The 60,948-nt window shown below is 32.6% G+C and overlaps 5 protein-coding genes, 1 long non-coding RNA gene and 1 pseudogene across 7 annotated transcripts; 5 read left to right on the top strand and 2 right to left on the bottom strand.

Moving 5' to 3' along the window:
• Positions 1 to 251: 251 nt before the first annotated feature.
• On the top strand, positions 252 to 1,397 carry LOC121218625 (uncharacterized). Its single transcript, XR_005915110.1, has 2 exons — positions 252 to 312; positions 784 to 1,397. It is a non-coding gene; the product is annotated as an uncharacterized lncRNA (long non-coding RNA).
• A 17,457-nt stretch (positions 1,398 to 18,854) lies between these two features.
• Positions 18,855 to 20,064, top strand: LOC107962345 (probable carboxylesterase 15). The gene has a single exon (XM_016898686.2). It carries the CDS (start codon positions 18,962 to 18,964, stop codon positions 19,958 to 19,960), a length of 999 nt encoding a protein of 332 aa, XP_016754175.1. The 5' UTR covers positions 18,855 to 18,961; the 3' UTR covers positions 19,961 to 20,064.
• Positions 20,065 to 30,607: 10,543 nt separating this feature from the next.
• Positions 30,608 to 34,383, top strand: LOC107962344 (11-oxo-beta-amyrin 30-oxidase). Its single transcript, XM_016898685.2, has 7 exons — positions 30,608 to 31,069; positions 31,302 to 31,501; positions 31,993 to 32,595; positions 32,776 to 32,926; positions 33,048 to 33,227; positions 33,494 to 33,663; positions 33,758 to 34,383. The coding sequence occupies exons 1-7, from the start codon at positions 30,802 to 30,804 to the stop codon at positions 33,863 to 33,865; spliced, it is 1,680 nt and encodes a 559-aa protein (XP_016754174.2). The 5' UTR covers positions 30,608 to 30,801; the 3' UTR covers positions 33,866 to 34,383.
• A 791-nt stretch (positions 34,384 to 35,174) lies between these two features.
• Positions 35,175 to 38,213, top strand: LOC107962341 (cysteine proteinase inhibitor 12). 2 transcript variants are annotated; one of them, XM_041096119.1, is made up of 7 exons: positions 35,185 to 35,718; positions 35,788 to 35,933; positions 36,006 to 36,757; positions 36,856 to 37,196; positions 37,356 to 37,460; positions 37,617 to 37,762; positions 37,855 to 38,213. In XM_041096119.1, the coding sequence occupies exons 1-3, from the start codon at positions 35,283 to 35,285 to the stop codon at positions 36,066 to 36,068; spliced, it is 645 nt and encodes a 214-aa protein (XP_040952053.1). In that variant the 5' UTR covers positions 35,185 to 35,282; the 3' UTR covers positions 36,069 to 36,757; positions 36,856 to 37,196; positions 37,356 to 37,460; positions 37,617 to 37,762; positions 37,855 to 38,213. The 2 variants fall into 2 exon arrangements, with proteins under 2 accessions (XP_016754172.2, XP_040952053.1); XM_016898683.2 differs by having other exon boundaries at positions 35,175 to 35,718; positions 36,006 to 37,196.
• A 274-nt stretch (positions 38,214 to 38,487) lies between these two features.
• On the bottom strand, positions 38,488 to 42,102 carry LOC107963203 (uncharacterized). Its single transcript, XM_016899774.2, has 6 exons — positions 41,687 to 42,102; positions 40,484 to 40,556; positions 40,301 to 40,394; positions 39,658 to 39,801; positions 39,507 to 39,564; positions 38,488 to 39,350 (listed from the first exon to the last, which is right to left on the bottom strand). Exons 1-6 carry the CDS (start codon positions 41,717 to 41,719, stop codon positions 38,808 to 38,810), a joined length of 945 nt encoding a protein of 314 aa, XP_016755263.2. The 5' UTR covers positions 41,720 to 42,102; the 3' UTR covers positions 38,488 to 38,807.
• A 16,284-nt stretch (positions 42,103 to 58,386) lies between these two features.
• On the top strand, positions 58,387 to 59,061 carry LOC107963202 (zinc finger protein 7). Its single transcript, XM_016899773.1, has one exon. It carries the CDS (start codon positions 58,387 to 58,389, stop codon positions 59,059 to 59,061), a length of 675 nt encoding a protein of 224 aa, XP_016755262.1.
• A 247-nt stretch (positions 59,062 to 59,308) lies between these two features.
• Positions 59,309 to 60,648, bottom strand: LOC107963503 (metacaspase-9-like; annotated as a pseudogene).
• Between the last annotated feature and the right edge of the window lie 300 nt (positions 60,649 to 60,948).

Genomic DNA, 60,948 nt, shown 5'->3' with positions numbered 1-60,948 from the left:
AAAGGACTAAATCGCGTAAGGTGCAAAACTTGAGGTCTAATTGATAAAGGCACTAAATAGCTATAGAATTGAAAATTATGAGCACTTGCTTGGTAATTATACCAATAGGAAAGTGAGGAGACAAAAATGGACATGTAGTAGGTGGATTTGGTGAGTTATTAAAAGGTTAAATTGGTAAATAAGTTAATAGGTATAATAAGACAAAATAGCAAAAGCTATCATCTTTATTTTTCTTCTTCAACCGTAATAGAGAAAAAAACAAATGGCAGCCATGGAATGGGTTTCATTCGGCCAAGCTTTGGTGCTTGATAGGTGAGTGGTTTTTGCCCCGTTTTTAATGATTTTTATGTTTTCGGAGTCGTGATAACTCGATTTAGCTATCTCGTACCTTCATTTTCAAAACTGTTAAAGTTTGTGAATTTTTCCATTGTTGATAAAGTGTGTATTTTGATAATTGATGATAGAAAACACATCCTTGTTGTTAGATAAACAACATTTGTAATGTGATTTTTGATAGAAATGTCGATTAGGGACTAAATTGAGAAATATGATAAATTGTGTGGTAAAAGTGTGAATATGTGAAAAATGTGGGCTACTATAAGTATGATAAATATACAACTAGGCATGGGTAGCAAAGAAATTGAATGAATTTCATTTTACGAGCCAGGGGCAAAAGTGTAAATATGAAAAAGTTTAGGGGTAAAAATATAATTTTACCAAAAATGTGAAATTGGACTAATTTGAGTAGCATGATGAATAAATAAATTAAATGTGTTGTTATAGATCAAGGAAGATGAGATCCAGAATTAGATCAGGGAAAAAATAAGATAATCGAGTAATTGACTTATTTCGTCGCTTCATACCGAGGTAAGTTCGTATGTTAATAAGCATTAATTTGATATATTTAAAATGCTTAATCGACATCATGTGTTATTTCGTATGTTATTATTGGATCATGAATAATATAAAAATACAAGATTGTATTGAAAGGTCAAATTAAGAGAAATGCAGGGCTGAGTATGATCGAATTTCGACATGTGATGAAATTGACAAGTATCAAAAAGTGAGAAATTTCCCGGTTGAACATTAAGAATATAATAGGATACAAGTGACATGTTACTAGTGACTCAAGTGTGGTACTATGTGATGGCCACTTTGTGAAGAAAGATAGCTTTGGTCACAAGTGTGGTACTATGTGAATGCCACTTTGTGAAGAAGGTAGCTTTGGATACAAGGGTGGTACTATGTGTAGGCCACCGAGTATCCGTTATTATTTCGATGTATTCAATGAGAAATGACTAAGTGTAAACAAATATTACTATGTGATGAATAAGTGCAAGTATGTGTGTATAAACTTATGAGCAATGTACTCGATATATGATCGAGCTTTGGTAAGATTGATACGGAGTAAGTGTTACAATGAAAGTTACAATAAAGAAAACATGAAAGAGTGAAATTTAGAAATAAAACAGTTTTGGACAGCAGCGGTTGTGTGACTTTAAAAAATCACCAAAAATGGTGAAAACTGAATTAGAGGTTGAATAAGATATGAAATTAAAGCTTATTAAGTCTAGTTTTACATAGAAAAACAGAGTAAGCAAAAGAATTTCATATTATGAGATATTTGAATTTTTGTAGGACAGGGTTAGGATGATTTCGGAATCCCCTGTTCTGACTTTGGAAAATCATTAAAAATTTTATAAAAATAATTACGAGTTATAATTTTATGTTTGAAATTATTAATGAATCTATTTTCAAGAGAAACAAACGGGACTAGGAGATAATTAATTTTTAGTGAAAAAGGGTCGAAACTGTCAGACAGCAGAACATGGACGAATTTAAAGAATAAACTGTACTTATTGGCTAAACCAAAAATTCTGGAAATTTTAAGGTAAGGAGATACGTGAGTCTAATTTTAGGAAAAAATAGTGGAACTTAATTTGGAGTTCCGTAGCTCAAGATACAAATAATTTAGTGACTATGACTCACATAGACAACTTGATATAAACATAAGTAAATAGTGGAACTAAGTGCAATTATGATCGTATTATCTTGAGAACATATTGTGAGGATTGATAAAAGCATGTTAATAAATTGTTTATCATTTACATACCAACTTACTATGCTATATAGCTTACCCCCTTCCTTTTCTTTTCCTATGGTGTCACAGATACTAGCTCGGGTTGGAGATCTTCGGAGATTCTATCACACTATCAAGCTATTTATTGGTATCAACGTTTTCAAGCATTTTAAGTTTATTACATGTATAGGGACTCAGTCATTTTGTGTATGAGTTATTATGTTTTGGGTCACATAGGCCCGTATAAGGGAAGATATGCGTGTGTTTGAGTCCGGTAACGCCTTGTACCTTGTTCCAGCGTCGAGCACAGGTAACGGTTGTTACATTAGGCACTTAAGATAGTTGAATTAGCATGATTTGAGCATGTTTAATGGCATTTTAAATGGGTTAAATGGATGGTAAATGAATTGCTTAGTGTCCAAGAAATCTTGAAATGGTAAACTTGATGTTTAAGGTTCATTTAGGTGCATACGGCCTAGGACAGGCCTATGCCACATGACCGTATGCCACCCACAGTCTGAGACACGGACGTGTGTATTAAGTCAGTGTGTTACACGGCCCAGTACACGGCCTGCGACATGGCCGTATGACCCAACTCAATGAGTTGCACAAGTAGAGATACAGGGTGGGACATGGCTGTATGTCCCCTGTTTTTGAAATTTTTCATATTTTCCTAAAATTTTCTGATTTGTTTCAAATTAGTCCTTAAGGGTTTTAAGATAAATTCTTTAGTCCCCAAGGCTCGATTTAAGCCTCATAAATGTAAGTTATTATCGTAATTCAATTACTATATGGTATTTGAGAAATTATATTGAAATGATCATGATTTTACTTGTTTATTTCTGTTAACTTGCTGTAGCATTCCCGTAACACTATTTCGGTGACAGATATAGGTTAGGGGTGTTACACAAACCCAATAGTTTAGGTACCTATTCAATAAAGCCTTATTTTTATGTGTATTTATATTATATTCATATATTTTTGTATTCAGTAATGGATTAGCATATAGTACAATGGCAATGCATTTTTTTAATTCCACGAGAAATCTTAAAAACTTGTTTTGTGTTTCTTTTTTTTAAAGTATTTATTTTTTAATATTTTACTATACCCCTATAGAACACTTATCAATCCTTAATCCTATTTGAGAATCTAAACCCTTCATTAAAAATGTACCAAATAATTTTCCTTCAATAATTATAATTTATTCATCAATTGGGTCATATAGATATACGTTCAAGTATGCTTAAACTGAAATTAGGCCTAGCCCAATTCTTCAGCTTGTTTTATTATTTATATAATAATATTATTAAATATTATTTTAATATTAATCTTGATATTTATATTTTAAATTAATTTTTAAATAAATAAAATTTCTATTATTTAGTAAGACTTGAACTTTTAACCTTTTTATTATATATCACTACACCAAAATAGGGTTTTAGCGGCGCTTTTTTAGGTCTATAGCTGCGTTTTTTAGCGCCGCAAATACTTTTAGCGGCGCTTCGCAAAGCGCCGCAAAGATTGCCGCTAATGACAGCGTCGGTAACTTTCGCGGCGCTTTCTATAATAAACGCCGCTAAAGATCAGGAACTTTAGCGGCGTTTTTTTTACAACGCCGCTATAGACCATGTTCTTTAGCGATGCTTAAATAAAAACGCCACTATAGACCGTGGTCTTTAGCGGCGCTTAAAAAAAACGCCACTATAGACCGTGGTCTTTAGCGGCGCTTACCAAAAAACGCCACTATAGACCATGGTCTTTAGCGGTGCTTAACCAACAAACGCCACTACAGACCATGGTCTTTAGCAACGCTTAACCAACAAACGCCACTACAGACCATGGTCTTTAGCGGCGCTTAACCAACAAACGCCACTACAGACCATGGTCTTTAGCGGCGCTTAGGTGAAAAACGCCACTATAGACCATGGTCTTTCGCGGCGCTTAGGAAAAAAACGCCACTATAGACCATGGTCTTTAGTGGCGCTTATGCAAAAAACGCCGCTAATTTTGGCAGATTTAGAAAGTTTTTTTTATTTGCAGCCCTCCTGTAAAAACAAATCAGAAGAAACCAAATCTAAACCAACCAAAAGTAATAAATCTATATAATATTTAAAATAAATGTCAATAAATAAAATAAAATTCGTATTATTCTTACAAAAATTGTAAAAGTTTAAATGATAATACCAAAGTCAAAATTGAAGTATATTTACACGATAGTCTAAGACGACGGCGGTTGCGATTGCTGAAACATCTTCATCATATTCTGAAGCTGCTGCTGAAGTTCATCGAACTTTTTAAGCTGTTCTGCTTCCCTCGCCGCAGCCTCTACTTCCCTCGCTTTAGCCTCTGCTTCTCTCGCTGCCGCATCTGCTTTAAGCTGCTGCTGGAGTTCTTCATACTTTCGTTGAACCTCGGCTTCTCTCGTTGCTGCCTCTGCTTCTCTCATTGCCGCATCTGCTTTAAGTTGTAGCTGGAGTTCTTCATATCTTTTTTGAACCTTAGCTTCTCTCGATGTTGCCTCCGCTTTAAGTTGTGTAATTTGCTCAGTTGTTGTCGCTTGCATCTGAGATATCTGGTCTCTTAACTTCTGAACTTCAGCTTGGGCCTGACTCCCTGAACGCATGTATTGTTGCGAGCTGGATCCAAAATATTGGGATGGGTTAACAAAAGATCCTTGAATCGAACCCGGCCATACCTTTCAGGACCCAAAACTTCATTGATAATCCAGTTATCAATGTCGTCAATATGAATAGAACTATCACTGGAAGTAATCGCTTCGTACTCCGCCTTTTTATCCTTCAGTTTTTCCTAAAAAATAAATCACATAGTTAAGAACGCAATATATATTAAAAAAATAAATGCAACATAACTTAACAATATTTGCATTACAAGAAATGAAATAAACCATTAGAAAATAAACAGTATAAATAATTAAAACAAGTCAAACTGTATTAAGCAAACGTACCATAATTTCTGCAGCTTCAGGAGTCATAGGGTTTCAATCTTTCTTCCTATGTGTAATGTCAAAAAGTTGAAGGCGTCCAACTTTTTGACCCGACAACACTTCCTACAATAAAAAATTACCTAAATCTTTTGAAATTGTTGGGGGTGGTGCTGAAATTGTGATCTCTAAAAATCATATTTTTTCATTCATTTATTCAGTCAATTAATAACCATTTGTTTATAGATTCATAAAAATCATACAAAAGAATGAGAAATGAATCATTAAAAAATGAAAATGATAAAGAACCCTTTTTTGTTTTGTTGAATTTTATCTATGAATTGAAGTTACAACTAGTTAGTTTAGTTACAATAAAGGAGTTCTCTTTTAGGAAAACACAAACTAAAAAATCTCTATTGACGACCTAATTAAATAGAAAGGATAATTAAATAAATAAAATGATACAATAAATACTAAAGATTCCTTTTGAACCTTCAAATTGCTATTTCAACGAGTTGTTATTTATCAATAAAAATGAAATGCTTCCTAACAAATTTGACATTTTACATTGAATTGACCCCTTCACCTTCAATCTCGACGATTGACTAAAAAATGGGTTATTATGATTTCGAGCAAGCCGCTATGGTGAAATCGGTAGACATGCTGCTCTTAGGAAGCGGTGCTAGAGCATCTCGGTTCGATTCCGAGTGGCGGCAATAGTAAAAATATTATTTGATAGAAAGTAATAAATATCTGCCAGTATTAAAAAATTCAAAATACCTCGGCCTAAGCTACACACGCAAAACTTCTCGACCCAGCTGTATGCGTGAATTTTTGTTTCTGCCTACTACTTGTTCCAACTCGTTCACTATCCTACATTATGAAATTATTAGTACGTTAATTATTAAATACTATAAACCAAAATAATTACAAGATTTTTGTAGTAACACATACCTCTCCTTTCTTCAAAGTCCAAAATCTAACGACCTCTTCCCACTGGTACCTTAGCATTCCCGGCGGGACATTTTGTAATTTCTCGTCCAGTGTTATTTTTGTCTTAAAATAGTCTTTCTTTAAAGTGCTCTTATGGTCTCTCCATCTTTTTCCCAATGCCTTCTTTACATAAGCATCGGAGACCTCTAGAGCAAATCTCGCCTAAAAAAACACAACTTAAGAAAGTAAATGTAAACGAAACTTAAACCCAAGTATTATAAATGACATACACGTTTTGTTACCTTAATGTTATCGAGAGCTTGGTTCTTGTTACTCTCGGGCACTTTATGCCATGACTCGAATTTAATTGGCAACATATTTGCATTCCGTGCTAGAATGCCCATGTATCCTGCTAAAAGGCGAGCTTCTGATCCAATAGGCTGACCAAAGCTATTACTGGATACTTGGACACGCTCGACTGGATCTAGGTCGTATAAATCCCTCAGTAGCGTACGTCCGCGAGCTCTTCGCGTCCCAGCAGTTTCAGCTAGAAAATAAAAGTATTGTAATATAAGAAATTTAAAAAATAAAATAAATAATATGTCAACACACATGTAAGTTAAATGTTAAATTACTTTGAGCTTCTATAGGTTCAAGTGTAACCGGAACGTTCGAAGATCCAATAGCAGTTTGTTGTTCAGTGCTGTTTGTTTCGGTCGAGTTTGGAGTACCTTGAACAATACGGTGCGCTCGCACGGGTCTTCTAGGCATTTTATCTGCAATACAAATAAATTAGTGGAAAGCTTAATATACAATTACAACAATAATAATATGTTTAAAATAGTTGAAATATATAATAAGACCAATATTATGATATGATATTACATATAATTAAATAATCATAAAAGCTTACTATATTATAATCCATAAATATCTTCATCCGTATCCTGGCGGACCCATTGACTGTGTGTACTAGTACTAGGGATGTTTTCGTTTAAGTTTTGTTCTGGAAATGACAAAGTTTGTGTTCTGTCGTCAATGCCATCTCTGCTTCCACTGCCCATGTCAAACAAGTCCCTAGGGATGTTACGGAGCACAACGTACCAACCCTCACCAATTGGATTTTTTGAGTAAAAAACTTGTTTGACTTGAGAAGGAAATACGTACGGCTCATCAATCAATTGTTGTCTGGTATGAATCAATCGAGTGAAGTTCACCATTGTGAAACCAAATTGATCTTGCTTAATTCCACGACCAGTATTAACATCGGCCCAATCACCTCGAAATAAGACAACTTTCCATTTTCCGTAGTAATCCAACTCAATTATATCAGTAAGAAGTCCGAAATATTCTACATTTCCCTCGACAGGATTGTTGTCCCTAGCACTAGCATAACTAGTAACTGAGGAATTAACAACTATTCCACAATTTTGCGTTCTCCTCAATCTTTGCGATATTTTGTATGAAATCTAAATCCGTTTATGAGGAACGCACTATATCTTTTAACCACCCGATTTGGACCTTGAGAAAGCCATTTGACTTCGTCGGTCACATTCTTCCCACTCCAAACCTATTGTATGATAAGTCAACTGAGTAATTTCAAATGTTATGAGACAAGACTATAATTATATGTCGATGAAAGCTACAATTGCATACCGTTTCAGTTAACCATTCATGGAAAGATTCTGTGAACAACTTATTGATGTCTCGAAGTTGTGTTATTCGGGAGCGCGAACGAGATCTCAGTATTTGTTTGTACTCACTATGTAAAAAATATGTTCAGCTTGTTAGAAGATAAACAACTGAGGACTAATTGATGAATATCAATCAAATTGTTAAAAGATAAATAATCTTACTTGCGTAAAGGTTCCATTGATTCGTGGTGAAACAGAACATACCGATGTGCTTGTACCCACGAAAAACCATCTAATTCTGTAATTTTCACTTTGCCGATTGGTTCTCCAAAACTTTGGAACAAATAAGTATCGGCCAAGTTATGATCCGTGAGTCCAGCATTTCTATTTGGTCTGCTCAACCTTGTTTCGACATCATCCAAATATCGCGAACAGAAGGTATACATTCCTCTGCTAAGTAGGCTTCAGCAATCGATCCTTCTGGATAATGCTTGTTGCGGCAGTAAGACTTTAATTTGGATAGGAACCTAAACACGACAAATAATGTTATGAAAAGTTGTACTTAAAGGCATATAGGGTTTACGGAATGAGAGTTTTTAAAATAAATTAACACCTTTCTATGGGATACATCCATCGGTACAAAACGGGTCCGCCAAGAATTGCTTCTCCCGGGAGGTGGATTATCAAGTAAACCATAATAGTGAATAAGGATGGTGGAAAGATTTTCTCCATGTTGCATAAAGTCAATGCGGCTCTATCCTGTACCTTCTGAAGTTTTTGAACATCCAAAACTTTGCCACAAATGGCTTTCATTATATTGGATAGTTCAATCATATAAGACGTCACCTTCTTCGACATACAACATCGTAGAGCAACTGGCAGTAAATCTTGCATCAAGATGTGATAGTCATGTGATTTTAGCGAATACAGTCTTTGATCTTTAACACTAACACATCAAGATATATTTGATGCATACGCATCTGGAACCTTTATATCCTTCAACACCGTACAGAACACTTCTTTCTCTGTCCTCGACATCGAAAAAATTAAAGGCGGCAACCGATATTTCCCATTAGGAAGTGGACTCGGATGAAGATCAGGTCGAATTCCCATTTGGACTAAATCAAGTCGACTCTGAAGATTGTCTTTTGATTTTCCATCTACATTCAAAATTGTACCCACAATGTTCTCGCAAACATTTTTCTTAATGTGCATAACATCAAGATTGTGTCGTAAAAGCTGATGCTTCCAATAAGGCAACTCAAAAAAAATACTTTTTTTTCCACAAGTCCGCCTCATTGGGATCATCCTCTTCATTGGAGTCATCATCAGCTTCATCATTTGATCTTCTATTTATTTACGTGTTTGCCGGGTGGTTCACCTTTCCATAACTGAAATTTATATATTTCAACATGAACAAGATATCAGATCCACTTGTCTGCGAAGAAGCTTCTCTGAACTCTTCAGTACCGTCAAATACTGAACTCTGAAATCTAAATCTATGATTTTCCGGTAACCACCGACAATGCCCCATGTAAGAGAACTTTTTCCTATTGTATAACCATTGCGAACATGTTTGTACAGCACAACAAGGACACGCATAATGACCCTTTGTACTCCAACCGAATAAATTGGCATAAGTGGGGAAGTCATTAATGGTCCACATCAAAGCTGCACGTAAATTAAAGTCCTCCTTTCTCAGCACATCGTATGTCTCGACACCAGCCCATAATTGTTTTAACTCTTCGATAAGTGGTTGTAAATAAACATCGATATCATTCCTAGGCCCTTTCTCTCCAGGGATAATCATAGATAAGATAAGGGAAGATTGCTTCATGCAAATCCATGGAGGCAGGTTGTAAGGAACAAGCACTACTGGCCAAGTACTGTACGCAGTGCTCATGATCTTGTAAGGATTAAATCCATCAGATGCTAGGCCAAGCCTCACACTCCTAAGATCGCTTGCAAAGGTTGGAAATTTATTGTCGAATGATTTCCAAGCTAAAGAATCTGCCGGATGCCTTAATAATCCATCATCGGTTCGTCCATCATGGTGCCACGTCATTGACTCTGCTGTCTTCGACGACATGAAAAGCCTTTGAAGCCTTGGTATCAGCGGAAAATACCGCAAATTCTTGACCGACTTCTTTCTTGGTTGTGCATCATTTTCATCGTTGTTCCCGTCTTCTGTGTTTCTATTTATCCAACGGGATTCGCCGCATACATGACAGCACTGTTGGTTTCTCTGATCGCCCCAATACAACATGCAGTCGTTCGGGCAACTATGGATTTTGTTGTACCCAAGACCTAAGTCTGTTATCATTTTCTTCATATCTTTGCATGACTGAGGGATTTTTGCAAATGGAAACATTTCTCTCAAAAACTCTAGCAGCATTGTCAAAGAGTTCCCGATCCACCCTCCCAAACATTTTAACTGGAAAAGACGAACGCAGAAAGCCATTTTGGAGAATTTTGATCCCTCATATAGTTCTTCGTTCATCTCATTAAGAAGCACATAGAACTTCGCCGCTTCTCCATTTGGCTCTTCATGAGGTACACTTGTTCCCCGTTCGGTAAAAGCATTTGTACCAGCATTACAATTATCAGATGCCACAAAGTCGGCCGGGAACGACTGAAAACCATGACTGTGCATATTAAATGCATCCCGCAACATACCATCCATGTCATCCCCTCTATCAGACTGATGGAAAGCAGTACCAGGATAAGATACATCTATCCTTGAAGAGGAAGTACTAGGCGGGCATTCTCCATGGAAAAACCATTTTTTATAACCCCGAACAAACCCATCAACAACTAAATGCTCGTATACAACTTCACGATAATGCCAGCTTATGTTGACACACTTGTTACAGGGGCAAAGAATCATGTTCTCTTGGCTTGCATATTGAAATGCAAAATTCAGAAAAGTTTGTACTCCATTTCTATATTCGTTGTTTACCCTTGACAAATTCATCCAAGACCGGTCCATTGCTTAATTCTTGCAAGTCTGGTTTTCAGCAGAAATTACAAGGGTAAGTTGTTAACTTCATTGGTATTGTTTCACTATCTAAGTTATCATATGATATATATTAATAAGTTATGTCGTATTATATAAGTTATGTATTAAAAATGTAAAAGTATTAATAAGTTATGTAAGTTATGTATCATTTATCCATAAATATATTAATAAGTTATGTCATATTAATGTAAGTTATGTAATTTATGTATAATATTAATGTAAGTTATGTAAGTTGTAAGTTATGTAAGTTATGTGTAATATTAATGTAAGTTATGTAAGTTGTAAGTTATGTATAATATTAATTAATTAAGTTATGTAATTTATGTATAATATTAATGTAAGTTATGTAATTTATGTATAATATTAATGTAAGTTATGTAAGTTGTAAGTTATGTATAATATTAATTAATTAAGTTATGTAATTTATGTATAATATTAATGTAAGTTATGTAATTTATGTGTAATATTAATGTAAGTTATGTAAGTTGTAAGTTCTGTATAATATTAATTAATTAAGTTAGGTAAGTTATGTATAATATAATTAATTAAGTTATGTAATTTATGTATAATATTAATGTAAGTTATGTAAGTTGTAAGTTATGTATAATATTAATTAATTAAGTTATGTAATTTATGTATAATATTAATGTGGCTTCTACATCTCTCAAGTCTTGATTGAAAACGTGGCTTCTACGTCTCTCAAGTCAAATTTAACATCATAAATGATAGGCAGTAACATTAATTTCAGTTAATTTCAGTTAGGTCATTTGGCATGAAAATTTTAAATCTAAAGTTTGATATATTTAATTCAATTAGTGCTCTAAGAATTTAAAAACTGTAATTTCAAACATTATCTACTATTTCAATTTTGTGTCCATTTTATTAGTACCATATGATGGTTTCATATTAAATTTTTATTTCATGGTATAAGCTACAGAAAAGCTTATATTAAACGCAAATTGAAGGTGTATATAATGCTCAAATTCTTCACTAATAGTGCCATCAAAGGATAATGACAAGACATTTTTCTCAATTTCCATAATTTAGTCAAATGATCCTCTTTCGATTCCAATTCCAACCATTGTTGCTTATAACCATTGAGATTGTAAGCTTACCAACGCTAGACCACCTCCACATGCATTAATCAAATCCTAAATTATATTTTAGAAGGGGCACCTCCATATGCATTAATCAAGCCCTAAATTATCTTTTGGAAGGGGAATCGAAGCAATCTACAAAAGGATCGACTATTCTAAAAGATAAGCAAAGGAATCCCATTTCCAATTGTCATGATTATCTACCATATCGGAGACCCGAACATTCTCCAAACCGCTAGCTTCCATAGTGCTTTTGCTAATCAAAGGTCTTACATTAAGCAGCTACCTTTCTATTAACATCGTCACACTTCTTCCATTGTCTACTGACCAACTTATATTACTTCGAAGCATCTCTTGTACTTTCATGAATGAACCTCAAAATTATATTACATTTTACCATGTACTAAAATGAGAATGAGATATTAAACTATAATATGTTGATCGGAAAGGCAAATGGGAGCACATGGGATAAGAATTAGAGGACCCACATGCAAATATGTCCTTAAATTTGAAAGCTTTTTCATGGGAACTTGAAGAATATGCAAATTATTAACAAATTTTTCACTACAAGCCTACAAATCTATTTCAGTGAATGAGAGAAGGAGGAAAACTTGTCGACTGTTGTACCCTAGCGACGACAGAGAACTGCGGTGGTACAGCACTATGACGGTCGACGGTTGACGAGCAAGAACAGAAGGGTCGACGAGCAATGTAGCAGAGATGGTTGGGGCGCAGCAGCCTAGGGTTCTAGAATTGGGGGATTTTTTGGGGAAAAATCGGGAGCAATTTTGGGGAGAAATTTAGGGGGAATTTCGGCTAAGTGTTGGGAGTAATTGGGATGTAAGAGACGATCTTTTGCGGCATTTTTAACCTATCGCCACTAACGCTATTAATGTGGCAGATAAAACGACACCGTTTATTTAAAACCGGAAAGAAATTTTGCGGCGTTTTCCACATAGCGCCGCTAAATCCAACCTTTAGTGGCGTTTCTACACTTGCGCCGCAAAAGCCATTCAATTCTCAAACAAAACTACACCGTTTTCACCAAATATTTAATAACTTGTTGCGGCGGTTTTGCTGAGAACGCCGCGAAAACTCACATATTTTATTTATTTATTTATTTCTTAACTGTATCTTTTATTAACTGTATCTTTTAATTACTAAGTATAATTAAAGTTTAGCAATCCTTTTGACAATGATAATACAATAATAATAAAATTTTATTAATTATTAAAACAATTGTACACTACTAAAAGTTTACTTTTATATTCGTAATTAACTTCTAATATTTTAGACTAAATTGTTATAATTTTTTCTTTTGCTTTCTAGTTCTTATTTATTATTATACAAATACATAACGAATTAATCAAGTATTATATTTCATTACCAAGGAATATATCAATGAATTCAAAATTCCTACATTTTTCCTAGATAATACATTTTAATAATATAAAAGTATTAATTAATTGTATCATTTAACAAGTCTCAATTAAACCTTAAACCCTAATTTAACCATTCAATATACATGCATATATAAAGTTATCTATACAGTATTACGACGCCGTTTTTTTCCTATCTAACCCAATTGCGGCGTTTATACATAAGCGCCATAAAATATACAGTCGAACGCGGTCGTTTCGGCATCAGTTAAATCAAACTCCTGGCGTTTTCAACCCTAAACGCCACAACTAAAATAAGTAAAACGGCACCGTTTATATATAAAACTTAAACTATTTGCGGCGTTTTAGGGAAAGCGCCACTAAAGACAATGCCAAACGACACAGTTTCTTAACTCTTAATACACTATTGCGGCGTTTACAAAAAGCGCCACTAAATGGAAAAAACAAAACGGCAATGTTTTGCTAACATTTCAATAAAAGTAACCGATATTTCAATGATTTCGTTTAAATTAGAGAGAAAATTTTAACTAATAATTACACATTTTAAAAAGAAGATACATCAGTATATTTTTATATTGAATAAATATAACTATTTATGTATGCAATATGAATAAAATTTTATTTTAATTATATCAATAATTATGTTACTATTTTACAAGATTATCTGGATCACACATGATAAAAGTTAATGTATAAAATAGTTGAACAATAAAACATTGTTCGTGTCTGCTTTTGAGATTTAACCCATTTTGATATATTTTTAAAATATTAATTTATATTTACATTATTTTCATTTATATTAATCTAGAATATCTATAATTAAACACAAAAGCCCCAATCTGAAACCCTAAAATCATCAACCATGTTATTTATCCGTAACCATCAAACCCCAAACTATAAACCACTATACTGTAAGCCTTAATTAATTAATCGTAAACCCTAAACCCCAAATTATATAAACTTTTACCCTAAACCCCAAACCCCAAATCGTAAAACTTAAACCCTAAACCCGTCAATTAACCATAAACCACCAAACCACAAAATCCAATCCACAATATATCATACGCATTAATCGTAAATCTTAAACCCTAAATTAACTATAAAAATTAAACCCGTAAACCACAAACAACAACCACCAAATCATAAACTCTAAACCCTAAACTTGGCCACCCCTAAAGTCTAAACCGTAAGTCATAAACCATAATCCTAAACCATATCTTTGAAAATTCGGGTGCCAATGTGTTAGTTTAGTACAGAACATATATTTTATATTATTTAATTATTTAATATAGGTGTGCTACAACGTGGCATGGATCCCAGTAAAATTAAAATGTTATTCTTTAATTAGTTTTCAAATAGTAGTATATATATATCTTTAAACCTTGAACATCAAACCTTCAATCCCTACCCCAAAATAGAAAATAGTATATATACCAAAAACCCTAAAACTCTGTAGCAAAAATAATGGAAAAATAAATCCTAAAATAATGGAAAAATAAATTAAGTTTCTTGCGGCATTTTTAATCTAAAGCGCCACTAAAAATTACTCTATAGCGGCGTTTCCAAATAAGCGCCGCTAATTAATCTATACGTGAAGACGTAACGATACGTTTTGGACAAATTTTTTGCGGCGCTTAAGCAAAAGCGCCACTAAAAGCTGATATCTAGCGGCGTTTATGGGTAAGCGCCACTAAAGGCGCTATAGCTCAAGACGAAACGTTGCGTTTCGCTTTCAAACTTTCCGGCGTTTTTCGGTTACACGCCGCTAATATCAGGCTATAGCGGCGTTTATCACAAGCGCCACAATTGGCTCTATGCCTCATTGCCAGACGCTGCGTTTTGGTTCAAATATTTTGTGGCACTTGTTCTATAGCGCCGCTAATGATGTGCTTCAGCAACGTTTATACAGAAGCGCCACTAATTCTATCATACCTTAATATTGTACGCTGCGTTTTGTTTAACATTTTTTGCGGCGCATACAAAAAAACGCCGCTAATTGCACTCTATAATGGCGTTTTCATAATGCGCCGCTACTGCCACTATTCCTGAATATTGAACGATGCGTTTTGTCAGCTTTCTTACGGCGTTTTTGTTTAAAAACGCTACTAATGGTGCACTTTTTGCGGCGTTTTGATAGAATCGCCGCTATTGCTGGATCTTTACCGGCGTTTTGTGATTAACGCCGCGAATGCCTGATTTTTAGCGGCGTTTAATCTACAAACGCCACAAAAAATGCCGCTAAATCCCGCTTTTGGTGTAGTGTATTAATAAGTATCATGTTTGATCAAAACGTTGTTACTTTTTTTTTATGAAATTGTTATTTTTACTTTTAAAGAAGTTCAAATCTTTTGTCTTTTTTTTTAATAACAAAAAGTAAGTTATAATAATTCGCATTCCTAATGTAAAATTTTTTAAATCGAGTTAAGTGGTTAGAGTGGAGTCGAGTTGAATCGAGTAAAATTGTTCGAGTTAAATAAAAAATAAACATGTCGAATTAAATTTTTGTTACAGTATAACTAATTCTATGTTAAAGCACATAAATTTAAAACCATATTTTTTCAAAGCAAAATAAGAAAAAAAAAAAAGAGGACACTTTAGTATGATAAACTTAAATCATTAATTAACTTATCTTAGTCCCAAAAATTAAATTTTTTTAAAAAAGATATAAATTTGGAATTTTTATAAATATTTTGAATTTTTTTTAATTTTTGTTGATAGAGAGACCAATTTGTTCATTTTCAAAATTGACATAGACCAAAGAAATATTTATACCAATCTATTATTTGAGTTATCCGAATTGTAAAATTCAACTCAACTCAAACTCGAATAACTTGATTCGATTAACTTGAAATTTATTTTTTTATTAATTTTTTTTAAATTGAATCGAATTTTACTCACCAATGTGTCTATTTTAAGAAAACTAAATTTATTTAAGAACGGAATATAAAAGGTACCATGTCATCGTCATATTAATTTGTAAGTTATTCTAAAAAGAAAAACGTGAGATGCATTTTCTTAAGGGCAAGTAAAACATGTGGTGTACAGAGAACAATTTACAACCAAATTTCTCTTTAATTTCCAAAGAATTTCATTTCATGTACATGGCCATTATACACACTATATATATATATATTTGTTTATTATTTGATTCTTGAATTTTATTCAAATAAATCCAAATTTATAAGGTTAAAATATGTTGTTAGTCCCTATACTTTGAATAATTTTGAGATTTAATCCATGTACTTTAAAAGTTAAAAATCCAAGTTTCTTGTTTTTTCAATTTAAGAATTTTAGTCCAATTATTATCACCTTTAGTAGTTTCAGTTAAAATTTGCCAACGTGACATGTTTACTTCATGTTAATCATATGCCATGTCACTTGAGGGCAACCTAATCAACATGTCAAATTGACAAATATTGACGGAAAATACTTACAATTTTAATGATTGGATTGAAACTTTTACATCAAGAAAGTACGATGACATAATTTTAACTTTTTTAATATAGAGACTAAAACTCAAATTTTATAAAAAAATATAGTAACTAACAACATATTTTAACCAATCTATAAGTTGATAGTTTAGATCTGTTCAAATTATAATTTTACTAAAAGAATATGTTTTTTATTTAATCTTTAATAATTTTAAAGGTTTTTATCAAGTTATAATATTACGTGAAATGATTTAGTTGTTACAAGTGAATTGTTTAAGATGGTGGGCACTCCTTCAAGTACCAAATGCCAAAATCGAAATCACACAAGGCATAAAGAGTTATTTATGCAATTTAGTTTCTCTACGTCTGTGAAGCTTAACTCGGTGAGAAATATGCACTCTCTTCAACAATTACAAAGTGAACCTACTCGATCACACACCCCGTAATAATTTTCCTTATCTTTGCACACAATATTCTCACCACTAAATACACTAAAACTACAACACAAAATTTTACCATCAAAATAGCACTCTTGCAATAATACTCTCACCTCACCCTTGTACTTTAGAGTATCTTTTTCTTAACAGTGAAACAATAGATCTCATACTTTAAAATATTAGTATACTGATTATAATTATAATCATAATTATAATTGGTGATGCGATTCTTTTAATGAATTATTATAATTAATTATGATTTATAAATTTATGTCAACATCGTATATTTACTTATTAATTGTAATAAAAAGTAAGACTTGTAACAATTTATCTTAATTTTATGGAAACCAAGACTAAAAAATACTAAAGGAACTAAATTTGTTAACAAAACAAATCATATATAACAAGGACAGTTTAGTAAAATGTGCTTCTAGATTGTTGATACAGAATACAATATAAGGAGCGAAGAGGAGATCAATGTGGTGCAATGGAGGCCGATTTACCTATAAAGATCGAGCGTTAAAACAAAGATAAGATGACAGACTGACTAAGAGAATAACTGCTTATAGTAATTTTAGGGTTCTAATACGTTTATCCCTTGTTCATAGTTTTCTAGTGTATTTCTAAAAAGGGTCACCTCATCTACTGGCATGATATAATTAGATAAACATTTAATCTTATTAAATGCGTAATGGGTAACCATAAGCGCACTTACCTTGAAATACTATCAATATGAGATGCTTAAGTTCAAATAGACTTCTTGTTGTACTGGAAACATGTTCACATTAGCTCGAGTGGTAGGCCTCGTTTGAAGTGGGACGGGTTGCTTAGCAAATCAATGATTGTTATCTTATATTACGATGGCTATCTTCAAACAGCTAAACGCGGAATCACGGTGTACAATGAGACTAATATAGTAGCAACAGGGCCCCAAGAGCAAGTTCACGCTCTACAGGCAGTTGAAAAGATGGACCCTCCACTATCTAAAGTAAAAAAGCGTGCTTGGAGAAAATGTGTAGTGGAAGTCCTTGGGAGGCCCTACTATATTTTCTTATTTCAAATTTTTTTCTATCTTCTTAGAAATTTCATAAATAGATACCCGAGAGTGTTTCTCCCAAGCTAAATACTGGTCCAAAATCATTTTTCCAAAAGTTAAAAATTTTAGCTTTTTCTGAAAAATATTTTTCTTTTTTTCAAAAATACTTTTAAAAATATTTCTAAACTACACCTTAATTAGAGGAAAATCAAAATCACTTCTTTTTGTGAAATTTAAAACTTTTACTTGATAATACATAAAGTATTAATATTTTTATAATTAGATAACTTTTCTTTCATGTTCTTTCCTTGCCAATTTCCTTGGACTGAAGGAAGCAGCCCAACAACTTTGGGTGCTTTCATGATTAGTCAAATCTCTTTGTCTCCCATTTATCATGTCCAATATTCAATCCCCTTTCAACTCATTCACTTCAATATACTTAACATCACGTCTTCTTACATTCACAATAAAATTCATGTTAATTAAATTTAAGATTCATTCGATCATTTATCATATACACATATATCTAAATTTTCTTAAAGTTTCAACCTCAACAACAGCTTAAATAAGCTATTCTCAAATTTAATCAATAATAATAAAATATAAAAATTCATAACTGATTCAACGGTCCATCTTTTTATTGATTTTTGAATTTTAACTAAAATTAAATTAATTTTTTTAATAAATATAAAGTTGATTGGGAAGACTTCACTACAATTTAGTCAATTCCAATTAAATTGTTTTAACAGTAAAACACGTTTTTTTTGAGTCAAAAAGCAAACCCATTGAAGTTTGGAGCACCAAAAACGCAAATAAATATTTAAAGTCCATAGTAAATAACCAAGCGATTTCCTGTTTCCACACCTCTAGTTTTCGTCGATAAAAGTGGCACAACCAAGTGCATCCTTTACTCATCACTTCAAGTCTTTATCTCCCCTCTTAAAACAAAAACCATGGTTCAAGAAAAGAAGCTAGTCCAGGACGTATCTGGTTGGCTAAGAGTCTATGATGATGGCTCAGTCGACAGAACCTGGACTGTTCCCCCTGAGGTCAAGTTCATGGCTGAACCAGTCTCACCCCATGAACAATTCATTGATGGTATAGCCACTCGTGATGTCACCATCGATCAAAATTCAGGCCTCCGGGCTCGAATTTACTTGCCGGAGGAGGAAAATCCCAAGTTTCCGATCATACTTCATTTCCATGGCGGTGGCTTTTGCATCAGCCAAGCTGATTGGTTCATGTACTATCAGTTTTACACTAGGTTAGCCAAATCGATTCCAGCTATTGTCGTCTCGGTTTACCTCAGGCCAGCACCCGAGAACAAGCTTCCGGCAGCTTGTGACGATGGCTACGCCGCTCTCCTTTGGCTTAAATCGTTATCTAAAGGTGAGTCAAACGAACCTTGGCTCAACACCCATGGTGATTTCAACCGAGTTTTCCTTATAGGTGATAGCTCAGGAGGGAACATCGTGCATGAAGTAGCTACACGTAGTGGGTTCATTGATTTGAACCCACTAAGACTCGCTGGTGTTATCCCTATCCACCCAGGGTTCGTTCGGGCTCAGCGAAGCAAGTCCGAGTTAGAACAACCCGAGTCACCTTTCTTAACCTTAGACATGGTGGATACGTTCTTAGCCTTAGCATTGCCGAATGGGTGCACCAAGGACCATCCCATTACTTGTCCTATGGGGTCATTTGCCCCACCAATTGAAACCCTAAGTTTACCTCCGTTGATGTATTGTGTGGCTGAGAAAGACATGATCAAAGACACTGAGATGGAGTATTATGAATTATTGAAAAAAGCCAACAAAGATGTGGAGTTGTTTATTAGCACTGAAATGGGTCATAGCTTTTATCTTAACAAGATTGCCATTGATACTGACCCTGTTACTGCTGCACAAACTGGTGAACTTATTGAAGGAATCAAAGTGTTCATCAATAAGCATTGAAAAAGGTACTAGTTTTTATTGATGTTGTCAAGCTCTAATTGCTTGTTGCTTTTCTATATGTATGTCAACATTATAATAAATATTTATTTTGATCTTTGGTGTTATTTGAAAAATGTTTAGCATGCAAACATTGATTTTTTTTCCATTCAGTAAAATTTTCAAAATTAGATGGATTCTCGAATCGATTCAATTGAATAAATTATTAAAAGCCATACAATTTTTTCTTCTTAGCACCATTATCATAATTGGAAAATAAATTTCATATTTATGTGTTATTATTTTTTTGGTAGATAGAAACAATATTAAGCGATTATAGAAATAAGCAAAAAATTAAAAGCCCATAATATCTTTTTGGATTAACTCAAGCACAACTTGAAGCGGTTCAAAAAACATATGTAGACTAATAAAATTTATACTAGCTTAGTCATGAAATTTGCAACTGCATTATGACCTCGAGGAATATGACAGATACAAACTTTATTTCCAAAAGAGGTATCAATAAATTTGGCAAATAAAATTAATTCTATCAAAAAAATATTACTATATTCAAATTCAACCTGTCGATATCTCTCCTTCCTGTATTTATGTGTTATTATTATGACGTGATGCTTAATTATTATTGATATTTCAAAGAAAAGGACATTTCCAGCTGCGAAGCCAATTCCCTGTCTTCTTAAAATAGAAAAAAATTCTATTTAATTCCTTTATAATTTATAAAATTTTAAATTAGTAATAATAAAATTACATTTTAACCTCAAAAAATAATAAAAATTTAATTTAATCTTTTAAAAGTTATAAAGATATAGTCTATTAAAATGATAATATTACAATTTTACTATCATAAAAACATACAATTTAATTCCACCCCCCAATAAAATTTTAGTTTTACTTTTTATATTTTACTTAAATATCAAACTTAATTTATATACTTTAATTTTGATATAATTTAGTGCTTCAAATTTTAGAATGATTTTAGTTAATTTAAATACTTTATTCTGATTAAAATGTTTATATGAATTTTCAAGAATTATTAGCTCCGTTAAAATTCTCTATTAAATTTAAGTAAATTGTAATGTTATTTTTTTATTACATGGATACCGAGTCATTTTTTTAATTTCAAAAATTTCACACCATCAAATTTAATAAAAGAATTTTAACGATTTTAACAAATAGAACCAATTTTTTAAATTTGAAAATAGAGGGACTTTCCTGCACTGCTGCCTTTGGCCTGAGAATTTTAGTGTAATTCTCTCTTTTGATTTTTAAATAGCTTTGATCTTTTCACTCTAGTTCGTGGGTTTGCCTTGTAAACAGTGGCGGAGTCAAGAAATTCTTTTTTGAGGGGTCGAAATTTAATTGTATATTTTTACGATAGTAAAAATATAATTTCATCATTTTAATAGTCTATATCTTTATAATTTTTAAAAAGGTTAAATGGAATTTTATCATTTTTGAGAGTCAAATTGTAATTTTACTCTTAGTAATTTAAAATTTTATAAATTACAAAGATCCTAAATCGAAAATCTACCATTTCAGGGGACCATGGCCCACTGTATAAAGCAGAAGTTTAAGATTTTAGAGAAGGAGAGACAGTCTAGAGTAGATTGGAAACACTTAGAATATTCAACTCTGGTTTTGAAATTTAATTATCATTCTGGGTTTAATTTATTTCTCATTGCTTATGTTGCATCTCAATATCTTGTTCATAATGAGCTAAATTCTTTAGAGATTACAATCAAACATAAATTATGATGGCATCATCGTTAAAAAAAAATTAAAAATCTTTAAATAAAAACTTTGCAGCCCATCAACTGGGGCTGCTCTAGCAAGCAAGTAAAGCAAACAACAGGCTTGGGCTTGGAACGTTCTCTTTGCTTATGATGAGGCAGCAAAGGCTACATGCCGATATCTATGTACGGTCCTCAATTTCCCTGATGATAGCGCTGACCAAAAATCAATTCAATTTGAAGTATTGAGATCATTTTTTATGATATAAAAGTATGGATTTTATATTTAAAAAAATAAAAATAATTTAATTTTTTTTAGAAATATTTATGAAAAAAAATTTTAAATACTGTCAAATAATATTAAAACGAAGCTCATGTTTTCAAAATAAGTCTAGAAATCTAAATAAAAAATTAATATAAGAATCGAGAACCGAATTGAGCGTAACCGAATTATGATGGACGATTCAAAATGAACCTGATCAACAATGAACTTTTACATTTACTGAGTTCAGTAGTCAAAATGAACCTGATCAACAAATTTAAATATCAAATTAGACCTAATTTACAAATTAATAGACCGGAAGTTATATTAACCAAAATATAAAACAACATAACAATAGAATAAATCAATATTTTTAAAATCTAATTTTATAATTGAATCAGATTTTATAATTTTTAATATTTTTAATAATTTGATTGATTCGATCTAATTTTAAAAACATAATTTTTTGCTACGATGACATATTACAATATTAGTACTTCTACCGAATAAGGAATATAGGTGTAAGGCCCAATTTTGGCCAGGGACTAAAATAATAATAAACAAAAATAGTCCATTTACAACAAAATTTAACCCAAAATACCCTAGCCCAATTTTACAATTACAAAGCCCAAAACCCTAGTGGCCGAATAAGCCCAAAACCTAATCAATTTTCAGTAAAAAAAAAAGAGGGGTAGAAACCCTAGCCGCTGCCCTCTGCCCTCTGCCACCACTTGCCACCACCGACTCTGCTGACAGACTTGCAAATAAAGCAAGCAAATAACAGGCAAACAGTAGCGAAATAGTAAAATGTAAATCGTCTTTAAAAGCCCCAGCACAATGTAATTTTTGGGACGGATTCTAAATACAAAAAAACAAAAAAGTTTGAATAGATTCAAAGAAAAAAAGGTGCTCATCTTTTTATTTTTGTATACATATTTCGAAATAAGTAAATAGGTATTAGTAAAAAGGGTTGGATTTCGGTTGCCTTTGAGGGCCTAATCAGAGACTCCTCCGTCTTGAGGGTGGTCAGGCCAACGGGCTTGCCAAAAGGACCCCACCGGAGCGAGGAGGGAACCGAAGGGTTTTTGTTTCTTTTTCTTTTCCCCTTTCGTTTTTTTTTTTTGCTTTAGAGAGCCTTTTGGACTGTTTTAACCCAAAATTGGGCTTTTCTCGGAAAAAGGAGTGAAAAGGTGTCTTTTCAATTTTCCGGTCACCGTGCGCGGCGTCGCCGTCGCCAGCGGCCGGTGGTCGGTATGGCAGTCATCGGCCGGAGCCAAGACTGGGGAAAGAGGGGATTTGAGAGAAAAAATTCTGTTTTTTTTTTGAAGAAGCAAGAAGAATGAAATTAAAAAAAAAACTAACTTAAATAGGTGCTTTAAACGACGTCGTTTTGGGCTTGGGCATCAATAGCCAAAACGGCGTCGTTTTACGCATAACCCGCGTGCGCGACCCGACCCGTCAGATGATCTGCGTGTTTTCGTGGGGGTGGGATATTTGTGTTCTACGTCCTTCCGCTTTCGCGCCATTGTGCAATGTGGTCCCTTTTGATGTTTTAATTCGGCCCTATTATTTATTGCGTTTTCAATTTGGTCCCCATCGAAGCTGTCAGTTTTGGAGGCCTGGATAAATTTCCATTTTGGTCTGCCTCCTTTCGCGCGTGTCACAGTTTAGTGCTTTGCCTTCTTTTATTTCCGATTTGTCCCCTAAGATTTTGTTTTATTTTTAATTTAGTCCTGTTATTGTTATTTTTGTTATTATTAAACTAATTAATTTATTATCATCATCATCATCATCATCATCATTATTATTATTATTAGCCTTGTTATTATAAGTTTTATTGTTCTTTTATTACTATTAACATTATTATATAAATTATTATTAATGCTATTACTATTTTTTTCTTATTAATATTATTAATATTATTATTGATATTATTATTATAATTATTATTATCTTTCATTACCATTATTATATTTCTTGTATACTTATTATTATCTTACCTTTGTATTTATATATTTACTATTATTCCCATATTGTTAAATTAATTAGTTTTTGCATCATTTTTTATTATTTATTTACCTAAATATTTTAAATATATTTAATTTATTTTATTCCCTTTTTATATTTATTTATATACTTTTATAATTTCGAAAACTTAGATTTATTATTATTATTATTATTATTGTCGCATTATACCTAAATTGTCTTATACAACATTCATTTATTTCTATAACATTTTTTACTTTGATCTTTTGAGTTCTTTACCTTCGTTATTTGTTTCAATGTTGGTTATTTATTATTTGCGTTTATGTTATTTTCTTTTTTTATTGTTATTCGTACAAATACATTTCTCATTTTCTTTATGCACATTGACATCGTATTTTACTACTATCGACTTTTGTTATGTTAATTCTATTCAATGCATAAATTATGATCTTTGAATAAGTTTAAATACACGAATCTTTTCAAACTCAAGTTTTAAACGATCTCGAGAATTAAGAAAAGATCGTGTCCTAACTTACTAGGTATGATCCCTTTTTTTTAACTCGAGATAGCTAAATATCTTTTAAATAAGTAAATTTTTGGCATTCATTCACGCATCGGGAATTCAAGACATTGTGTCCTAACTTACTGGATATAATTTTCTTTCTCGATTAACGTAAAATATGCCATTTTCTCGAAAATTTTTAATATTTCAATAAAAGATCATATTCTAAATCTTTTTAAAGTTTTAAATATTCGACATTAAGACATTAATTAATCAACTAGGTACCAATTTTGGGCGTTACGAGAGTGCTAATCCTTCTTCGTACGTAATCGACTCCCGAACCTATTTTTTTGAATTTTGTGGACCAAAATCGTTGTTTTAATAAAATCAAATCGTTTATTAAAAACAACTACTTTTCGAGGTGACCCGATCACACATCATCAAAAAAAGATTAGGTGGCGACTCCTATATTCATTTTTATTTTTCAAAAACCTAAATTGACTCCGTTTTCACAAAAAATGGTGAAAACACTAGGTCTAATAAAAAAACAGAAATATCATCATTATTTTCAGTGCCGTCTTAATATATAGTTAACTTCAAGTTGTTTTCTTATTCCAACAACATATGACTTTTTCTTTTCCACTTTTCACTTAAAAAAATGAATAGCAAAATCAAAAATGGTAATCTGAATTTGACCAAATTGGTTGGTCGGATGGAAAATCAATTGAGGTATTGGTATGAAAAGTCAGTTAAACTGATTTTTAATATATAAATTTTTATATTTTATTCAATTGAACTATTTGGACTATCGAATTCTGACATTTTTGACTATCGATCGGAACAAATATCATGCAAATCAGCTACAAAATTAATTTTAATTTGTTTGCACATTGAGTATATTTTATTTGAAATTTTTTAATAATATAGAATAAATTTGAGAATCCTAAAACTCATATAATTTTATGGGTCATAATCGTGTTTAAAATAACATATATTTATATAAATTTTGATATGCTTTTAATATTTATTACATAAGTTTGAACATAGTTGTATATTGTTGGGAATTGACCCGTATAAACAACGAGATAGTAAAAGTGAAGAAGAATGAACATAAATATTTTACGTGGAAAACCTTCAAAGAGGAAAAAACCACAGGTAAATGAAGCTTCGACTTTTCACTAAATGAGTATAATACGGAGAAAATAAACTTAAATATACTAAACGTACATACTCAAACCCCAAAAACAAAGCTCTAACTCGAAAACAAATTTCTATTTATAGTTACCATGAAAGTTATCATCAAAACTCACATGCGACTACATTTTCACAAAACATGGATACAATGACCCCTTTAAATAAGCTTATATTAAAGTTCTAATCGTACTAAAATATCCCTGGAATAATCAAAGTTCGACTGGGAAAAGAAGTCCTGCTTGGAGTCTAAAACGTGGCTACATTAGGTGAGATATCGTCGCGACGTCACATATCTCCTCATCGTGACGTCGCCTGTCTATTTCCAATAAGTGCCTGCAAAACGTCCGATAAATGTGAGACACACCCCCACAAATATGTATATCATATTCATATTCATATTATTATTTTATTATATTATGTTTTAATTATTTCTTTCATTTCGTGTACGTATAGTTAAGTGGGATGTACAATCAGTACACCTAATATGCAAATAAATATCTATACTAATTAAATAATTTTAGCATTATTTATAACATTAATTATTTAGTCCAAATGTTATTTAGCTGTTCATGTAAGGACAGCGGCCCTAATCAAATGTTGCAAGTGGCTTAGAGAATAAAGACAGACAAGCCGACCACTAATGGATAGATATTTAATTGGAGTTAGGAGTTAGAAAATGGGGCAATGAATTGAAAGTATTTAGAGTTTATAGCAAGAATTATAACATATTTGAGAAATAAAATGAGATAAAATTTGGTAATAACTTACCATGAAATTGATTTTTTCATTTTCTTAAAGGATAAAAAATTAAAATTAAAATAAATTTTGAGTGTCAGAAGGTAAAATTAGAGATAGAGGCGAAGTAATAAAAAAAATTGGTGTTAGGATCAAAATAAAATTACAAAATTTTGAGAGAGTTAGAATTAAAAATTTTATTTTAAAAAGGTTTAAATTGAATGGTTGATTATTGAGTGAGACTTAAACTACTCGAGTTTCATTTTAATCGAGGCTTTGCCATGATGAGGGAAAAGAAATTGTTGTTACCTCGAGTTGTCTATTTGTTTAAAATAAAAATTGTAATGGAAGTGTTAGAATGTAATGACCACTACAGTCTGGTATTGTGAAAATTGTGCAAACAAAAATTACCAAGGTTTGTTTACGCAATTCAATTTTCCTATGTTCATAGAGTTTAGCTCTGTGAGTAATTCCACTATCTTTAATCCACAGTACAAGTAAATCACACTCTATCACTCCCCAAGTATAGAGATCTCTCATTTGTACTTAAATACTAGAATCCTCACCTCCAAATTCTCCCCTGAGAACTTGAGCAATAAACACTCAACAATGTTTACAATATCTATACAAACTTTAAGACATATATTAAGTTCGCCATACTAACATAGAATCTAAGCGAATACAAAGTTCCTTGAAAATAGCTATTACATTAATAATAATCAAAGCACAATCGAGGATTTGCTCTCCAATATCAGCAACAATCTTAATCAGATCTCCACATTCCAAGGACTTATTTGATTCTCACGAATCTATTCCCATCTTCAAACTCCAAGGATTGGTTTTCGTAGATGGACCAAAGTATTTTTAATAACACAACATATTAACATGTCCAAATATTTTCTTCATTAAATTATCAAAATAAATAAGACAAGTATTAAACCACTTCAATGGTAGTTTGCAGTTAGCATTACCGAGTGCCACTTAGCAACTCTCAGCTTACTTTGCCTCAACAGAAACCATAAACAACAATAATACAAACACATTGCACATAAATAAATATTTATAAACAATAAATAAATCACTATAAACAAATGCACAAATGTCATGTATGCAAAGTAATCTAAAAAAAAAAAGAGACAAATTGACAGTAACTGCAACGCTGGAATAATTCAAAAACAAATCAGAAATGCATCAACTTAATCAAATCAATGAAATTTTCATCCTAGCCTTGCCATCATCAAATCAACTTGACGACGAACACCGATCAACCAAGAAGAAACTTTCAAAAGCCCAAAGAGACTCGCTACATCAATGATGCATAAAATGTCAAGTCTTAGATGACCTATTATTCTCCTCATCATCTCAAGTCTATCACCATTACAATGATATATCATGATAAATCCATTCGAAAATAGTTCTTAATAAATCTGGGCGACACCCTTATATTGAAAAATCTCACATATAAGCTAGAACATGACTAAAATTTAACAGTAAAAATAAAACCACCTCTACTTTCAAAGTAAACAGAGTGAACAAAATAAAACCATGAAACTACGGACAGAATAAAGTTAGGAGACCATTAACAAAACCACGATAATGGTGGATTGAAATTAAAATCAAAATAAAATCACGAAAAATTTTATTGGAGAAAAGATATATATTTTTCTTATTTTCTTTCCTTTTATCATTTTCTCTTCAATTTTTCAATCTTATTTATTTTCTTTTCATCTAATTAAATAAAAATTTAATTGTTTTTTTTTCAAATACAAAATTTACTTCAACAAATTTGTGATATATCTAATGGATTTATGAACTTTGCTATGAATAATGAATAGAAGTTGAGTCATAAGAATGAAACAAAGGATTGAAGAAAGGACAATTTATGGGCAAACGATGGATGGGGAAACATGTGATTTCCAAAGTGAAACATGTGATTGCGATTCCAATCCACACAATGAGTGGTTGCTAATGCTAAAGCCCATATATCAATATCTAACTTTGAACCAACAAAATCATATTCGTTGAATTTCAGTTTATAATTTTTACACGTATCTTTAAATCTTATTAAATTTTATTTATTAGAAATTTCATCATGTGTATATACGTGGAAATTATATATTTAGAGCATAAGGGTGTGTTTAAAAAACATGCATATTTGCTGATTGAGTCTTAACTCAATTGGCATGGACATTGTTGCCAATGTAAGATGACGTGGCTTCGAGTGCGCTGAAACGCATTATCCTCCTATTTATGGGTAAAGAAACTATAGATAATTTTAGACATTGTACCTAAATGAACAAATATGATCAAAACCTATAATACAAGTATTTTACGTTTTTTTTAGTTTTTTTAATTTCTATATAATAAAACTCAATTTTTTTTAATGTAATAATAAAACTTAAACTGAAACACATTCACCAAAAATGAATTGAATGCTGTTGGCCAATAATTAGAAGTACTTAAATGATTGATGTAAAAGTTCTTCAAAATGTCAGATTTTCACATCATTCCAATTTTGAACAAAATTTCATGCTGACCCTTGCCTAATGTTGCTTGTAACAAATTTTGGTTAAAATTTGATGTTAGTCCTTGTACTTTGATTAAGTTTGAGATTTAGTCCTTATACTTAACAAGTTAAAATTAAGTCTTTTTATTTTACTTTTTTAAAAATCTCAATTCAATCATTAAAACCGTAAGTATTTTCTGTCAAAATTTGTCAATTTGGCTTATTAATTAGGTCGTTGTTATATGATGTGGCATATAATTAATGAAAAAAGAACATGTTAAGTTGACAAATTTTAATGAAAACTACCAACAACAATAATTATTGAATTGAAATTTTTAAATTGAAAAAAATAAAAGGATTAAAATTTTAACTTTTAAAGTACAAGGAATAAATCTCAAATTCTATAAAGTATAAGGACTAACAACATATTTTAACCAAAAATTTAATTTAGTGTCAATTGAGCCTTAGCTCGGTGGGCACGGTTGCTATTGTAGCAACTAGGAGAATTGGGTTCCAGCGTGCTTAAGTGCGTTTTCCCTCAAATTTAAGGATTGTGAAGGGATTATAGGTAGAAGTAAACCTTGTATAAAAAACAAAAATTTTAGTGAAATTTTTAAATCTTATCAACGAAGTCAAAATAGGTAAAAATGATACATACTAAATCTTTGGTGATTGTACTAACGGGTCTCTCTATTATATAGGCCAGATTAAATTAATTTTTCTACTATTAAATGGATTAATTTAGTCCTTATACGATTAAAAGGAATCAAATAAGGCTAAAATTCACTAGATTTAACATCTATTGTTTAAACAACCGTCATTGACTCCTAACATAGTTATATTTTGAAAGCTTTTATATGATTTTGCGGATGAAATATTTTGTTTGGAGTTAATCTCTAAATGAAAAATAATCATTTTTACATCATTTTTTGAACAATAAATGTTAGCCCTGCTTCGATTTAATTAGCTTGTTTAATTCTTTTTAACTGTACATGAATTAAATCGATTTCACAAGTACTCTCACCCTAAATCTTTATACTATTAAGAAAAAGATGTCGAATTAAACAAACATGACAGATTTTAACCAACAATTATTAGGTAAAGTGGTACTACATGAGATAGTTTTAAAAAGAAAACTCAGATTTGAACCCAAAAAATGATATTATTAAGAAAGATAATCACAAATCCGAAGGTAAATCTCAAATACGGGTACTAAAGTTTTCATTTCCTATTTCCAAATACATTTTTCTATTACACCTAACATCAAATACTTTAGGTCCATTGCCCTTCTGAGTAATTAATTATCACCTCATTTACTTCTTTCGTTTTCTTTGAACCAACTATGATCAGATGCACACAATTTTATATAATAAAAAATAATTAAAATATGAGGTTATAATAAAAATAATACAAACACATACAACTTCAATAAAATAAAATAAAATAAAATAATTTTTTAAAATTAAAAAAAATTAATATTTTCAAAATCAAATTTGAATAAAATTGTATGAAATAAAAAATTAATAAATTAATCAGAAATATAAATTTCATATAAATTATAAATTTAGAACAGACATGAAAATTTACAATAACTCCGAAAGAGGACTGATGAATGTCAAAGAAAATTAGAAGACCCATATTATGGCGTAATGATGACATGTCAATGGAGCCACGTCTCTCCGTCAAGTGGCACATGCTTTTCCCATATTATTGTCCCATCAATCAAACACCCCCAAAGTCAAAAAAACACACACACCCCCACAACCATAAAGCTTTTAACTTCAATTTTTCCTTCTTTCTCTCTTTTCACAGGAACTGCATCCCATCTCATCTCATCTCATCTCATCTCATCCAATTCCTTCAATCAAAATCCAACCTTTTCCATCAATTTCCCTACTTATGAAACAAACTGTTTGAAAAAGAAAAAAGATGAACCCTTTCCTTTGCTTTGTTTTACAAGCATGGAATCCTAGCTCTTGTCAAGTTTCCTCCATGGAAACTTCTCGTTTTTTCAGAGACTATGCTGTTTGGGAAATCAATGCTTTTCTTTGGATTTCTCTTATAACTATTACTTATTTTCTTTCTTATAAGCTTTTTAAGTTGTTTAAGCTATGGAATCAAGCTTGCAAAATCCCAGGTCCTCCTTCTCCTTCCTTTTATGGTTATTTCACTACTCTCTGCAAACAAAATCTCACAGGTAATAAAAAAAACTCCTTTTTTTTTATGTGAATGATGAATCTATGAGTTTTTGGAATCTGGGTTGTTCATGGATTTACCAAATCTCACTATTTTTTACTTTTCTACCATATGGTCTTTCTATAAAGATTTACATAAATTTTCAATTGCAAATGATCAGGGGTTGAATTTTATAATCCGGGTTTTGATTTTACTAATCAAATATGGAATCCGTTGGTTTTTTTTTTTTGAAGAGGTATTGTCAGATTCACATGAGGAATATGGTTCAATTGTGAAGTTATGGTTGAGTCCTAAACAGCTTTTGGTTTCAATTAAAGAACCAGAAATTATTAAAGAGATGTTGTTGAAAGCTAAGGATAAATTGCCACTTACTGGAAAGGCTTTCAATTTGGCCTTTGGAAGATCCACCCTCTTTGCTTCATCTTTTGATAAGGTACTTAAATTACAAGTTCTTTTACCTGTTATGGTTGTTGTTGAACTTGTAAAGAAGATGGTCACTGCTTATCCTAGTCAGTAACACAATTGTTAGTCTTTAAGGATAGGGGTGTAATCTAGCTGAGCCGATCTCAATCCGTATGAGCCTGCTCGAAATTTGGGGCCCAAAGTTCAGTTTGAGTCTTCATAATTGGTTCTAAAATGTGAAATTTGGAATGCTAACCGGATTTTTAAAACATGAACTGGTTCTAACACCTCTAGTCATTCTCTTTTAGGTTTTGTCACTGACATCCGAGTCTGAAGAAGATAATTTTCCTCATGTGCTATGCAAGACCTGTTCTATGTTTTATTTGCTCTTCAAATTGTTTCAACGAAATGGTTATTTAATAGCAATCATATATAAGAATGTGTTCATACTCGATATATGTGTACTTTGATGGCATGATCGAATGACCTTCTGATAATCTATGGATTCTTTTTCCTCTTTAGGTAGAAAGTAGAAGAGAGTCACTGGCATCTGAATTGAATGTAAGGTTGCTTGATAGAGCAAATTTAATCCCGACCAAGGCTGTTGATCATATCATGGCTGAATTACACCAGAACATGACCAAAGGAAGTATCAATTGTAAAATGACTTCTCAGCATATGGCCTTCACTTTGCTTGGTGCTACAATATTTGGTGACACATTCTTGGCTTGGTTGAAGTCTACTATTTACGAGGAGCTGTTGATGATGGTTGCTAAAGATGCTTGCTTTTGGGCATCATATAGTGTCATTCCCTTTTGGAAACAAGGATTTTGGAGGTATCGACGATTATGTACAGAGTTGAAATGGCTAACTCAAGACCTTGTTCAACAGTGCAGTAAATACAGGCAATACCGTCACATGGAACCAAGCGCAAATCTTGGAATGGAGGCCGGCGTCTTTTTGCAAGATAACATTTCCCTGCAAGTGATTAATGGCCGTCATAATGTAAGAGATGAATCTTGTGGCAATATTATGAGCTTGCTGTTTCATGGATGCTTAACAACCGGAGGTTTGATTAATAATATGTTGATGAGGCTTGTTACACATCCAGAAATACAGCATAAGGTAAGCATTCTCTATTCCGGTTTCTGTGTTTTCCAGTTATCGTTAACTCCAGTACTCTTAGGACTTACTAAAAACTTAAAAGACCCTTCATCAATATATATATATATATTCACGTTCGAGTTTGAAGTTGAAGGTCCCAGGTTGCAGTTGATTTATGTCTTTGGAATTGAACTTCTGCAGATATACTCAGAGATAATCATGGCAAAGAAAGGTTCGGAGGACAAAGCTCAACCTGTTGTAGAGAAGATGCCTTTATTGTGGGCAACTATCTATGAGTCTGCTCGTGTTATGCCAGCCGGACCTTTGCTACAGAGGTGTTCTCTGAAACACGGTAAGCAGTTTTTTGAGTCATTAAACGAGAACTACATTGAATATCGACATGGAATTTGCAACAGGTACATTTAGTACTTATATGGTCACTGATACAAATATTATCCTTGTGTGTTTTGAAGATTTGAGGCTTAAGTCTGGTGTAATTGTGCCGGCTGGAGCAATACTTGTCGTACCTATGCAGTTGGTGCAGACCGATGATTCTAGTTGGGGAAATGATGCTGGCAAATTTAATCCATATCGTTTTCTGTCTAAGACAGAAAAGACATCCGCTTCACCAAACATGGATGCGTCCATTGCAGGTTTCACTCTACTTTTTCCAAAATGTCTGTCTATTAGGTCGAATTTGTTTATGCTATGTATTGTTTGCTGATTTAGCACAAAGCTATATGTTTATACACTGGAATGACTTCTTCTTGTCCATGTAGCTTACGTGAGATAAAATCATACATTTTTCCGATAAATACTCTTGTGTTATGATCATGTCAGTTCTTTTGGATTTAGTTTGCGTTCAGTGTCACGGGGTACTAATATACGATAACTATCTAATCGCTTTTCTTTGCTTTAGGACATGCTGAAGAACTTAAAGATCAAAGGAAATGTACTTTTGTTTTGAAAGATCCGAATAAGAATCCGGCTTTTCTTCCCTTCGGTTCTGGTGCTCGTGCTTGCGTTGGCCAGAAATTTGTCATTCAAGGAGTTGCAACGTTGTTTGCTTCCTTGCTCGAACAATACGAGGTTTGTCCTACGAATAACTTATCTATAATCTGTACTCTAAATACACGGAAAAACTTAGTGGACTAATGATTGTTCTGTTGAATCAATATAACAGGTGAGGCTTCGTTCAGGATCAAAGACAAACTCAAAACCGTCGACAAACTACTCGATGTCTCAAGATTTTCTGAGTTCCGAACTAGTTTTCGCAAGAAGGAATAACTGAAAAGCCATAACAAACATACATACTGTCATCCTTAAACCCTTAGTTTGCTCTTGTTTTCCGGTTTTCGTTTTTTCGCCATACAGCTTTTTGATGGAGAAAGACATCCTGATTCTCACCCTCTTTTTCCTCCGAAAATCATCGGAGAAGCTCATTCATTGCTTCTTACCTATGGATAATCTCACATGGGGCATATTTCAAATCTCATGTAATCCTCCATGGTTTTAAAAGTGTCTTAAAAAGTGCAGTATTTGATTTCAAGCATTTTAGTGTTTGTTTTTGAAGCACTTTGAGACACTATTTGCAGTGAAAACAAAACAAAAACAAAAAAAAAAAACTCAAAAACTCTACTTTTTGTCTTTCCCCATCTTCTGAACTTTTTTTAATCATTTTCTCTTTGTTTTTTTCCTCCTTACTGGAGTTTGTGTTGTATTGAATTATATACAATATGTGTTCAGTGAATCTTGTAATCATAATTTCTGAACTTGTTATGATCTATGAAATAAATCCAACTTTTTACATATGATCATGTTCATGATATCTTAATCTAATGTCAGACTATCGCTAGGTTATCGGTTTGATCGGTTCATCTAGTTTAATTAAATAAATTATTAAAAAAATCCCAATTTTTAATTCGGTTCGGATTGGTTCTCAAATCAACTGAACAATTGTCTCTTTTTGGATTGATACTTCAGTTATTGTTTAATTCAATCTATAGTTCCAACAATCATGCTATAAATACTATATTTTGAGCAATAAATATTATATTTTGAGTTCTTTCTTAGTGATGAAGGGGGGTTTTGCATTGCTTACAAAGTAAGGAAAAGTTGGATTAATTGCATCAAAATGGTTCTTAAATTTGAAAAATTATAATTAAATCTTAAAATATTAAAATTATATTAATCAGGTTTTTTAGTCAGCTTCGAATTTGATATTATACATATTTAAATTATGTAGACCAAATTGTAAACACGTGTACTTATGAACAAATCATAAAAATAGTTTCATCAAAATTTAGGAAAAACTATTTTTTTTCTTAATATATTAGATCTAAATTGTCAATATAGTAAGTATATATTTTCAATTTAACTTATATGTTTAAATATGCTTAACATAAAATTTGAGGTAGCATTTTATGTCAAAGCTAATGGCTAAGTTGACGGAAGGATTTAACTGATACGATATTAATATTATGAGAATTAATTAGAATATTTTAAAATTTAAAGATTAATTTAAAATTCAAGTCATAGTTAGAGGACCTATTGTGAAATTAACCTTAAAAGTTGTATTTCAACTTAAGCTTCAATATTCTTTGCTTAGCTCAAGTTAAAATGGCGAAAGTAGAAAAACCGTTAATTTGATTCAAAATCATAATAGAAAATTCTTCAGATTCATCCTGAAAATTTTCTATATAACCCAAATGCGAAATCCCAGTTTCGCAATCTCTTTTTTATTCTACATACCAATCTCAATTCTCTTCTTCAACAATTTCTTTGCGGAATCAACTCTCAGCTCTGAACCAATGGCCACCACCGCCGCCAATTTGGGTGGATTTCGCCCGTCCGGCAGATCCCAAAACAGCGCGGAGCTCGAAAACGTCTCTCGCTTCGCCGTCGATGGGCACAACAAGAAAGAGAAGAGTATGGTTGAGTTTGTGAGGGTGGTGAAAGCAACGGAGCAAGTGGTGGCGGGGACGCTTCAACATTTGACTGTGGAAGCCATTGATGGTAGAAAAAAGAAGCTTTATGAGGCTAAAGTGTGGGTCAAGCCATGGATGAACGTGAAGGAATTGCAGGAGTTTAAACATGCCGATGATTTCCCTTCTTGTACAACTTCGGATCTTGGTATCAAGAAAGGTTTGTTCATAACTCAAATCCTCTTTGATTGTTGATATTAAACTTAGATAAATTATTGGGTGAAAATAGATGGGCATGGCCATGGATTGCAAGGTGTGCCAATACATGACCCTGTAGTTGAAGGTGCTGCAAATCATGCTCTCAAAGCCATTCAGCAGAGATCAAATTCCCTTGTGCCTTATGAACTCAAAGAAATCCTTCATGCCAATGCTGAGGTATGGTGTGTCATCCGGTTTAATAATATTATTGAAGTGAATTGGTTTTGACATGAAAGTGGAAATACACAGGTGGTGGAAGATTTGACCAAACTTGAAATGGTTCTGAAGGTTAAGAGAGGAGACAAGGAATAGAAGTTGACGGTGGAAGTACACCATTTGAGCCATGGAACTTTCCATCTCAACCGCATTGAGCCACATCACTCTTGAACCCATTTGGATGCAAATATGTGTTGGTTTGGCAATGGATTCTTGGAAGATTATATCCTTTTATACTTGAAAACATTAAAGAGTGGAAATTCCTAATGTTATCCAAATATTATGAAATTGTTGAAAAATAAGTTTAGATAAAAAATAAAATTTATATTTTAAATCCGCTGAGTATTGGGAAAGATCTTTTTAGGTCGGCCCGAATTTGCTTAAAATTTTTTACAATTGTTTATTATTACTGTTTGTTATTGTTTTACTACTATTTTGCTATTGTATTATTATTATTTTATTATTTTTATTTGGGTATTATTTAATTTTTATTTTATTATTAATTTTGCTACTATTGTTAAATTGTAATTATAGTCTAAAATATTTTTTAATGTATTATATTTTTAATTTTATTTTTATATAAAAAAATACAAAAAAATTTAACACATGTAAATTAAACTCAGAATTTTTTTTTATTTAAATCAAATTTGAACAAAATTTTAATCTCAATTCTAAGTCGAGCTAAAAAACCGAACCGCATTAATCCGGACAACCACGATGAGAATTTCTTACAACATGATGAGTTACACTTGGGACAAGAACCAAAGGAAAAAAATAGCTACAGTGTAAGAATAAATTATTCATTTGAGCCTTCTCCATTTTCATCCTCCACACCAATCTCAATTCTCTTCTTCATCAATCTCTCTGCGGAATTAACCCTCAGCTTAGAACCAATGACCACCACCACCGCAGTCACTTTGGGCGGAGGTTCGGCAATCAACGTAGAGCTCGAAAACGTCGCTCGCTTTGCTATCGATGAGCACAACAATAGAGAGGACGGTACGGTTGTGTTTGTGAGGGTGGATCAAGCAGCCGAGCCACTGGTAGTCGGGAGGCTTCACCATTTGACGGTGGAAGCCATTGATGCCGGCGGAAAGAAGCTTTATGAGGCCAAAGTGTGGGTCAAACCTTGGTCGAACTTCAAGCAGTTGCAGGAATTTAAACATGCCGGTGATGCTCATGCTTCCCCTTCTTCTACTACTTCCGATCTTGTGGTCAACAAAGGTTCTTCATTACTCAAATTTTCTTCGAATAGTTATTGTAGGAAATTATCGGCATTTCAGAAAAGAAAAAAAGAAAAAAGAAAAAAAGAGTTTGTATCTTATTAAGAATACTCATGCAGGGGGATACGATATGAAGAATATCTCCTTTCCTATTTTGCAGTTGTGCAGCCTTTACCCGGTACAGGCAGGAGCTCTTACGCAAAGAAGCGAAGAGCAAAGCGCATGGGATCTGATTATTACTCGTTTGCTAGATGGAAAACTAAAGGTAACTATCGTTGTATTGAAATAACACCCAAAATTCGAGGGTGTGTTTGATCGGATGAAAGAGTTAAAAAATACGAGGAGGGAGTGGAAAGAAAACCTAAGAGTATATATATATTATTTCATATCGAACTCAAATTAATTATTTGCTCCAAAATAGATGGCCATGGCCCTGGTTTGCAATGTATTCCGACGCACGATCCTTTAGTTGAATAAGCTGCAACTCATGCTCTGAAGACCATTCAGCAGAGATCAAATTCCCTTGTGCTTTATCAATTTAAAGAAATCGTTCATGCCAATGCCGAGGTATGTTGTAAACGGGAAGCTTTTATTTTCTTATTGCTTTATTGTAATTGAATCCGAGTTTATATGTAATTTCGTTTTCATTTGAATCTCAGACATAGGTGGTGGACGATTAGGTGAGAATCGAATTGGTTCTCATAGTGAAGAGAGGAGAGGAGGAAGAGAAATTGAAGGTGGAGGTACACCATAAGAGGCAAGGAATTTTCCATCTCAGTTGCATTGAGCCACATCTCTCTAGATGCTAATGTTACTATATAATAGTCTACGTTATTTAAGAGTTGTGTGTGAGTATTGAATATTAATATCTGTAATGCATTTGAAAGATTTTTCGGGGATTACGTACTCGGGTAGGCACTGAATATGGGTGTATAATTAAAGAAAATAAGGGTCAAGGGCAACATAGTTACATATGGTATGCTGTTAAATTGTTAATCCTACTATTAGTTTCATGTCATTGAAATATGTATATATATTGTATTATAATTCTCATGCATGGAAAGAAAGATGCAATTCATCCATGCATCTATGATCTATCACAAGCTCAAAAGCTTCAAAGACTACCCAGTTTTAGTTCCGGCAATGGGGAGGGATCCGAATCGCTCCTTTTTGCAACACGGGCGGGCAAACATGTTCTTCCCATTGCTTAACTTGGTTAATGAAATTGAAGAAATGGACACTACTAATGCATTTGACAATCATGAAACTAAAGTTAATGAGCTAAATCGAAATGGAAAGAACAATAAGATCATAGTTACACTACGGAACCGCAAATTTCTCGTGGCATAACAAGTAGGTTTGTGGACTAGTGTCTTTCAGCTGTGAGAATCTACCATTTTAAAGTTATGTTAGCAAATGCTATAACAGAAAACGAACCGTGACAGATAAATAAAGAGATAGAGAAGAGAAATCCATTTGAGTCCTTGAGAGACCTACATGGGATATACTTCCATACTCCAATGAGGTCATCCCGACTATTTTCGGGTTTTCCTACTGGGTTTCTAATCTGATCTCAACCGCTACTTCTTCTAGGAGTCCAGTTTCGAGCTACTCACCCTTCCTCATCATAATCTTCTTCATCCTCGTCTAACCTTCCACCAAGCCGAGCAAGTTGAAGAGGATCGATAGCTATCTTGTCCATATCCGAAAGAGACCAGCCTGGGTATTCTTCATGTTTGGCCTCTGTTGTAGGCTCTGCTGTAGAAGGCTGAGCTGCTGCAGCTGGCGCTGCTGGTGCAGCAGCGGCACTAGCAACGCCGACTGAGGATGCAGGTGCAGCAACTTTAGCAGCAGTTGCTGAGGCTTTTGTATCCACATTCTCATCTACCTCGGCATTCAGATCAAAATTCCGAACAGCTTGATTGGCATCTTCAGCAGCTGTGTTCTCTTTCACCGGTTCCTTCAACTCGGAACCATCATCTATCACCATTCCTGAGGTTGAATGACTTTTGTTGTTTTGCTGAAGAGTTGAGCAGGGTTCTGGTTCTATTTCACGATGAGCATCTCTTTCCACATTTCGAGCTCCTCTTCCACGACCCCTGCCTCGTCCCCGGCCTCTCCCTCTGCCACTGGTGCCTGCATGACCCATATCATGCTGCGTTGAATACAAGTGACGGAAGGTGTTAGTGAAAGTACTTAAATTCACGGACATAAATGGCATGCTCCAATAATGACATTATAATACATGTGGTATAACACGCACTGCATCAAACAAACCCAGTAATTCTTATATGAAAGTAAGCCATCTTACCATTCTGCTTCTCTTTGATTCTTCATCACTGTCATTGACCTCATCTCCAGTAGCTTTCCTGGCAGAATGATACGAAAAAGTATCACCAAATAAGAGACCTTTTTTACAACTCGAGAAGTGAGAAACAGGAAAAAGCCAGGGTTTCACTAACCTTCTGCGCGAAATAGTTCGATCATCAGTACCACCAGCAGCAGCAGCAGCAGTAGCATCAGAATGGCCATGACCATAGTCAGGAACCCGGCTAACAATGTCCCTCAGAAAATCGAATACATTGTAGCTCTGTACACAATGCTTTCTGCAGTTTATTTAAAACTTTTGTTAGAACAATGGACAATACACTGAAAATACATAACACTAAGGGTAACAAAGAATGAGATCCAGAGACGCATAATAAGAAACCGTGCTGATTACAAGGCTTGTTAATCCAAATCTGTATCATGATCGAGAAAGGATGAAAAAATATATTATTTTTTCCCTTATAGCAGATTTATGATACTTCCAGACCCGAAAGGAGGAAATCCGGACCAAGTCCAACATAAATGAAATGAAATCGACAAAAGCTGTGGGAAAACTTGTATTTAAGGCATTTAAGGTAAAACTCCAAAAGTGTTTAAGGCATTTTGTATTTGTTTTGTTCCTATCTACATCGCTAATACATGTAGACTAATCAAGAAATGTGAAACAAAGCATTCAAAGAACGTTTATGCATAATAAATGCAGAAAAGAACATCAAACCCTAAAGTAGACCACAGATATTGCACGGTACAAAAAGAAAACGCTAATTATTCACTTACAAATGCAATGAATTCATGGTCTTTGCTCCCCTCTGAAGAGTAATCTCATACGTATGATCACAAAGGTCTTGTAGAAACAATTCCAATGCTTTTGCTGCAAAGTAACGGAAAGAAGCGTGATCAAGTAATATACATGCATGAAAGAATTATTTCGGCAAATCGTGAAAAGTTATAGCTGCTCACAAACTAAAACAGGCACCGCTAATGCAATCTTCCCGACATCTTCATCTGCTTGCATAATCTTTTTAATGCGAGCCTGAAAAAACAAATACATTTGAAAGTTTCAGCACTTTATCACAAGCATAATTTTTTGAGATAAAAAACGGCTTGAAAGATGCAACAATACGTCGACTTGTGGAACCATAAAACTGTGCATCTTAAGCAATCAAATTTATATACTAATATCGGGTTATCCTAATATAAAACAGCAGCACGCACAATGACAAGTAAGAAACCCGACAAGGTTTGTTAAATATAGAGTATATCAAGACAAGAAGATGGGATCTTTGACTCATCAATGTCGTTATCAATCCATCAAATGAGACATCGTGTGACACATGTCATTGTAAGTTGCTGATTTAATACCATCAACTGATCAACATAATGCAAGTTCCAAGTGCCATATGCCAACTCCGGTGTGAGTAGTAGAATGCTGCGAATCTATGTTACTCAAATTTATGTGCGAGTGCGAGTGCGAGTGTCGGATGTGGATAGTGTTCGACATAGGTATGTTCAATTTCTTCGAAGTTTCTTTTCTTTTTCCCCATTTCTAACATCGTTGGAAGGTCATATTATCATACCCATGTCCGGGTATGGGTACTTCAATAAAAACGAAGAGTCGGAATAACACAAATGCTAAGGATATCAACACTAAACTAGAACATGATGATTGAAAAGAAACTAAAGTTCTACAAGTAAGCAAGATATTCAGCAGCCTAAGAATTATCAAATAATATTTGGGAATTTTAACCTACATAGTTCCATAAAAATCGATCAATTTCGAAGAAACAATAAATAAAAATTATTAAACCAACCTGGGCTTTCATAGAACAAGGAAAAAACACAAATCAAACAACACCGTCCATGAAAAATCCATATAGTTAAAACAATTTTGAACTAAATATCCAAAAACCCTAAATATTGAACACACAATCAACTATTCTATGGTAAACAAATGATGACCTAGATCGTATAAATCGGAATCGCAACAACAAAAGGCAATCACAACATCAAAAACTTTAATAAAAAAAAGACCCAGATTTCATTTTCCATCGAATCAATAAAAAATCGAATACCCAAATCAAATTAACATCGTATTAAAAAAAAGGAAATTAAACAAATTCAATGAAAAATAAAAGGAGAAAAAAAGAAGAAGAAAGAACTTACAGCTGGGAAACGGGTATCGAGCTTCTTTCTCATGATTTGGGTGTCAGATTTGGAACATTAAATTATTAAAATATTAAAGATAAAAAGGGAAAAGAGACAATCGAAATAAATATATTAAAAAAAACAAGTTCAGAAAAAAAAAATTCGATGTTGTTCTAATAATTTCAAATTATGAAAAAAAATTTTAAAAAATAAAAATCTAACCAAAAGAAAAAAACCATTTCAGATCCAAGACTGCTTTTTTTTTTCTTCTTTTTCCATTTAGTTCTGAAAAACCAAAAACATGAACAGAGAAGTCTTTTGTTTCAAAACCGAACACAGGTTCAAGTTTGACAAAAAGAAAATTCGAAAGAAGAAAAAAAAAAGTCAAGTGGATATTGGTTGATAAATTGACAGGTTGGTTAATTTATTTGTTTAAACAGTCGACTTTATTAGTTGATTTAAAGAAGAGAAATCGTTCGTGACACGTGTGATTACTTTATTTGGCTGTTTTTAATGTTTCATAACTGACAACGATATTTACAGATATTTTTTTTTGGCTTTTTATTTATTTATTTTGAATTTTATATAATATCTTACCTTGGTTATTACACATATATGATTGATGTTTAGAAGATAAATATGAAATGTTATTATCATTATCATTTATTTTATTTAAAAATTTAGGTTTATTTATTAACAATGATAAATTTTTTTTGTTAAATTTATTGTTACAACTTTTTAAGATAAAAAAATTCACTTAATATTTATATAAAAAAATGACGGGTTTTTATTAAAATAATATTTAAAAAATATTTATTTGGTATCTTTCAAAAATTATGTACCAAAATGGTATTCTTAGGGTGGTGCATAGGCGGCACCACCTTAGTTCTGACAGCCACCAGTCATGCCTTCCCCATAGGCGGCATCGGTCACACCATCCCCATAGGCGACACCCACTCCCCCCTTCTGGCTCTATTTTAAAGCAGCAGTAAAAAAAAAAGCAGAAGAAAGAAAGAAAATGTATTATTATTTTTATTGTTATTTTCAAAAAATGTATTATTTTTATTGTTATTTTCAAATAGAATAGATAATGATAAGAAAAAAAAATATTTTGTTAGTATTATGTAGTTTATTTAGTGTTATTTTTATGTTTTGTTTTAAAGTTATTTTGTTTATTATGATTTGTTAGTATGTTTTATGTTTAGATTAATTATGTGTTTATTGTGAATGTTATGTTTTAAATTTTTTTAATATATTTGAAATTTTTTATGTTAGTAACTATTATAAATTAATTGTTAGTTAGTGATAACAACAAAAAAAATTGTTTTGAGAATTTTTGTTTATTTTTTTAACATATTGAGTATTGAAGATGGATAATCAATTTTTCGTATGCGTTTATTTCGATGGAATCATCTTGACAACAACCATTGGATGTATATTTGAATGTCAGCAACAAATAGCAATGAGATTTAATAGAAATGAATGTCTCGTTCGATGATATGAAGGAAATGATTAGTGCAAAAATTGTTAGACGTTGTGGGAAAAGGATTTCGAAATTTTTCTACAAGTTCCAAGTTTCGACAAATGCCATCAAATTCACCGAAATGAAACTTGTAAACGATGAAGACGTGGAGACAATGATCGCACTTTATTGTGGGAATCGAAGTGACCAAAATACACCGATTCAGTTATTTGTTGAGTTAGCTGGTGTGGAGCCAACTGAAGATCTCACTGCATCTGGTGAAGAACATGGAGCTGAAGAACTGTGTATGGTGGCTCCAATATCGTACGTTGATAGTGAATCAACTATACGCGGGATCGATATCGATCTTAATGTTGCACCCGATATTGATGTGGTTGGTGATGATGGATACGATAGTAGTGATCTTTGTGATCAAGAGGTCGGTAGTGATAGTGATCCCGACGTGGACGAGGTCCTCGATGATATTGACGATGAAGGCATGAATGACGATGGAAACATTAACGCGTCTTCAGTGGGGAACTAGATTCGACGTATTGTGATACACAATAATCCTGGGCCACACATGTCACTCATAGACCCCGACACGGCGCATATAGCCGAGTTCCCGGAGTACCCTGAAATACTACATGCTCACCTGCTAGCCGTATATTCCGATCTTGAGGAGTTGTTCGTAGGCTAGAGATTTGAAAGTAAGGAAGAATGCATATTTGCTATTAAGCGGCATAATATGAATATATCAGTGGACTAAAAAGCTGTATTGTCTAAACCGGCATTATCTATTGGGAAGTGTTGGAAGTCAGCGGAAGGCTGCAATTTGCGGGTACGAGTTACATTTATTCAAAATTCGCAGATGTGAGAGATATGAAAATTTGTTGAGCCTCACACATGCACATCAACACATATGATAGAAGATCATCAAAAACTTGATTTCAAAACTATCTGTATGTGTATCATGCCAATGGTGAAGAACATGCCGACCATTAAAGTTTTAGTACTGATTGCCGAAATGCAAGCATGATTCTAGTATCGAGTATCGTACCGAAAGGCGTGGATAGCTAAACAGATGGCAATGGAGCAATTGTACGGGGATTTCGATGCGTCGTATAATGAGCTACAGGGATGGGTAGCCGCTATAAGAGAGTACGTACCGGGGACTGTCATTGAGTTACAGACATTACCTTATTACGGCTTGGGTGACCAACTACAATCGGGAAAAAGAATTTTCCATCGAATGTTCTGGACATTTGATCCATGTGCGCGCGCATTTCCCCACTACAAGCTATTTGTGCAAGTATATGGAACCTAGCTATACGAAAAATATACACAGATCCTACTTCTTCTGGTTGCTCAAGACGGCAACAAGAACGTGCTCCCGATAGCATTTGCCATCATAGATAAGGAGAACATGGAATCGTAGGTATGTTATTAGCAACGATAATATTTGCACCGTTTCCGATAGAAGGAAATGATTAATTACCGCCATTAGGCGTTTTGGTATACCATGGAGATCCGTTTACTGCATCCGGTACATCACGGCTAACTTCCATCGAGATTATAAAAATACAGACTGGCAGAGACAAGTTGTGAGAATGGGTAAAGGATAACCTTATCTTTTCAATATAAGTTTTAATGTTTTAGGGCAATACTGTAACTTATCTTTTCTTAATACATATACAACGCATGAGCTAGAGCCACACATTTTTCGTCACATATTTTTTACCAAAGAATAACTCGACTTGAGAGTAACATGGAGGGTCAAACGAACACATCTTTCTGACAGTGGTTGGGTACCATTGAGCCGTGGCAATGTGCTCAAAGTTTTGAAGAGGGCTTTTGTTATGGTCAAATGACCACAAACTTGGTGGAAGGGATCAATACTATGTTGTTGAAAACATGACATCTTTCGATTTCATCTATCTTCTCGGCTACATTCTACAGGTTGGCTACCTTGATGCCAAGAATGGGTCAGCAACAAGTCAACCAGATGGAGGCGGAACACGTGTTTGTTGAAGATGTCAAGGATGCAATAGTTGCAAACCGTCGGATTGTGAGGTCGATGAATGTAGAAGTATATTCAAGATGACTTGAAACGTTTCGAGTTACAGAGACCATCGATCGTTAACTCGTTATACTATCTAGGTCCTATGAAGTTGATCTCCGAAATAGACGGTGCGATTGTAAAAGGTTCCAAACACTTCTTTATCCATTTACACATGTCGTGGCAACATGTGCTAAAGTCTTGCTCAAAGTTGAACAATTTGTTGATGATGTGTACACCTTCAAGAGCACGTTGTGTGTCTGGGAGAATGAGTTCCCCGTCCTATCTGACCTGTCTATGTTGGAGGTGCTTCCGACGTCTTTCGAGCTTGTCCTAGACAAAGGGTTGCGTAGGAATTCAAAAGGTCGTCCGCAATTATCCTGAATCCATAATGAAATAGACATTAGGGAGAAATCCGACGTTAAGCGTTGTGGATTATGCAGATTAGCTGGTCATAATTGGAATAAATGCTCGCAGCGAAACTACCATATTGGACAATTGTCACGATGGGTAGGAATTAAGCTTACGTAATCCATTGTACCTAATTTCATCTGTCTTCTCGGCTACATTCTACAGGTTGGCTACCTTGATGCCAAGAATGGGTCAGCAACAAGTCAACCAGATGGAGGCGAAACACGTGTTTATTGAAGATGTTAAGGATGCAATGGTTGCAAACCGTTGGATTGCGAGGTTGATGAATGTAGAAGTATATTCACGATGTCTTGAACCATTTTAAGTTACAGAGACCATTGATCGTCGACCCAGTATACTATCTAGGTCCTATGGAGTTGATCTCCGAAATAGACGGTGCGATTGCAAGAGGTTCCAAACACTTCTTTATCTATTTAAGCATGTCGTGACAGCATATGCTAAAGTCTTGCTCAATATTGAATAATTTGTCGATGATGTGTACACCCTCAAGCGCACGTTGTGTGTCTGGGAGAATGAGTTCCCCATCCTACCTGACCTATCTATGTTGGAGGTGCTTCCGACGTCTTTCGAGCTTGTCCTAGACAAAGGGTTGCGTAGGAATTCAAAAGGTCGTCCGTAATCATCCTGAATCCATAATGAAATGGACATTAAGGAGAAATCCGACGGTAAGCGTTGTGGATTATGCAGATTAGCTGGTCATAATCGAAGTAAATGCTCGAAGCGAAACTACCATATTGGACAATCGTCACGATCGGGTAGGAATTGAGCTTATGTAATCCAATGTACCTAATTTATATTACCAAGTTTGTTCCAATTTTTAATATTATAATGTATTTAATTTATATTAAAAAATTTATATTATAAAGTTTGTTCCAAATTTTAATGTTGTAATGTTGTAATGTTGCAATTAATCTAATTTATGACTACAAAGTTTGTTCCAAGTTTTAATGTTGTAATGTTGTAATGTTGCAATTAATCTAATTTATGACCATAAAGTTTGTTCCAAGTTTTAATGTTGCAATTAATCTAATTAAATAAATACAAAGATTGTCTTTTTCTTAATTTATATTTTATTAGAATAAAAAAGTACAAACTTTGTAATATTTAAATTGCAAGAAGCCCTTAAAGTTGATGGTTTGATGGTGTGGTCCTAGGGGTATATTTCTGCGGGGGTCGACGTTCACGTTGTAGGTGATCGCGACGATCAACATCCTCTTCAGTCGTAAGTGGGGGAGTGTGAAACTTGGAAGAAAAATTATATGCCCCGAACGTCATCGACGAACTTAAGCCGGGAGGAGTGCTGTACTACGGTGGATACGACCCAGGAGGAGTGGAGTAATACGGTGCATATGGGCCAGTAGGAGTGCTGTACTGCGGTGGTATTAGATTAAAGATATCAAACCTAGAATGATGTCCGTGTCTTGATGAGCCCGGGAAATAGTCTTTGACCCGTAACTCTAGATGATAAGAACTATTAGTGGAATGTGTATGCGATTGCTCGGGCTTGGGCTCTGGCTGATGTTCTGGCTCTGGCTCGGCCTCTATACCTGGTACTGGCTCATATGCCCCAAGTCGATGCATGTGCCATCGACTATAGTCGACTGCCCACCAAGTAAATATGGTTTTCCATTACTAGAGTACCATTGTATGTACTCTAACGATGGTTGCAAATCAGAATAAATATCAATATGAGGTCTCTGCACCATCCGATTATCCCACACTGCAATATATTTTTGGTGCACAACCCCCTAATTATTTCCATGTTTTCCTCTCTTGTTAATCCCGTGAATCTTCCCCACCTGCATTGGCGGAGTTGGGATATACTGGATGCAACCAAACTGCCGGAGTACTCGATCCCCGTGGTACCACTCGACTGTCTGGAAATTGATAATTGGTGCATTAATGCACCACATGTGAGAATGAATATGGGCAGATGAGGATATAACAGCCCTAATTTCTGGTCTCCGATAAGGCGTCCAGATAAACTGCACGATTAATAACATGGTTAAAATTTAACACAATTTGAGTAAGATATACAAAGTAATTACATGTCACGAATATTGGAATAGCTTACCCCTTCCCAGGCATGTTGTTCAATCATCAGACGATATATCGGGATAGTGTACGACCTCCAGATACCCGGATAAAAACTCAATCTATGAAAAGAAATTACATGTTAGAATAGTATCGTTAGAATAATATCATTAGAAAAAAAATGTCAATTAATTGCTATAACAAGTTAAATTTTATCACCTGTTCGCTAGTGGAAATACGTATACTTGGTGCTTAACCGATTCCAAGAATAACATCCGATAAAGAGCCCATGACCGCAGCAATACAAGACATCCGCCTATGTTTACGGCATCAGGCTTTGTTGTCCAACAAAGCTTACGATACAACATAGCCAGAATTGCGGAACCCTAACTATACGAGCGAACATTCTGCAAATCAGCTAATAGGGGTAAATACATCAAATGAACCCTGTTTTTGTTTCCATCCAGCATCAGTACACCCCTATAATATGCATAATGTATGCTTGAGCTGCGCATATCACCTCATGCTTAGTGGCATTAATTGATAAATGTTTAAAATTGGCTTTTAGCCATGAAAATTTCAAACTCATAAAATTGGACTCAGCATCGTTCGGCGAGACTCTTAGTAGGCTATAACAAAGGGCAGCTAGCTTAGCTATCGTACTTACGCCTGTTACGGCACTCTCGCCGATTGGGAGCCCAAGTTGCAATGCAACATCCTTCAGAGTGACAGTGCACTCCTCACACAGAAAATGAAAAGTGTGGGTCTTCGGGCGACAACGCTCGACCAATACGAGTATTAAATCGTACCGCAAATCAAACATTCGGATCAGTGTTGCTGACCTAAATCCAACTAACTCCAAGTACGCATCAGCCGTTCATCTGGAGAATATCCTATACCATTCACCTAACCCCTTAATGCGCGGTACGGGCCTTGACACTATTAAATTACAGAAAATAGTTATAATAACATAATTTATTTCCGTAAATAACGTAGAACTTTTTTTAAGGGAACCCGTGATTAACAAATAACAACATATTACCATATTATTAACTGTGTTTGACATGTGACCATCGTTCTTAATCAATGAACCCATTGCGATACCTACAATTCCAAAACAAATTTCGGTTATTAATTTCAAAGTTTGATGCATTTTAAATATTTATCAAATACCTAAATTTTATATATTGATTTTAACAACAAAAAAAATACCAAACAATTTTGTCCGCATCATATTTTTTGCTATACTACATTAACAAAATAAATATATCTTAAAAATTCAAACTCAAACTCCAACTCAATGGTTCCATTCACAAATTCCATCTCAATGGTTTAATCTTTTACTTACATAAAAACCAAAAAAAAAATTAAAATAATAAAAATAACATGCCAATAAAAAATATAACAAAAAATAATATAAACTATCTCAATATAATAAATACGAATATTTTTATTATTATTTTAAAATAATAATAAGTAAAATGTATTGGTTTAAAATATAATATATATAATGACATGCCAACTTAATTATTGTAAAAAATATAATTTTTTTTTGCATAGAAGGATTCAAAAGAAATTTCATTTATAATATTTATAAAAAAACATAAAATAAAATTTAAAAACATAAACTTTTATTCTCAAATATAAAATCTAAAAAAATTAAAACATATAAACTAATTCCTAATTTATCTCATAAATTCCAACTCAATTGTCCCATTCACAAATTTCATATGGTCTCATCTTTTACCTACATAAAAAATAAAAAATGTATATTAAAATAATCAAAATAGCATGCCAAATAAATTACATAAAAAATATATCTAATCAACCTAAAACACACATACCAAATAAATTACATAAAAAAATAAAACATTCTTTGTACATAACATAAATCGACTTTTTTACTTCAATAAATATTAAAAAATAAATTATGAATGAATGGAAATATAAAATAAATACAAACATACCTTAATAGCTCTTTTTAACCAAATAATACATTACAAAAATAAAATTAAAAATTAAATCCGAATTAAATCAACAATAATAACAACAAAAACAAATTAAGTTAACATTAATTTATAACAAAAAAATTACCTTTTCTTAAACTCCTAAAACAACAAATTCCCATTTCTTTTTCTACTTATTTTTTCCTTCTCTCTCTTTCCCTCTCTCTATTCTGCTTCTCTTTCTATCTTTCTTTCTTTCTTTTTCCCTTCCCTTCCCTTCCCGCCCTCTCTTTCTCCTTCTTTTTCTTCTTTTCTTTTCTTCAATTCTTTCTCTCTTCCGGCTAGCCAAAAATGGCTATTGGGGACCTTTATAAGGTTTGATGTAAACACATAAATTCATGGATCCATATCTTGATCAGAAAAGAAACAATAGAAAAAGAAAGATTTAGAATTGATCAATATTTTTTTTCAAAACATACGAAAAGGAATGGAAACTGAAACATAAATCATGTATTAATTGAGTCTTCCCAGATATTTGCTTAAGAATAAGAAAGAGAAATCTTATGTAAATACCACAGAATAAGGTTTGATCTTACTCATGGGAATCCCATAAATATTCTCATTCCAAAGAAAAGAAAGTTCGAAACAATTGAGGTTTTTTTAGAGATTAGATGCAATTCCTAATTCATAAGCTGGCTTGTATAGAATGTGTTGGGGATCGACTTGATTAAGCAACGAACAAGTAAAAATAGCAGGAAAAAAATGAGAAATTGAATACACAAAGTTAACGTGAAAAAACTCCTCCAAACATGATAAAAAAACCACGAGCAAAGATAATTTTACTATAATGGCAAAAGAACGAAGAGTAAAAAAGATGGAGATAAAAACTAAACCCCGAAAACCCGAAAACCCGAAAACTCGAAAACAAAGAACCCTCAAAACGTAAAAACAAAATTCTCTAAAAGTGTTATAAATTTTAATTTCTAATTAATGTATTTTCTAAGGTTGTAAAAGAGTATATTTATAGGCTAAATTCATCGGTCAAATAATAATAATATAATTTAGACTAATCAGAGTTTGATTGAAACAAATAAACAGAGTTCAACTGGAAGATTATTTCTCAAATTTGACTGAAATATGAGTCATACTCAACAGAATGAAAACTTCATTCTCAATTTTACGAGAAATTTTATGAAAGGCTTTCATTTGCTTTTCTTTGATGGAAGCTTTATTTTCCCCTTAATGTATCTGAATTTTTTACCTAATTTTTTTTCTTATGATTGATTCAACTTATAATAAAAAAATACATTGATTATATTTCTTCTCTTCAATAAGTTTAGTAACCAGCAGAATGACTTTTATTAAAGATAAAGAACCTATGATTAGCTTTTAAGGAAATTTTCAAACAATTTCAATAAAATCTTTCAATTTCTTATTTTACCATGTTGAATCTATATATTCCTTTGCCTGTAGAGTATATTGAATGTATAGAAATAACTATAGCAGAGTACTATTATTCATATTTGTTAGGATCAACCCGATTAAGTAACAAGTAATAAAAAATAGCGGAATAAATTGAGAAATTGAACACACAAATTTAACGTGGAAAAACTCTTCCAAAGAGGATAAAAAACCACGAACAAAGATAATTTTACTATAATGGCAAAAGAACGAAGAGTACAAAAGATAGAGATAAAAAACTAAACCCCGAAAAACCCTAAAAACAAAGAACCCACAAAACCTAAACACAAAATTCTCTAAATATGTTTTGAGTTCTAATCTTTAATGGGTGTATTTTTCTAAGGTTGTAAAAGAGCCTATTTATAGGCTAAATTAGCAAGTCAAATAAACCATGCTAATAAATGCTAAATATATTATACTAATAAATACTAAATCTTCTAGAAAGAAAATATATTTTTGTTTAACTTGACTTGCAAGCAATCTCTTAGAATTTGGGTCACACAACTCTAACAATCTCTACCTTGACACGAATTCTTTCAACGCCATCTTTGCCAAAGCCCACCACGGGCCTATCTTGAACTATGCAGGGAATTAATTGAGTCGAATCCGTGCTTAAAAGTTGGAAGGCTTCTAGCCTTTGTCTTGTGCACTGTCAAATCAAAACTAACTCGGGTCTGATTTTTACGAACACAGTGTCCTAACTTTTCAAAACCTGCATCCAAATGAGAACCTCTCTTCAACGAAACGATCATACCTTTTTCCCTCCTATGACCAAGTTGCCTCTGCTCCAAACGAGTTGACTTTGACTCGGTAACGGATGAGAGACATTAGATTTCACCGGTCACTATAGAACCTTCCAGGATATAAAGACTGCCAGTTCTTTTACCTTTTAACAAAACGAGAGCTCTACGAGATACTTTAACGTCGCTCGACTCGATGTTGATTCTGCATCCTTTCAAGTTTAAAATACTTAAGGAGATGAGATTCTTTCGTAAATCAGGTACATACCTAACATCTGAGAGTGTCCTAATCGTCCTATCGTATATCCTAATTTTAACAGTACCAATACCAATTACCTTACTAGATGAATCGTTTCTCATGCGCACAACTCCACTTTCAATCAAACTGTATCTGGAGAACTATTCTCTATTCGGACACATGTGGAAAGAACATCCCGAATCTAGGATCTATTCAGACGTAAGCTTGGAGTTATTGCTTGTTGACGCTAACAAGAAATCATCACAACCTTTATCGGCCAAATTAGCACGAGCTACATCTTTCTCGTTACTCTCAGTAGCTCTTTTATTTCACAGTTTATAATAATCTGCTTTGACGTGACCTAACTTTTTACAATAGCGACACCTTTTGTCTCGTTTCTTTGATGCTACCAAAACGAAAGTTTGCCTATCTGCCTTGCTATCCAAACCAAACTCATTGTTGAGTTTTTCTCTACTCAACAAATGACCCTTCACATTTTCGAATGAGAGTTTGTCTCTACTATAAATCAAGGTCTCCCTAAAAAACTTGTATGAAGGGGGTAAAGGGCACAATAATAGCATAGCCTGATTTTCATTGTTAATATGAACCTCAATATTCTTTAAATCATTTAAAAAAATAATGAATTAAATGATGTGATCTCTAAGAAGCTTACATTTGTTCATGCAAAACATAAATAGACGTTGTTTCAACACTAAACGGTTAGCCAGAGACTTAGTCGCATAAAGAGTTTCTAACCTTTTCCACAAGGCAGATGATGTCTTCTCCATCAATACCTCCTGCAATACAGTATTCGCAAGGCACGACTGGATTGCAGAAAAGGCCTTTTCATCAAGCTCTTCCCATTCTATTTGATTTAGATTCTCAGGCTTTTTCTTGGTAACAACTTTTTCAAGCCGGTTTGAACTAGAATTGCCATCATCTAAACTTGCCACAGATTGAAATTTGTCTCACCATCGAACTTCTCAATTTTAAACCTTGTTGCTTCATCTCTGAACGGGCTGATCTATGAAAATTAAACTAGCTCTGATACCACTTGTTAGGATCGACCCGATTAAGCAACAAGTAACAAAAAATAGTGGAATAAATTGAGAAATTGAACACATAAATTTAACGTGAAAAAACTCCTCTAAAGAGGATAAAAACCACGGGCAAAGATAATTTTACTACAATGGCAAAAGAACGAAGTGTACAAAAAATGGAGATAAAAAACTAAACCCTGAAAAACCCGAAAAACAAAGAACCCTCAAAACGTGAACACAAAATTCTCTAAATGTGTTATGAGTTCTAATCTCTAATGGGTGTATTTTTCTAAGGTTGTAAAAGAGCCTATTTATAGGCTAAATTAGTATGTCAAATAAACTATGCTAATAAATACTAAATATATTATACTAATAAATACTAAATCTTCTAAAAAGAAAATATATTTTTGTTTAACTTGACTTGCAAACAATCTCTTAGAATTTGAGTCACACAACTCTAACAATATTAATAGTTACTCTAAGAGAAATGTTCTTATGCCGTGCTAATGATTTAATAACTATTTTTGTAGTTAAAAAATGTTTCAGTTTATGCTCCTACCTATTATCTAGATTAACAAAGAATGATGTATGTCTAACTAGCCTACTATGAAATATTTATTCATAGGTTGGGCAAGTTCTTCTATTCCAGTTCATAGTTTCTCTTGGTTATATAATTCATTTGGGGGAAGAGATTAAACTTCAAGAAATAGTGAATGGTCTCGTCAATACACAAATGTATAACTTCTCAAGGAATTTTCATTGCAGTTAAAAATAATAACAATAAAATAATATAAAAATAATTAGTTCTAGAATATACCATCATTTGGTTTCGGAAAAATAAATTAAAATTTTAAATAAAATATTTATATTAATATATGATAAATATATCCGATTTAGTTTTAACTCGATCGACATCATTATTATTACAATAACTTAGACGATGCGAGTTCTAATACGCTTAAGTGGGTATTATTCCACTTTAAGGATTGGGGGATGATGTTTTATTTAGGCATTGAATCAAATATATACGAGTGTTATGATGTAATTTTTTAAGTAAATGAATTTAAAATTAAAATTAAATTATCATGAAAGACTATAAAAATATGACATAAGATGTCATAAAAAAAGTATATTTACATTACACAAACATCATGTGTTAAAATCTACATAACATGAATATAATATGAACATATGTTTTTTTTTTTCTACAAATTGAATCTGTATAATAAATTATGTAAAATATGATATAAATTGATACATAACACGGATAAAAGAATAATATCTCTAAATTAAATAATTATGATAAACTATACATACAATTAATGTTCCAAAATATACATACAATTAATTTTTAATGTGTGAAAATTATATATATTTTAAAAAATAAACATGGATAAAATATATAAAAAATATATAATTAATTAAAAATATATAAAACTTTGAAAAATAACATCACCGCAACAAAATAGATGAATATATATAATTATTTTTTATAAGATTAAAGAATCAAATAAATCATTATGTCGATGATTAAATGATAAAATCATAACAAAATGTCAAATAAAAAAGGATGGGAATACAATTAGCAACACCTTGTACAACATTAATATTAAATCATATTAAGTATTAGTGCATCGAAACTAAAAATAATAATATTAATAAAATTTTGATTTATTCTTTTAAAAAATGTATAATTATAAATTAATACAATGAAAAGTTTTCATTTTTAACTTTTTTAAAAAAAATTATAACTCAATTTTTAGCCTCTAAAAAATTGTTTTGACTACAAGTTCAGATCAATATTAATAAAGTTTAAAAATGTTATATAAATATTTAGATATTTTATATAATTAAGTTTAAATAAAGATATTTTATTTATTAAAAAAATTGGGATTAGACTTATCGTCCCACCAATAATGTAAATCAAAGCTAATATTTGATGCATTGATAGTGTATAATTCTATACATTACTAATGAATAGACTTGTTCACGGGTCGGGTTACTCGTTTAGGCTCGAAGGCTCACCCGAAATTTAGGAGGGTTTGGGTAAAACTATTAGGTTCGAAAAATGAACTTGGGCAAAAAAATTAGGCCCGTTTAAAATATGGGTCAAGCTCAGGCTTAAACTTTCAAGGCTCAAGCCCAACCCGCCCTGATTTATTTTTAAGTTTATAATATTTCATATGATGTTATTTTTATATATTATGTAGTTTAGAACACATTTTAAAAAAATAAATCTATACTAATTATATAAAACTACTCTAATGTAAACATTAAAATAATGTTAAGATGACTATATAAAAAATTTCAATAAATAAAAAATATAGGAAATTATTAAATATTAATATAATATAATATATTTTTTTCAATTATTTTTAAAAATAATATGGGCAGGTCTAAAATAAGTTTGTATTAGTCTTTTGTAAATATAAACGAGTTTAGACAAAATTTTAAGCCCATATTTCGAGTCGGGCTGAGCTTACATAAATATAAAGTATATTAATATTATACTTAGACCCGACCCGAATTTGACCCAATTCGACCCAATCCGTCTCATAAGCCCCTCCAATAATGAATCGAAGGAGATCATTAAAAATAAAATCTTAAACTTTAATTCAACGTGAATATATAAAGTTATAAACTAATATAAAATCTTAAATTATAAAACAACCTAATGCCGACTAGTGCTTAATCATACTATAAATTATTTTTAATTAGCTTCAATCTTATCTTAAATGACACTAAAATTAAATGTATTACTTTATAGTTTATAATGTAAACATTAAAAACTATTAAGTTCGCTATGCATAAAATTTTAATGAATGGAAAATAGATTAAATTAAAATTAATTTTTATTTTCGAAAAATAATATGGATGGAGCTAAAATGAGTTTAGGTTAACCATTTATAGATATTAGCAGATTTTAGTAAAATTTTGGACCCATATTTCAAGTCGGGTTGGACATGAACAAGAATAAAGTACGTTAGTATCATGTTTAAGCCTAACCCGACTCATGAACATCTCTAATTATGATAACAATTAAGATACAAGTGAGAAAAAAATCAATTTGAGAAGTTTTTTTTAAAAGGAGTTTACAAATACAAGTATATTACAAAATACAATAAATTCATAAACAAAATAAATTCAGATTTAGACTAGAATAAATAGAGACAGTGCCCATATATAATGAGACTTAAACCCATAATAATTTAAAAGAGAATCCAGTTGAAATTTGTGTATAATAAAATATGAATTCGAACTATTTTATTAAAATAGAGAGATAGATGACAATTTTTTAATATAGCTAGTGGAAAAAGATTACGCTGCTAGTGTATCAAATATTAACCCTGAATTTAATAAAAGAATTTTAATGGTGATAACAATATAACTTGAATTTTTAAATCTAAAAAAAATTAAAAGACTAAATTTCTAAAAATAAAAGTAAAGAGACGAAATTCCAAATGCATGGAGTGTATGGGGACTTAAAACATATTTCAAACTTCAAAAATTTAATCCATAATAAAAAACAAACAAATAATCAACCCAAGGTGAAGCATGGGTGAAAACCATACTAGTATTGAAACAAAGTTTACCATAAATATTTAAAAAAAAGAGTTCACCGTAAATGTTATAATTGTTTTTTTTTTTATTTTTTTTGAACAATATCATTATAGATTCTGATTATGTCTGTTCTTTTTTGATAGAATGTTTAGAACTACTCATAGTCCCTCGCCAACTTCTAAATATGAGCATAATGCGCTTTACCGTACTCGAACAATATCGAATGTTATAATTGTTTTTAAATCAAAATTTGACTACTTCATGTGTTTTTTGGGGTATTAGTCACCTAAGTTTTAACGTGTTTCTATTTTGGTCACTAGAGTTTTTTTTTTGGTTAATTTAGTCTCTCCTGTTAGATTAATTGTAACTTTTAGTCACTCCACCATCAAAATAAATTTGTCACTAGACGGAATGATAATGTGGCTAGGTATAATAACAAATTGAATCTTTGATATTCTACACATTATGTCAATTTGATCCTAATTTTAAAAATTCAACAAATTTAACTTACAATGTTTCCACATTATGTCAATTCGATCTTTATTTTAAAAATTCATAAAATTATAATTACAAAAAAATAAGTTTCAAAAATATTAAAAATTATAATTTTTGAAAATTTTATGTATTGTTTTTGTAATTAATAATTTTATGAATTTCTAAAATCAGGATCGAATTGACATAATATAATGTGTCAATATTGCAGGCTGAATTTGCTAAATTTTTAGAATTAAGACTAAATTGATAGAATGTATAAAATATTAAGAATTAAATTTATTATTATATCTACCCACATCAACATTTCACCTAGTGACCAAAAAGACATTTTATTGGTGAAGTAATTAAGAATTACAATTGATCTAACAAGAGCGACTAAATTAAAATAACACGCTAAAACTTGAATGACTGTATGACAAAAAAAAATTGGTTTGAAATCAGAATCCAAATAAACTTTTGTAATTACTTTCCATATTTTTAAATTTCAGCCATTGTAAGTTATAGAGTTAAATCCTAAAATTATATATTTTTATTTTTATTTAATAAATAATACATGTTAATTTAAATAAAATAATGTGACATATAGTTAATTCAATTATAATTAAATTTTGATTTTAATTTAATTATATTTATTTTGAATAACAATTAAATTGAATACGTATTAAGTAAAAATTGATAATGTGTTAATCACTTGTAAAAATTGAACTTAAATCAAAATTTATATACAATTGAACAAAATTAAATTAATATTTCATATTTCATAATAAATTAAAATGATGTATAATTGAAATTTATCTCTAAATAAATTATAAAATACGATCGTAATCGATTTTAACTCAAACTAGACAAAAGATGAATAAATAACTCGATTTATGAACACGTCTAATTAGCGTAAGTAATGTTGATTAAGCAAACTTCAAAGTTATCTATAAGTGTATAAAATTGTATTTACCATAGCAGCTTCATAATCTGGATTTTTTTCCTTTATTTTATGGTAATGAATATGTGTAAACATTAATTAGTTAAACGTGATGCATGAATTTGCCACTTGAGATTTTTATCTACCTACTAAGTACGTAAATTAGTGCCTAATAGGCAAGAAATTCCAAGTCACAAAATCTCAAAGATGGAAAATTCATACACATTGACACTACAAAATGAGATTTTCTTTCCATAATTGAACCAATATTACTAACTCGACTTCACTATAAATTTAACATCCCTCATTAATGTCCTTCACACCAAAAATCATGGCTAGTGAAGCTGCCAATGCATCTAGAGTTGAATCTAGCAACCTCTCCAACGATAATCGTTCATCGCGCGAATCAGAGATTGGCCTCAATCTTTCCACCACTATGAACCCCATTATTACTTCTTCCGAAAACCAACCTGAACCCGAAAGGACTTTCTCTTGCAACTATTGCAGGTCAAAGTTCACTAGTCCTCAAGCCTTAGGGGGACACCAAAATGCCCACAGGCAAGAGCGTGCATTAGCCAAAAGGCTTCGAGAGATCCAAGCACAAACTTTTACCCCTCCAACCTATCCCCATTACCCCTATCCAACCCTTTCTTCAACCCCTTATCAAGGATCTTTGAATAGATCAATCCTTGGGGTTAGGCTAGGATCCATGATCTGTAAGCCTTTACATTCATGGACACTGTTTGGATCCGGTGGATATCTTTCCGGTCATGGTTACCCTAGGCTAGCTATGAGGAACCATCTTCCTCCAAGTTTTAATGGCAGGTTAAGCATCAACAACAATGCTGGAATTGCAATCTCAGGGCCTTCAACCTCTTCAAGAATGGTTACCGGAAGTGGTCCACTTGCGAGCTTTGCTCGTAATTCTCAGGCAAATGTTGGAGCCAATAGGCCAGCAACTAATCACAATGATGATTCAGAAATCGATTTGACCCTTAGGCTTTAATTTTTATTAGGGTTTAGGGTTATTATTATTATGTTTTGAATAAAGTTAGTGAAGGTTTTTGCTATTACAGGCTTATTATCTGATTGTACTTTTTATCTTTTTCAATAATATTATGTTTAATATTTAAATCTAAATTCTCAAATAGAACATATCTTATCATTATACCCAATATTATTAATAATAATTAAAAAAAATATTCTCGAAATGTTTCACATATTCTTATAAAATATAGACAATTTCACCCGAAATGAATCACCAAGCAAATACATATATTCATATCGGAATCTAAATTGCAGCAGCGAACATGAATTTTGTTAAACGTTAGTAATTATAAAATCGAATTTGTAAAATAACGATCGTAATATCACGTTGCAATTGATATTTAATTTGTCGATACCAATATCAATAAGGCTCGGCCTCAAGCTGGCACAAGAAAGTAGCATCGGCGTTCTTGTCACTGCAATAAGACAAGGGCGTTGATCAAATCCTTGAGCCTCTAAAACCTTTCTAGCCATCATCATCACCTCTTTATTGCTTAATCCGCCGGAGTTCTCTTTCAATACCATCTGGACGGCATTGCTAAAGGCTCCGTACGCTTTTCCGCCGCTCTCCATCGGGTTCATGTCCGCCGATGTCTCATCTGCTTGACACCCACTTAACAAAATCCCCTCATCAGCCTTCAAGAAGTCGAATAACTCGGGCTCGAGCTGAGGTGTGAGGAATTTGAGGCTGGAATTGGCACCAAAGGATTCTAACAAATGGGTACCAACGTCTGATGTGTTGATCCCTGTTAGTGTTGTTAGGTGCTCAAGTATGGATTCAAAAGGGACGTTCTTAGCCTTGTAAGAAAGTGGTGAAGCTGCCCTATAGGTAGAAGGTCCGATTTGTTCTTTTTCTTTATCTATGAGACCACCACTGTGACATGAATCCGACAAGATCGTGAAGCTTGCTCCTTTGGTTAATTGATTAATTAATGGTCTAAAATCCACGTCTACAATTAAAAGATGCGAAGTCAAGAATTTTGTATTTCAACTAAAATTAAAAGTTTAATATAAAAAATTTACCCGTAATGAGATTGAAATCACAAGGCACGATTGCCTCATCGTGTCCAAAAAGATGGGCAGGCTTTGGAATTCTTGTTCCATGTCCACTATAATGGAAATACAACACATCACCGGCTTCAGCCTGGCTCACCATCTTACTCAATGCTGCCTTAATGTTCTCCCCTGTCGGCAAAACCATCAATGACGGCCCTTCTCCAGTCGCCGCCGATGCATCGGTCAAGAGCTCGATATTTGTTGGATCAAACCCGAATTGTTTAACCAGCACGTCTTTCATGGCTACCACGTCGTTTATACATCCATGCAATTCGTATTGGGTGTTTGGGTAATTGCAACCCACTAGAACAGCCAATCTCTTGTTAACTTTGGCCATTGATGCGGAGATGTTGAAGAAAAAGTATGGACGATTGTAGATGTAATGAATGCTATTGTGATTATCGAATACCGAAAAGTTGTGAGAACTGAAAACTTGAGGTTGGGATTATTAAGTAAATGAAATTTGATAGTTGACTTGAAAATAGTTCAAGCAACCTTTAGATGCCTTTCAAGCGTGGGATATGATTGCTTCAAACATTCAATCTTTGCTGATGATTAAACTTATCCGGCTATGATAACCCCTCCAACTCAATAAGAGAATCCAATCTGTTTTATTATTTATATAGTATAGTTATAAACAATATTTTTTTGCAAAAATTAAATTATTTTGAAGAATGATATGAGTTTGAAGAAAACACATACAGTAAGCAAAATAAGAAAAGAGAGAAATAAACACAAGAGATTTGTTAACGCAATTCAGATTCACCAATCCTATTCTGTAAAGTCTCGT

Source organism: Gossypium hirsutum, chromosome D06 (genome assembly GCF_007990345.1).
Source record: "Gossypium hirsutum isolate 1008001.06 chromosome D06, Gossypium_hirsutum_v2.1, whole genome shotgun sequence".
Classification (NCBI taxonomy): Eukaryota; Viridiplantae; Streptophyta; class Magnoliopsida; order Malvales; family Malvaceae; genus Gossypium; species Gossypium hirsutum.
The sequence above is the reverse complement of the archived record's forward strand: the minus strand, read 5'-3'. Positions and strand labels throughout refer to the sequence as shown.

Excerpts from the sequence above, each read along its gene's own strand:
- LOC107962345 (XM_016898686.2), top strand. The coding sequence starts at position 18,962 with ATGGTTCAAGAAAAGAAGCTAGTCCAGGACGTATCTGGTTGGCTAAGA.
- LOC107962341 (XM_016898683.2), top strand. The coding sequence starts at position 35,283 with ATGCGAAATCCCAGTTTCGCAATCTCTTTTTTATTCTACATACCAATC. Across the intron at positions 35,719-35,787 it reads GGATCTTGGTATCAAGAAAG|ATGGGCATGGCCATGGATTG; the intron begins GTTTGTTCATAA and ends GGGTGAAAATAG. Across the intron at positions 35,934-36,005 it reads TCCTTCATGCCAATGCTGAG|GTGGTGGAAGATTTGACCAA; the intron begins GTATGGTGTGTC and ends GGAAATACACAG.
- LOC107963202 (XM_016899773.1), top strand. The coding sequence starts at position 58,387 with ATGGCTAGTGAAGCTGCCAATGCATCTAGAGTTGAATCTAGCAACCTC.
- LOC107962344 (XM_016898685.2), top strand. The coding sequence starts at position 30,802 with ATGAACCCTTTCCTTTGCTTTGTTTTACAAGCATGGAATCCTAGCTCT. Across the intron at positions 33,228-33,493 it reads CATGGATGCGTCCATTGCAG|GACATGCTGAAGAACTTAAA; the intron begins GTTTCACTCTAC and ends TCTTTGCTTTAG. Across the intron at positions 33,664-33,757 it reads CCTTGCTCGAACAATACGAG|GTGAGGCTTCGTTCAGGATC; the intron begins GTTTGTCCTACG and ends TCAATATAACAG.
- LOC107963203 (XM_016899774.2), bottom strand. The coding sequence starts at position 41,719 with ATGAGAAAGAAGCTCGATACCCGTTTCCCAGCT. Across the intron at positions 40,395-40,483 it reads AGCGGTGCCTGTTTTAGTTT|CAAAAGCATTGGAATTGTTT; the intron begins GTGAGCAGCTAT and ends GTTACTTTGCAG. Across the intron at positions 39,565-39,657 it reads CGAACTATTTCGCGCAGAAG|GAAAGCTACTGGAGATGAGG; the intron begins GTTAGTGAAACC and ends TCATTCTGCCAG.